This window comes from Podarcis tiliguerta (assembly GCF_965153285.1).
Source record: "Podarcis tiliguerta genome assembly, chromosome: 5".
Taxonomy (NCBI): domain Eukaryota; kingdom Metazoa; phylum Chordata; class Lepidosauria; order Squamata; family Lacertidae; genus Podarcis; species Podarcis tiliguerta.
In genome coordinates this window covers 52,093,902-52,154,849 of record NC_139538.1, presented here as the reverse complement: position 1 = coordinate 52,154,849, position 60,948 = coordinate 52,093,902, and the positions used below count along the sequence as shown (strand labels likewise).

The 60,948-nt window shown below is 42.5% G+C and overlaps 2 protein-coding genes across 7 annotated transcripts in view; one reads left to right on the top strand and one right to left on the bottom strand.

Moving 5' to 3' along the window:
- Positions 1 to 24,338: 24,338 nt before the first annotated feature.
- Positions 24,339 to 46,467, bottom strand: BAG3 (BAG cochaperone 3). 3 transcript variants are annotated; one of them, XM_083441185.1, is made up of 4 exons: positions 45,480 to 46,467; positions 29,170 to 29,517; positions 27,156 to 27,524; positions 24,339 to 25,584 (listed from the first exon to the last, which is right to left on the bottom strand). In XM_083441185.1, the coding sequence occupies exons 1-4, from the start codon at positions 45,663 to 45,665 to the stop codon at positions 24,808 to 24,810; spliced, it is 1,680 nt and encodes a 559-aa protein (XP_083297311.1). In that variant the 5' UTR covers positions 45,666 to 46,467; the 3' UTR covers positions 24,339 to 24,807. The 3 variants fall into 3 exon arrangements, with proteins under 3 accessions (XP_083297311.1, XP_083297310.1, XP_083297312.1); XM_083441184.1 differs by having other exon boundaries at positions 24,339 to 25,568; positions 27,152 to 27,524; positions 45,480 to 46,435; XM_083441186.1 differs by having other exon boundaries at positions 27,156 to 27,521; positions 45,480 to 46,421.
- Positions 46,468 to 54,255: 7,788 nt separating this feature from the next.
- TIAL1 (TIA1 cytotoxic granule associated RNA binding protein like 1) overlaps positions 54,256 to 60,948 on the top strand; it is a 19,690-nt gene continuing 12,997 nt past the window's right edge. The window contains exons 1-2 of one of the 4 annotated variants that reach the window (XM_083441173.1): positions 54,304 to 54,604; positions 60,134 to 60,201. Coding sequence is in view for 2 of the 4 variants with exons in the window: in XM_083441171.1 (XP_083297297.1) it covers positions 54,576 to 54,604 (29 nt within the window). In the remaining 2 variants the exon portion in view is untranslated. Of the gene's footprint in view, positions 54,605 to 60,133; positions 60,202 to 60,948 lie in introns of all 4 variants that reach the window. The other 3 variants (XM_083441174.1, XM_083441171.1, XM_083441172.1) reach the window with 3 other exon arrangements.

The following is a 60,948-nucleotide window of genomic DNA, read 5'->3' as shown; positions in this document are numbered from 1 at the left end:
CGCCAGTTTGGTGAACACTGCTGTATGAAGAAGCAAACTGCTAACTACTTAGCTCCCATGGCAACCTTGGTTTCCCTAACAAAAGACATTTGCTAGGTTAACCTGTCCAGCAGGTCTGCCCATTATCCCTTTCCTGTCCCTCCCCCCCCCCCTCCATCTTACAACTGTGCACACCCACAAAATAGGCTGCCTGCTGTGTCCTGCCGCATGAGTCACTCCTTTCGGCTAGTCTCACTCCAATAAAGAGGCACACCCGGAACAGTGACTCAACGTCCACACTCAAGGGGTTGTTGTTGCTGGGCTTACAACATGACAATCTAGAAGTGAATGAAATGCACGTCTAATTTTAATTCAAGGTGGGGAGAGAATATGCCTGCAGCTATCAGAGGGACTTTGGTTGGTTGGGTTCCTTCTGAGTTCAGTCCAGGTGATGGGAATGAATTGGCCTTGGTTGCCCTGCCCTTTATCAGGAGAAAGCAGAGGAGTGCAACCCTCCTATTCTTAACTGATCTCCCCATTATACCATTGACCATGGTATCCATCTGCCACATCTTAGCAGGATGGGAAACGGAGGCACTGTTTTACTGTGGTTCTGATCCTATCTCCATAGTCAGTTTCAGAAAATAGCATTGGGTGGTGGTCATTTGGCTCCCTGGCCGTTGTGCTGTGAGGTGCCACAGGATACCATCCCGTCTGCAGTGCTGTGTAACATCTACATGACATGGTTGGGAGCAGCTAACAGGAAATTTGGGGCGAGGTGTCATCAGTATGCTGATGATACCCAGCTCTATTTCTCTGTGAAATCTGACACAAGGGAGGCCATGCAAGGCTTGGACCAGTGCCTGGACTTGGTGGTAGACTGGAGAAAGGCCAACAAACTGACTCTGAATCCTGGCAAGACGGAGGCACTGCAAGAGGGTTGTTTCCAAATCTAGATACTTGGCAAATTGCCTCCTTTGGGTAAGGTGAAAGAAAGGTATCTAGTCTGGGGGTTGCTCCTGGATATAGCTTTGTCACCTGAAGCCCTGGTGGCCCCAGTAGCTAGGAGTGCTTGTTACCATCCTTTTATTAACTACGGCATTCCATGATTAAACCTGATCCTGCTGCTGTTTTATTTTCACAGTGGCTGTGGGCTTGTTTTGGGGTTTTTAGTATTTGTTCTTAAGCTATAAAAAAGGTAAACTCCTTTGACTGTTAAGTTCAGTCAAAGGCGACTATGGGGTTGTGGTGCTCACCTCGCTTTCAGGCTGAGGGAGCCAGCGTTTGTCCACAGACAGCTTTCCGGGTCAGGTGGCCAGCAGGACTAAACCGCTTCTGGCGCAACAGAACACCATGACGGAAACCAGACCACACGGAAATGCCGTTTACCTTCCCGCCACCGCGGTACCAATTTACTTGCACTGGTGTGCTTTCAAATTGCAACGGGAGCTCACCCCATCGCAGGGATTCCAATCGCTGACCTTCTGATTGGCAAGCACAAGAGGCTCAGTGGTTTAGACCACAGCACCACCCGCTTGAACTATACCACCAATGTGTTTAACCTTTGGTGTGATCCAGTTTGAGAAAGTTGGTTGAAAGGTGAGGGTAAAAATGGTTTAAATAACAGCATGCCAGGAAATGTTTCACTTGCTACATTTCCATCTGTCTACCTGTTTTTAAAGGCCCAGGAAGCAGAGCTAGTAAAGGAAATTTGGTAATTATACCTGAGGATTCTATGAAACCTGGAAGCTTGCCCTTTCAGATAGGTATATCCCCCACTGTAAAGTATAGCTTTGCCGACTTTATTGTAGGACTCACCCACACTTCTGTTGTTCCTTCGATTTCTAGGCACAGGTTCAGGAGGTTTTTTTATTCTGTCCCACCGCTTTCCTGGGAAAATGAACCTGTGCTATTTTGAACCTGTGGCTAGAAACAGCAGGATAAGCCACAGGACAAAGGGAAGACCTTAGTTGAGCCCTTAGTAGCATGCTTCCTGGTGTCACAAAACCAGGTCCTTTATGATAATAGAAAAACCTACAGAATCAATTCCATTGTATGAATTTAATAAATTTATCAAACATGTCGCAGGTGAACTGTCAAGTGGTGGACAGATGGTTAAAGTCATTGTATATTTTTTTACAGAGAAATGTAATAAAATACCCACTCCTGACCTGCTTTATTGCCTCTGGCAATACCTCAGTGGTTTATTTACCTCAGTGGAGGTTCCAAAGGGACCTTGTGCGTTATGTGTGAAAGTACATGGTATTCACAGTCCAGTAACGGGTCTGATTATGCATTTCCCTGCCTCCCTTACTATTTTACAGCTTGGGGGAGCTGGCCCAAAGCAATTATAATGCTTCTAGGTGTCCATTGTCCTCCCAAGGCCTTTGCTACAAAGTACATTCAGAGTGATCTCAATAGTCAGCAGTATTTTTCACAAGAAACATAAAACCACCTTGTAAGCTGAGAGGCTAGGTCACTTTGCCCAGCGATGCCCTTCACCAGGAGCCTATTCGATAGCCTGGCTCATTATTCTATCTTGAACACCTGCATGAAGGGGACTGTGTGTGCACACTCATGTGCTGAGAGAGAAAGGAGGAAGAACATGGTGGAAAAAGTTAACCCCCCCAGTCACCTGAAATCAAGATCACTTTACCCATTCAAAGACTGTAAACATGGCTGCTTGAAAGCTCTTTTGTAAACAGTGCTGCGTTGCTCTTTAACTCTCCAGTTTTTATCATTTTTTAAAATGTAATTTTTATTTATGCTCCATAGAGACTTTGGTAATTAAGCAGTATATAGATGCCTTTAAAAATGACATTCTCACCAGCAAGTGCCATTTTATTCACAATGGAACGATGCCGTGTTTGAGGTATCGTGGGTAAATAAAATGGCAGCCGCTGGGATAAATTACCCTGCTTGAGTTTTCTTTGCCAGGCTGAGGGTAGTTTACCTCAATTTCAATTTTAGTCAATGTGCAAGTGAGCAAGCAGCATGTTTTCTCTTCTGGGAGAAGTGTAGCATCCTTATAAAAGTGTGCTGCTGCATATGTTTGATGTTGTCCTTTGGAGTCTTATACTAGTTTAGAATTGCTGCTATCTGGCCTGGAAAAAACCCAGCCTGGGTTTCTCCTTTCCTTTAACAGCAGCTTGGAATGCAGTAATCAGCAGGTAAAACCTTTTTACAGCATGGAGATAAGCATTATCACCTGCTCATGTGTGCCCAGCAAGTTGTTGCTGAGCCAAGGAGAGTGTAACAAAAGTTGGCAATTCTATTCCAGTTTATAATGAAGGGTGGGACAAAGTTTTTTCCAGTATCTTCCAGCGCCAGGACTTTGTGATAAGCATAAATTGATTAGTGAAACGATATTGCCAGGTGTCTCAGATTGCCCTGGAGCAATACTGTTTGGACAAGTCTGCAAGACAATCTTAATCTTGTCCATGCTTAAAATAGCCTAATAGCCACTTCTGTACAGTGGTCCCTCGGGTTACATATGCTTCAGGTTACATACGCTTCAGGTTACAGACTCTAACCCAGAAATAGTGCTTCAGGTTAAGAACTTTGCTTCAGGATGAGAACAGAAATCTTGCTCCGGCAGCACAGCGGCAGCAGGAGGCCCCATTAGCTAAAGTGGTGCTTCAGGTTAAGAACAGTTTCAGGTTAAGTACGGACTTCCGGAACGAATTAAGTACTTAACCTGAGGTACCACTGTACTCTTGTATGTTGCCCTCTGGTCATAGGCGTAGCTAGGCGGGGCAGGGGCCACTGGGCCCCACACCGCGGGGGGCGGCACTTACTGAGCCCAAGCCACGCGTCTCCTGGGAGTGACACGGTGGCTCGAGTGCCTGTAGGCTCCATGCTGCCCCAAAAAGCAACACGGACCTGCAGAGTGCCAGAGCGGAATGGGGCTCAGGCACTGGGATTCTAGCACGCCCTGCCTTGCCCCTGCGGGCATCTCGCTCCACCCCACCCCCCATGCACCCAAGTGGCTAGCCTCACCGCTGCCTCTGGTTTATCTTTTGCAACACAGATGCTGCTGTTTAATGACATCGGTGGAACAGGTCTTTCTTCTTATCACACTTCATGCAGATCTTGGGAGTAGAGGAGCAACTGAGGTTCCACCAGTTCAGAGACCAGATAGAGGAAGAGATTCAATATGGCAGCAGTACGGGGGGCTGGCGCTAGTGCACACAGCCACACTACATGGCTGTAGGGCATCACTTCACACAATCAAAATTAGTCTGAAGCAATCTTTCAACTAGTGGTCTTCAGCTAGCTGAAATGCAACCTTCAGCTTTTTAATTAGCAAACAATTTTGCAAAGAAATGTTGCCATTTAATCTGCCAGCATGAAGTAGGAAACTAATTGAAGAAAATGAAAAAAGCTTACAGTCTCTGCTTATTTTCCTCATTCTTTAACTTCTGGGCTAATTTGTCACAAACAAACTTGAAAGGCTCATTATCACTTCATTTGCTCAAGGAGAGTCTACCAGCTACCCTGGCACTCAAACATAATAACATTATCTTTTATTGGCAGGAGTGGGGCAGTGTTAGTTGTTATCCTGTTTTATTTGTTATTAAGTGACTATTTCTAAAGTATGGTGTTCCAGTTGCCCAAGAAGTTATTTTCCCACAGGGCTTACTGAAAATGTTGTAACAGATACTACAGCTGAGCAGCTAGTAAACAACATTCAATAAAGTGAGCAAGACAGTTTATAGGTTTGGGCATTAGGATCTGAAGAGCATTGCAAAATAACCAGTCACTACACCTGGCATCAACGTGGGACACCAAACAAACTGTTTTCTTATAGCAATACCACTCAGCCAGGAGCAGAGCAGAGAGATAGATGAGTCCCCTCTGGCTATTTCTACAGCATTGACTGACTCCACTCTTCTTGACAGAAATAGGATGACTTTATAATAATATAAGTCACCGCTTTTCTGCTGCTGCAAGTAAAGCAGATCCACAAGATCAGTTTGTAAATATCTTTATAAAATCGGGATTGCAAAAGCAGCAAATCGATCTACATAATCCCAAACCCCATTTTAAAAATTGAGCAGCTAAGCAAGTCAACCTGAAGGCGAATAAAATGGAATAGTATGCAATTGACAAATCATTACAAATTAGCACTTTCCTCACAATAAAGGTAAAGGTAAAGGTACCCCTGCCCGTATGGGCCAGTCTTGCCAGACTCTAGGGTTGTGCGTTCATCTCACTCTATAGGCCGGGAGCCAGCGCTGTCCGCAGACACTTCCGGGTCACGTGGCCAGTGTGACAAGCTGCATCTGGCGAGCCAGCGCAGCACACGGAACGCCGTTTACCTTCCCGCTGGTAAGCGGTCCCTGTTTATCTACTTGCACCTGGGGGTGCTTTCGAACTGCTAGGTTGGCAGGCGCTGGGACCGAACGACGGGAGCGCACCCCGCCGCGGGGATTCGAACCGCTGACCATGCGATCGGCAAGTCCTAGGCGCTGAGGTTTTACCCACAGCGCCACCCACGTCCCAGCCTTTCCTCACAATACCAGTAGCCAAAAAGTGGAGATGATTTATGATGATGATGATGATTCTGCCCATCTGACAGGGCTGCCCCACCCACTCCAGGCAGCTTCCAGCAAAATATAAAAACACAATAAAACATCAAGCATAAAAAACTTCCCTATACTGTGCTGCCTTCAGATGACATCTGATGGGAGGGTATTCCACAGGGTGGGCACCACTACTGAGAAGACCTTCTGCCTGGTTCCCTGTAACCTCACAGTGAGGGAACTGCCAGGAGGCCCCTGGAGCTGGACCTCAGTGTCCAGGCTGAAGGATGGGGGTGGAGGCGCTCCTTCAGGAAGCCAGGTGGTGGTAGAATAAGACACCTTGAAAAACCTTTTAGATTATCAGTTGTATTCAAACAAATGTATGACTATGTTTGTCTGAGATGGTGCTGTCCTCTCACTTCTAGACATTTTCTTGGAATGATATTTGTTACAGTACCTGAAGCTATAAATCACTCTTCATACAGAAGAGCTTACAGGGTCAGACAACAGTTCATAAACAGAAAATTGTGTGTATGTTTTTTTTCTTGGCACTATAATCTTGCTTAAGTGCTGTAAGATCAGCTGAAAATTGGCACCGCAGCTTCTACAAAGGAGACAAACAGTTGCCAAAAACTGGGACATCATTACACTTCCTTTATTAGGTGTTTACATTGCTGTTGGCTGCTGGGTGACAGTAAGATAGATGGCTTCATCCATGCAAACCACCAGAATAATATGATTTAAAGTCACAAAAATGTCAAATCATTCTAATCTCTGGCAATCCTCGCTGTTCTCCCGCTCAGCTCCCAAGCAACCTTGTCATTTCAACTAAGCTATGTATGAAAAAGCAATGTCAATTCTAAGTTGTAATAGTTCCAGGAATGAATATGCAAAATATTTACATCTCCCCACCATCTTAGCTAACCATTGTTTGTATTCTGAAGCAAAGGCATAGTGTGTAGATGTATGTGAGCATTTTGATGTTTAGTTAATATTTAAATCTATGTCTTCTTTGAGATTGGGGAAATTCCCATTTTAAAGCAACATACCTAAAATCAAACCAAGGGAGCAGTCATAACTGGGGATGGGACAGAGCAGCAGATTCCCTTCCACATTGGCAACCCTACTGCTGGCAAGGGCAGAAGAAGGGTAGTAGTACTGTTCAGTTATTCTAATAATTCAGTCTGGAGCAGAAAAATCCCTCAAAGTGTAAGTGGATGATTTAAGGAGGCATTAATGGCTTTAGAGGAGGCTTAAACGAATCGGCATATATCTTGATAGCTGCTGCAAAAGCATGAGAGGGGTGCCCTATATACCTTTAATGTATATCTCTTTTGAAAATAAAATAAAAAAATTCCTTCCAGTAGCACCTTAGAGACCAATTAAGTTTCTTATTGGTATGAGCTTTCGTGTGCATGCACACTTCTTCAGATACCTTTTGAAAAGGTTAGGGAGATCCAGGGGCCTACAGCATCCACGGATCATTACCAGCATCTTTCAGGGACCTTAACCCGGCTTTATGTCATGCACCTCACTTGGGGAGACCTGTTCTAAGTATCATGAAGTACGACTCCAATAACTGATTTAAACTAAAGACTATCATTACATATGGGTCTCTCTTCCTGGCTGGAGGGCACTCCTGAAGCCTTTATATCAGTAGCTACTTTTAGAATATTTTCTGCATAGTGAAGTACCATACTCTTAATGAAATGTTCATAATTCTCAGAGGAGGTAGTCAGAAAGATTAAAAAGCACAGCAGCACCCTCTGAGACTGCTATATTATAGTCACGAAATTGGAATCGCTGATCACTATCGTGCGGAGGCTAAAAATGTTTACTGCTGCCTTTGCACATACGATTATGTGCAGGACGTTCCCATAACCTTGGCAGGGAGATAGCTTAATATTCATCAGAAATGACTTTGGAAGAAGAAGAAGAAGAAGAAGAAGAAGAAGAAGAAGAAGAAGAAGAAGAAGAAGAAGAAACAACAACCCGAGTTTTCCCACTGGTTGTATGACCTTGGTGGGTTCTGAGCCAGCTGCCCCAGAAGTGTAATGTATCTATGTATTCTCTTCAAACCATTTTATGCATCCTCCCTGCTCTGGTGTAGAGAAACTGACCTAGAGGAAACTGACCGTGTGGCATAGTCGTGATTAAATTATATATGTGGGCACTCTCAGATTCAAATTGCCCCTCGAGCCACAAAGCTCAGTGGAAGCCAAAAGGATTCAGCACAGGCCTCACTCAGTACTTTGTAAGGTGTGGAGGAAGGGTGGGGGAGACACATATACATTGTCTTCAACTCTATGGACAAAGGGTGATATAAAACTGTAATAAATAAAGGCTAATCCTGGTAAGATGGGATAGAAGGACCAAAGAGCTTTGAACTTGAGAACACAGGCTGCATGCAGGCACACCCACCTGCACCGAATCCTGAGATCTGTAATTTACCCCTCACAGAGCTATAATTCCTAGCACCCTTTAAAAACTACAGTTCCCAGGATTCTTGGGGGTGTTTTAAATTTATGGGGGGGGGTGGCCTCCTATACAGAGTTACTTCTGGCTGAGTAAACATTTATAAGACAGCGCTGTTAAGAATTTGCCACTTCCTTCCTTTTGCAAGCCTGTTACTCAACCATTCTGAGTCCCTGAGTTCAGTCTGAAAAAGAACAAATGAGCAAAGAAAATGTTGCTGAGAGAGAAAGAAAGAATCCTGTGTTTGTTGGTAATCAGTGATTCCCAACATATTGAGAATGGGGAGGACTACCTAAAAACAAATATATTCAAGCTTTAATTCTTCACTTCAGCATAATACTCAGAAATGGGCATTCTGAGCACTGTTACTTGGGTATTAAGTCCTTCAAGTATTCCACTTGAGGAGTTAACTTTCTCGCAGCCCCTGTTGATATTTACATCAGCTGATATTTGGCTGGCCTCAGGGGTTGGTGACATCCAGTGTGATTTCTTATTCTTACATGCCATCAAGGAAAACAATGAAAATAGCCCACCCCAATGTCATAGCAGTGCTTCTCAAACAGTGGACTGGAGGAACCACCAGTGGGGCTTGTTCTTGAGGCCCTTTCAGGTGGGCCTCAGTGCCACAGCCTGAACTCCTTGCATGCTGAGTCAAGGGGGCTTGAGAAGAGGAAGAGAAAGAATGGCTGCCTCCTCCAAGGGGAAAGGACCAGAGCAGGTGTTAAAAGTGAGATAAAAGTTAATATTTATTATTAATAATACAAGCATTGTCCCCAAGGAAGGATTTGTTCTGAAACACATTGGGCCAGGGATAAATTTCATCTCAAGCTTCTGGATTTTTCCTTTTTAAAAAAACCCTTCCATTGGTACTTCCCCAGTTTTGTGGTACATACTGTTGCACGCTACCCCAATCTCGAAGCGGTGCATGATTTCATGTTTCCTTTTGGGAATGAGGCACAGCAGAGACTGTGGCGTCTTTATGGTATTTGGTTTATTTACACGTGTATACAACCTGAGCCTGCAATGGAGGGATTCACAGCATTAACACTTCAAAAGGGTCTTGTTTCTCTCATAGCCATAGCCTTGAATTCAAGCAGAAATCAGCTGGGGCTTTTCTCTTTGCTTTTCCGGCCTGCAGCTATTTCTTCTAGGTCCTCTGTGCTCACTTTTTGTCTTTCTATCTAACAGACAGTTGTGGGAAGGAGGCCCACCCGCTTACCCTCTGGTACACAGCCATTCCTTTGTTTCCCTTAATGGCCCATCTCCCAGGCAATCACCTCATGAGGAAGCTAGCCTGTCTTATATTTTAACACTTGCTAGGGTTATAGGGATTACAAATCTGGCACCCACAAACTTTTTGGTGTGCTTCTGTCTTCACTCCAAGCCCTACTGCAATCCATATTTTCAGTTTAAAGTACTTCTGATGTACATATTTGAGAGAGAAGAACTGACCATATAAACCACTTTCTTCGTTTTGAATATTCCAAGGTGGGTGGATTTTCTTCTTCCTAATATGCTATTTTAATAATGAAATAATGATAATATATTGATTTATAGGCTAAAAACAAGCAATCATTTATGGCTGGGAAGAGAGGAAGAAAGAGCAGCTGTTTGAAGAGAGCCTTATTCCCTATATACATGGTTGTGAACTGCCCTCTGCTGGTAAAGATGACAAAATATCTATTTCTCAAAAGAATATTTCTTCCCCTTGGTCCCTCAGACTAATGGATTGAGGAAGCTTTGCCTAAATGAAACAAGACTCCAATAAAATAGGATGCAGCTTCACATGCTTATGGCCAGAGATTCAATTCATGTTGTGGAAGACCACTGCTGGGCAGAATACACTCTGTATTTGACTCCCTCCCTGTTTGTTTTTTTAATGGGGAAAAATATTGTGTATGAAGCATCTGTATGTGAGAATGTAACCCACATGCTGCCTGTGTCACATACTACCTTCAGAAACACCACATACACACATATCCATTCTTCTACCTTCAAGAGCTCTGGCCAATGTGCAAACTCAGTCTAACAAATCCTTTAGGACACACCTCATGCTTTTAGCAAAGAAGACCAATCAACAGATTGCTATAGATATGTTCTTGACATCCTTTCCTAAACAACTAGTGTCACATGCTGTTCCTCCTGACAGGGCCAGAAACCTCCCCACCCTCAGGACTCTCTTAATCATTACTTGTAGTACTTATATTCATGCATGCATGCATTTTCATAATTATAAATGGTACTGAGCAGAGTAAGGAAGGAATGCACATTTGGTCTACAGTGATAGAGATTCATGGCAGAGCAGGGATTTGAACCCAGATCTCCCCTATCCAAGTATAAACTAGGGAGGTTGACCTCACTCCCTGATGTGGTGAATCACCAGGTGAGAGGGACTGTAGAACCATCTTATGGTATTAACTTTCCTAACTCCAGTGTATGCCTTGTTTGGTTTGGTATCTAGTCTTGGGCCAGAGTGAGCTATATTAGCAGTTGCCGCCTTATAAAGTATGAAGTCTTGTCTTTCCCGCACCATCTGTGATGGATGCTTTTCTGTTTCTGAACCTTGTCTTCTTGAGGCTCTTGGTGGGACATGGCAAGGAAGGAAGAGTTCTGAGTGTCTTAGGCCACGGTCACACCATACATTGAAAGAACTGTAATGCCACTTTTAACATCTTCCCCCAAAGCATCCTGGGAGCTGTAGTTTCTTAATGGTGCTGACAGTTGTTGGGCAACCCCTATTCCCTACCCAGAGCTACACTTCTCAGAGTGGTTTAACAATAAATCTGTCTGCACAGGGAATTCTGAGAATTGTAGCTCTGTGGGGGGAAATGGGGTCTTCCAACAACGCTCAGCACCTTTAACAAGCTCCCAGAATTGCTTTGGGAAAGTCATGACTGGTTAAAGTGGTATCACAGTGCTTTAAATTTAAGGCAGATGTAGCCTTACAGTGCAAGCCAAACAGGCCCTGTTGAATTCAATAGGACTGACTCCCAGATATATCCAGAATTGTCGTCCCAAGACCTCTGAAAACAAGGGCTAGTTGCTGGGCTGACCCACCCATGTGGCAAGGTGAGGTGACTGCCTCAGGCAGCAGGATCCACAGAGGCAGCAGATCTATCCTCCAAGGAATACATTGCCCGCTGCCACTGCCATGGTAGCAGTGATGGTTGTGGCACACTGCTTGGAGGTCAGATCTGCTGCCTCCTCAGCAACTCCCCGCCCTGCGATGCCACCTCCACAGCAGCCTGGCTGCAGGTAGGAAGTGCTACTGGTCTACTCCCAACTCTACGAAGAAAAAAACAGGGGCTGCCCTCTGGGGGTCTCCTGGGCTCTACATCCAGTGTGATTCAGAATGGGGGCCCTTTTCCCTCACGATGGCTTTTGATTCAACCACTGGGTAAGGTTAATTTGATTCTCCCCCTGTGCCCAATGTAGATCTTTATTCCCTCCCCTTGTTCCTGATGTAGATCCTCACTCACCCTTCCTTTCCTGGTTTGGGGGGGACGGGACACATTTTGTGGTTTGCCTCAGGGGGCAAAATGCATTGGGCCAGCTCTATGACAGGATAGATAACCCAGGGACATCCCTGCTGTAGACAAGGAAGACCAAAAACACAAAACATTCTCACCAGCAGAGCTGAGGCTTGCATTATTCAGGCTGGCTCTTTCTCAGAGTTGAAGCCTGCCAGATTTCTCACAGGTAATTGTGTATTCATATAAGGCCAGAGCACAAACTGATCTGCACAAATGCACCAGCTCATATTCCCCTAACAGAACAATATGGCTTGTAAGTTCATTCTGTAATCTGCGGTAGAAACTTTACACATTCTAGCTTGGTTCTGCTAGGAACCCTGCCAAGGAAAGCTGTGAGAAAAGGCACTGATGCAACTGCTTTCACATCCGCCTTGTCCAGCCCATCCCAAGATAGCCACACCCTTATTTGAGATTTTGTTTGCTCACATTCATCTGATCTTCCTGCAGAGCAAGCTTACCGTTTGCTAGCACCACTCTGTCTGTTTCCACCACCCACCATCTGACAAGTGGCATGTTTCTAAAGATTTATTGTGATCCTACAGAACCTATTGTCAAAAGATAGAAGTCTATCCAAGGAGGATGCAGAATCACAAAACAGTTATTTCTTACAAATTACTGAAATTTTTGGTTAGCATGCATGTAAGAACATAAACTTCTTGCTGGGTCAAGCCATTGGCCCATCTAGACCAGCAAATCTGCTGATACTGACAGTATATTTTTGATCCTTTTTTGTATATTTTATATACATTTTTTGTATATTTTATATTTTTCTATAAATGATACAGATACCAGTGGTTCCTGAGTCCAGAAATTATACAGGCAGCAGGTTCTAGATGGAGTAATCAAGAGAGTACCTTCTCCAGTATTGCTTTACCCATCTATTAAGATCTGGGGATGCCCTGCTTGCCACCTCAACTTTATCAACATTTGGTTGTCTTCCATGTTGTCCTCGTTTAGATGCAAGGTGACAACCTTCTCCTTCACCCAGGCCTCTGAAATGTAACCAGCCTTCTTTCTGTGACTGCTGCATTGTATATATTGTCATTGTGTTGCTAAATAATATTTGGTGTTAAATTCTATTACTCATACAAGTATTTTGCTTTCAGTTTGAACTTGACAATGTTGTTGTTTTTATTTTACAAGTTATCTGCAGGGTTCAATGTCTTAATAGTCAGACTTAGCAAGAGTGCAAATTGGATCAGCTGACACCTTTCTGGGATGGGGAAACTGCTGCCCTCCAGATAGTCACTCCTAACTCCCATGATTCCCAGCCAGCACAGGATGATGGGTGTTGTAGTCCAACAACATCTAGAGGAGCGCAGGTTCTCCATCCCCTTGGACAGTTGGTTAACATCTATTTGTGATGCTATGAAAACATGCAAGTTTTCTACAGCTCTTGGTCAAGCAGGTGGTGAAAACAAAGATACTGTTAAAAGCTTGTGTTCATTCAGATTTGTCAGCCTGTATCAGCCCAGGAATAAAAGATATTGTGCATAAATTGCTGCTCCAGAGAGTAGCATCCAAACCAATGGATTGAAATTCAAGAAAGGAGATTTCAACTAAATATTAGGATGAACTTTCTGATGGTTACAGCTGCTTGACAGTGGAGTGGTGATGGGCTCTCCTTCACTGAAGGTTTTTAAACAGAATTTGGATAGCCATCTATCAGGGATTCTTCCGTTGTGATTCCTGCGTTGTTGGGGCTTGGATTAGATTACATTTGGGCCCCGCCCAACTCTACAGTTCAGTTTTATTATTCTAGTAATCTCTCTCTTACATTCTCACACACTCACCTGTTTCACCTTTCATGTTTCGTTAAATTATTAAAGGTGCGTACTGTACTGACTGGACAGGATTCAGGATTTTCCATAGTAGAAATTTGATAGCAAGATATAACATTGTAATTGTACCCCAAAGAAATCACACTGATTATGCCAAACAGTTCAAAGAAGCATTGCCTTGGAACCAGTAGTTTTTTACCTCAGGTGCAGGCGTTAGCTTAGAGGGAGTTAATAATGTCTGATCTGCCGCAGCATCTTTCATTCATACATCTTAAAACATTTTTCCAAGCCTCAATTAAGCTTTACATCATCTCCATAATGTAAGCAGTGTCATTTACATGACTGACGAGAAGTTGAAAGGAGAACGAAGGGGTGAGGTTACAGTTTTCTGAGGAGGCTGCCTGCATTCAAAGTTAGTTATTAATCTTTCCTTAAGCACTGGATGCAGAAGTATCCTGGTTGTTAAAACAGTGCTTCCCAATTGTTTCTCATTGTGAAGGATGTGAACAATTTTCTGTCTTGTTTTCCAAAGCTATCCACCTCTCCCATGGGCTGTGTAAAAACTTGGCTCCTCAACAAGTATTTCGGGCCCTTTAATTATGGTTGGACTGATTGCTTCCTTTTGAGCGTGACTGTCCTGTCCAGTACTTGAAGAGATAAGAGCATCAGGAGCTGTTAACATTCAGTACTTTGGGGGGCAGGGGGAGACAGGACATGCCTTTTATGAACATCATGGGGGCAAAATGGATTGACCTTTATGGAGTCCCACAGGAACTGCGCTCAGAAGATCTTCCCAGACAAGCAGGTTTCAGTGCAATAGTTGACTACAGTGGTACCTCGGGTTAAGAACTTATGGTAATTCATTCTGAAGGTCTGTTCTTAACCTGAAACTGTTCTTAACCTGAGGTATCATTTTAGCTAATGGGGCCTTCCGCTGCCGCCGCACGATTTCTGTTCTCATCCTGAAGCAAAGTTCTTAACCCGAGGTATGATTTCTGGGTTAGCGGAGTCTGTAACCTGAAGCATCTATAACCCGAGATACCACTGTGTTTGTTGCATTTGGTCCAAGTGCTTCCACTGAATATTATATTTGCCTAGCATAGCATGCCCTGCATGTTGTTCCTTTAGAAATGAGGGAGTGCACCCACTGCTCCAACAATGCTTCATCTGCCCCAGCTGCAACAAAACATGTCTTTCTCATATCGGTCTCTACAGCCACAGCAGGCGCTGTAACCTTCCAACAGTGACTTCACTCCCAAAACTGCACTCCTCCATTATCTCCCAAGACAGACAGATGCCAACCAAGCATTTAATACTTTTATTATTATTATGTAAAACAGAGAAGTTTTGAGGGAGGTGTCTAACATCATGGATGTTTTTATAGTTAAATTGCTTTGAGATGTTTCATGGGCAGCAATTAATAAATAAAACAAATGAAAGAAGCAGATCTTAAAGGAAGTCTAGCGCTTCTGGGTGTTGATGTGGTAAACAATATAATTATTGCTGTCATTCCTATGTTCTCACTAAATGCCATATCCTCCCTTCAAATAACCAGGTCTCTGCGCTTGCACCGGAATATTTCCTACACACCTATAGCTGTAGTATCCAGACAATAATATTTGTTTTTATTGCTGTTATTAAGTCTTTACATGCTAGAAAGATATGTATTGCGTTCTGTCAACAAATGTGTCTCTAGGACTATTATCAACATCCCATTTACATATATTTGAACCAAAGGCTAAAGAAGCATATGCATTTAAAAACATGAACTAACCGTTTGGTGTTCATTATACAGTGGTACCTTGGGTTAAGAACTTAATTCGTTCTGGAGGTCTGTTCTTAACCTGAAACTGTTCTTAACCTGAAGCACCACTTTAGCTAATGGGGCCTCCTGCTGCCGCTGTGCCGCCGCCGCTGCACGATTTCTGTACTCATCCTGAAGCAAAGTTCTTAACCTGAGGTACTATTTCTGGGTTAGCGGAGTCTGTAACCTGAAGCGTATGTAACCCGAGGTACCACTGTAGTTACATTCATCATTTACATTTGGCTGCTGCCGAATCCTACTTTGATGTTTTCATAAAGATCTTCCAACTTACTCCATTTCTAAAAGTTTTCAATTCCTTCCTGTTGTTTGAATATGCCAGAGTTTGTTGCACATTTCAACAGTAGTATGATTGTATATCTAGGTGTTATCTTCTTTTTTTATACCATATTATTGCTGTTGTTGTGGCTTTTAGCCATGCAGATATTTTTGAGGGGATTGCTTGGAGTGTAATTTACTTTTTTTTAAAAAGAATATGCATCGGTATTTATTATGCTTTAATCATACAATCATATACACCCTTACTTGGAAGTAAGTTTACATTTGAGCCTCTATTTTGGTGCATTTAAATCTCAGTGTACACAATAATAAGGTAGGTGGACCAAGGGTCAGCCCCAAATTCCGTTCGTAGCATCTGTTTAACGTCAACATGTGCTAGGAATGCAGAGGAGGAACTGTAGCTCTTGCAACAAAGGAGGGGAGAAATCTGGGACTGACAGAGCCAGAGTGGGAGTGGGATGAGGACTGGTTAAGTTGCAAGGAAAAACAAGGAAGATTACCACAACTTGACACCCTAGCCCCCCAGCTATACACGATCTCCCCAACTACCCAAACAATGAGATAGAGGAAGATCAGAAGGACACAACACCTGAACTTCCTGTTTCTCTCCCATGAGGCAAAGTGAGAAATACCCATGAGAATTGAAGAAAGCCAGGCTGGTTAAGATTTCCAGCTAAGCACACACACACACACCACAACACTAACGTTGCAGCAGAGATCAATATCCTTACATGTCCCCAGATCTGCTCCCAGCCAAAATCCAGAGTTCAGCTGCATTCTGACACCATGTGCTCCATTGACTTTCATGCAAACGCTATGCATGAAAACAAAACAAAAGCATTAAATTACATGAAACATGGATTAGAAACAGCACAAACTGTTCTGTTTGATTTTACATTTTGGGATAGAAGTTGGCCAGGGGGCATCTGCTCCCCTTCTGCCCAGGGGTTTGAAAACTTCTAGAAACAACCTGTGCCAGCAACAAGATGGGTCATTATATTTTACTATCTCTGTGCCCAATCATGTAGAGAAGAAAGACCCATCCTAGATAATATTCAAAGGAACGGGGAACTTGCCTAGAATCTAGCAATCTTCTCTCTGCTGTATAAAAGAGCAGCCTGTAAATTATAGCTTTCTGGTATTACTGGACTTATAAACACAGCTGAAACCACTTGGATCAAGCACAGGGAAGTTGAACCACGCAAGGCAGATCAACCCAGGAGGCGGTGGGTGTATTACTGCTGTCAGTGCTATGTGGAACTTGCAGAGAGGTAATACTTCCAAACTGCAGCAATAGAAGCCTGGACTTCCGGAACTGTGGTGCAGCAGACACTCCTGCAAACAGCGTGCAAGGGACCAACCTAGTTTGATCATGTGTCATAAACAGTGTGCAATGTGTCCTCATATTGTCTAACATCAGGTTCAAAGGAGGTACACCCACTACTTATCTGGAGCTGTTTGCTGAAGTCTGATTCATTCCTCAGTAGAAGAAATGTGCAAAAACAACATACACTGTTAAAGCTCAACCGGATGATCAGACTGGTTCTTCAGCCTGTCCCAGCTTGCAGGAGCCACTCGGGGTATTAGGTCCAAGTGAGCAGATCAGAAAATAGGCATTATTTGGGATTTAAGGAAGAAGCTCTCACCTTAACCTTCTGGAATCACAGAATTATTCACCAACACAATTCTTCAATCCTGCCCTTCTCATCCTTCATGAAATTTTACACAGGCATGTAAGCCACACAGAAAGCCAAATTTTCCCTCAGGACAGCCAGTTGTTGGTCAGGAGACTGAATTGTGGGCTCTGGCAAGACAACCCAGTTTTCCAGGCTTTTAACATCTAATGGGTTTTTTATTATTTGTTTGACTGCTGCTTTACCATTCTGCTTTTTGATTGCTGTTGCTTTATTACCCTTTTATGTTTTATTGTTGGATGTGAAAGGCCCTGAAAATTGCCACTGACAGGTAGTATGCGTTTAAGAAAACAACCTGAAACCTAACTTGAACCAAGGTGTAATCATATTCTTGTTCCCAGTTTCAGTTGTAATGAAAATGGTTCTCTTCTGCAATGTGTGTGAGAGTGAAAAGAATTCTACACTTTTTATTTGGGGGCTTTGTATCTAATGGCCCAAACAAAAGCTGGTGAAGCAAGTAATGAGGCATCCTATGTACTTTAAGGTAGTTTTATTACTGTTGATTGGGGAGTGTTCTGCTTTCCTGCTCATCTCCAATGCTCCTTTGGCTGACCTACTGCAAAGGACATTTCTCCCTCTGATACAAATACTTAAGTTGATGACCTACCTGTTGGCTTGCAGGGCATCTTTGGAAGAAGAAAAGGCGCTAAGCAGTAAACCCTACACAAATCCAGAGTGGAGTCCCTAAGATGGTTGGATGGTGTATTGTATGCAGCCAAGCTGGTGCCAAATGTATTGCTCTCCTTTCTTTTGGACCACATTACTGAAGTCAAGAGGTGGGTCTTGTCATCTAGGCAGCGCAGGACCTCCATACATACTTTCCAGGCCATTCCCCAAAGAGGCACAGCAGACACAGTGCTGTCTTCCATTATATATGGTTTATAACCTAGATTCAGGTAGGTAGCGTGTTGGTCTGACGCAGTTGAAATAAATTTTTTAAATGTCCAATAGCACTTTAGAGACCAGCTAAGTTTGTTCTGGACAGAAGCTTTTCTGAAGAAGTGTGCATGCACATGAAAGTTTATACCCAGAACAAACTTAAGTTAATAATAATAATAATAATAATAAATTTTATTTATATCCCGCCCTCCCCAGCCGAAGATGGGCTCAGGGCGGCTAACAACAACAAAACAGCACAACAGTACAACACAACACTCTAAAATCATTCATTATAAAATTAATTCAAATCAAACCAATGGCAACCATTGGGCCAGAGCTCCGCAAAGATTGCCGAAGGAGGGAGTCATGCTGTGCCCTGGCCAAAGGCCTGGTGGAACAGCATTGCCTTGCAGGCCCTGCGGAAAGATGTCAAGTCCCGCAGGGCCCTAGTCTCTTGTGACAGTGTTCCAAGTTGGTCTCTAAGGTGCTACTGGACAGTTTTTATTATTTTTTTATTTATTTCACATACATACAACCTGAGCCTACGATGCAGGGGTTCACAGCACTGGCACCCCAAGAGGGCCTTCTTTCTCCCATAGCCACAGCCTTGGATTCAAATGGAAATCAACCATCACGCTCTGCCCCTCTCTCCAGCTTGCTGCCCTTTTCAACCCGAAACCTCCTTTTCTATAGCTCAATCTCAGCTTTAAATTCTGGCTTTTATTTTTCTTACTCAGAGCTGGAGGAGGGGCACCACCTACTTGGCTTTTGGCACAGAGCCTTTCTTAATGGCCCATTACATTTCCTTTGTTCTCTAAATGGCTCATCTCCCAGGCGATTAGCTCATGAAGAAACTAGCCTGGCTTATTTAGCTTTTAACATTTGGGTCCAGAGATTTAGTGTCTGGCACCAACAAACACATTACACAGGGGAGTCTGCCATCCACAAACTCATAAGAATATATTGTCCATGATCGGAGTGAGCGGGTTATAAGATATCCCAACACATCATCATGGAAGTCACCATAGTTGTCATTTTCACTGGATTTTTTTCAATGCAGGAATCAGCAATTATGTAAATAGAAAAGCTTCTTAGTTACAGCTCACACCATAGGATTGATACACTTTGTGCAGACAGCTTATTAAATGAGTTCAACACCCACTTGCATTATAAAATTTATCATTCTCTCTGTTTCTGATTCAAGTCTTCTCTGTTACGTTTTTCACATTCAGTCTCAACAGAATATGATGTGGGTGTTTTATTTTTAACTACGCAGTGGCTGAGTCTGAGATGCTTTGTCTCTGTTGTTCGATACAAACTCCCTTCCCAGGTTCTCAGTGTTGTAGTTCATGAACTGAATTGCATGACTTACAGAAATACTCATAACTCCTCTTAGCTTCGTAATCATATGGGGCAACTTTTTCAGGCCAGGCCACTGTAGAATACGATTTGTTCTTGGGTGGAATGGGTGTTCTGATTTGTCCTCCTTTTGGTGTTGTTTACCATCAAATCACACAGATCTTCCCTTTTTCACAGGTTAGCTGCAAGTCATTTCCAAGTCCTATCACCGCCTTTTCCCACCTGGTGCCCTCCAGATGTTTTGGACTACAACTCCCATCAGCCCCAGCCAGTGTGCTTGTTGGATCAATGGGAGTTATAGTCTAAACACCTGAAGATCCCCAGGCTGGCAAAGGCTGGTCTACTAGAAAACAGTATAGGGAGTAAAGATTCTTTCACTTGTTGTTTCCAATATGATGCCACCATAAGAACAGCAGGCATGGCAGCCCAGCTAGTACAACTGTCACAGTAGCCAGCCAGATGTGTATGGAAAGCCTGCAAGCAGGACTTGAGCACAAGAGCACTCTCCCCTCCTGTGGTTTTGAACAACTGGCATTCACAAACATAATCATAGAGTTGGGAGCCTGAGGATCATCTAGGCCAACTCCCAGCACTGAAGGGATATGCATCTGTCCCTCCCTTACAGGGATCGAACCTGCAACCTTGGCATTGTCAGCAGCACACTCTAAACAACTGAGCTGCTATTTGCATGGTGCATTTCCATGCACTCTGGCACTTGTCACGGTGTCCCGTTGTGCCAGAAGAGGTTTAGTCCTGCTGGCCACATGACCCGGAAAGCTGTCTGTGGACAACAGCCGGCTCCCTTGGCCTGAAAACAAGATGAGCGCTGCAACACCATAAACGCCTTTGACTGGACTTAACCGTCTAGGGGTCCTTTACCCCCCCCTTTTTTTCACCCGGTGAGTTCACTGCATTTTGTTAGAACTTGTGTAATGTATTTCCATATGGTTTGGTACAATTTTCTGATCAGGCCTTCTAATTCACTTAGTTGCCCATGGTCAAAGTATTTTCTAGTCACCTCGGAAGCATTGCTAAGGTCTATAAGCCACTTTCATATGATATAGTGCATGTATGTATTTATTTAGTATAGTCCTATCTCACCTTTTCCCCATCATGGAACTCAAAAGCAGTGTACATACACTTCCCATGTAGTCTCCCATCCAGACACTGACTGAACCCAGCTATTTATTTGCTTCATCATGTGCCCTCAGAGCATGCTCTGTAAGACTTTTGTGGTTTAAGATGTTTGTAGGTGTTGTAAATGCATTTCAATGTTTTAATTTTTTTAATATGTTTTAATTTTTAATTATATTGCTTTAGCAAGTTGATGTCTGCTGCAATACAAATTAAAGAAACAAATAATGGTTCTGATGAAACCTAAGATGCTGTCAAAGAAGCATGCACAACATGAAACTAAGCTTTAATCTCCTCCTGCAACTCACACTGCAACGTTTTATTACAAGGTGGCTGCTGTGAGCAATTTTTTCCTAGTACACACTCGACTAGGTTGAACTCATTTTTCTTCTTCTTAGAAGATGCTGATATCATAATGGTCCTCAGTCCAAAGCTGTTGTTAGTTAGTTTGTTTTTCTTTTATAATGGCCACCCAGCATTTATGGCTTGTAAGTAGACTGAAATAAGATAAACCCCATAGGTAGCTGTGAAAGACTTAGCCAGAAAAACACCCCTTTTTTATTTGTGCATAACATTTTCCTGCTTTGCTAAGTGTTCTGGAACAGAACGCAACTGGTATCCATTCTAAACCATGCAGTTGTAGTAGCATAGCTGCCAATCATTGTATGCTGCCTTGCTGCCATCATAAAACTGTAATATGGGAGTAATGGAGATGAAGTCTTTTAACTTTGTAAAGGCTGCATGTCCCGAAACCCAGGGTGTGAATTTCACACTGGATTTAATGGTTGTGCATCTGTTGAGACCTTTTGCAATTAATGCCATTCTTGATCACTTCCGTCTCTGTGCTTCTCTTCAAGGACAAACCCCTCTAAAGGCTGTCTGAAAAGACAGGGTTCTTTGCTAAAGAGATCTTCAAAAATGGCTGAATGCTCCTTCTGAGTGGTCTTTGTGCTGCATTTGCAGATAATTGAAGAGTAAGTTCAAGTATTTTTATCCTACTCTTCAGTTGTCGTTTTTCTAAAAAAACACCCTCCTTGAATGCCTTACAAAGATCAGTCCCTGCTCTCAGGTTTTCAGATCTAGGATTTGCTACAAAAGGAAGAGAGAGTGGAAGGGGGGAGAGCAACCAAAACTGCGGCAGCTGCTTTTACCGTTTTGTGGAGTACAGGTTACCTGCTTCCAGTCACTCCCAGTTTGGTTTGCTCCCTCACCTGAGTCTTGATCAACTTGGATTGCCTTGCTGCCTCTATGAAGAGTTCACTCTTCCATTGATTGTATTCTCTCAGAAAGCTCCTTGTCTAGAATTCCAAGTACTAATCTTTGAAGTGTTCCTCTTTTTTTTATCAGTGAACTCAACAGTATTCAGCCTGTTAATTCAAGGCCTTAAGAAATGACTGAACCATTTCCCCAGGCTTCTAAGCTCATAAAAAACAGTCCTTCTCATAAACTGCATTCCTCATGGGGATAATTCAGCCAGAACACCATCAGTCATACTCGTGGCCACTTTGGCAAAGGTAAAGGATTTATAAACATTGGGGGCATACATAGCACAATGGATTGAACTCCCCTGCACTATTCCTACCTCTTTGCGGAACTTTGCAGCTTGGAAAAAGCAACCTCTCCCCCCCCCCCCATTCAGGCCACGCTGCAGGTTTATTAATTTCAAAGGCTTATGGCGGAGGGAACTGTGCCATTGCCTTTGTAACTTGAGGATTCCATTGGTGGCCTGCACCATTATGGAAAGGTTAGGGGACTCAATAGTCTCTAACCAGAACCGATATAGAACCGGTCTCCACCCAGATACAAGCCCAAGTCATGACAAACATATGACACTATCCACACAGTGGCCAAGAGTTAATACTACGCTGGCATGGCATGACTTTTAAAAAAGACTACAAAACTGATAAATGGGAATGGCATGGCGTATCCAACATATATTCTTTAAACCAATTCAAACCAAATTTGCATCAAATTCTTGTGTCAAGAACTCTGCCTCTCCGTGTCAAGAAATAGTGACCAAGTTCCTGGATTTGTATCTGAAATAATGGCAGTGACTCCGTTACTGAAATCAATTATGCTACTGTTTAAAAAAATAGATTGCTATGATGCTATTATTTATTATAGGCTATATGCTCCTTCCATGTTGTTTTGTTCTCATTGGTTCATGTAACTGCCATGGGAATATGCTTGAAGGACAGTATAGAAACACCTACAAGCAATCAATTGCATCACAGCAGACTAAATTTTTAACAATAACCTTATTGATTTCAAGAATGGAGTCGTTCTTTCAGATAAAAGTCTTTTTTAAAAAAAGAAAAAGAATGATTGCTTGAAGACACACACAAGTTGTACTGACTGTAGCAAAGGGTCTCAGATTGCCATCTTGGCTAACTCAGGATAAATTCTTCCAGCGTGACATTATAAAAGTGTGTCTGTATGCATGCGTAAGGGAGAAAGCAAGAGAGTTCCTGTTTATATCTTGCATATGGGAAGTCACAGTGGCTGACTCCCCTAATTTAATAAGTATTCTTGTTGCCTGATGTCAGCTGTGTGTCTGCAGCCAAAATTGAATCTGCAGGAGTATGCGGCTGGTGAGCTCATACAAAAACTATGTAGGGACATTTATATTGGAGTGGTGGCCATATTGCCAATAAAAGGGTAGTGTTCCGACTATAACCTTGTTGATTCTCAAAGTGAAACTAAAATGACAGGTCTATGGATGGACAATAGCACCAGCCATAAACGGTGACTATATCTGTAACAGGTTGCTGTTGCGCTGCAATTCAAGGAACCCTGCAAAGCTCATCCAGTGGCCCATGCCATCTTTTTCACCCACCACCAAGCCGACAGGTTAGAAATTACATCATAAACCTGTCTCCATCACAGGTTATGAAAGGTGGTGGCAGCCCCTCTACAGGTGCCCGAGATATAGAATATCACATCATCTAATTTTGCTTCAGGTTTTCATACATATTCTCCAAATACAGAGCTACATACCTTTGACTACTCATCATTTCCTTGACAAATGCCAATGTATGCTGAAGTAGCTTTTAAGTGTGATGGGAGTACCCTTACAAGAGAAAATTGTACAGATGGTCAACTGTTGCTGCAGTGCTGATATTTCCATGCAAATGACCTCCATTGTTATTTTCCACCAGCACGAGCTTATTTTGAAACTGAGCTGGGGAAAAAAAGTGGTAAAAAAACACGTCATGGGGGATGTGATCAGGAAAGTATTAGCTAGTAGATAAGAGAGACTTAATGTACACATGTGCACACCAGTCCCCACCGGTTACTATGATTATTCAAAAGACCTCTCCCTTCCCTCTTCATTTGTTTTAATGTCAGCTCTGGTCCAATAAAGAAATTAGAGCGTGGAAAGAATGGATGCTTGCGGAACCAGTCAGTACCTTTTATCTCATGGTTTGCCCATTTTGCAACCAAAATTTTAAATAACATTGCAGTTGGATTGTGACAGTTTCAAGTCATTTTGCACTTAAAGCACTTTTCTCCTCACTTGCACCAGCTTTGTAGTTTCTAAGTTAGATATGGTGCAGCTGAGATGATTGTTGACAACTCTACCCTGAAGTGAACAGCAGCACTGGTTGCTTATGTTGTGTTCTCTCTGCATTTTTTGTGTGAGTCGTCATCTGACTGTGCAACTCTGAATACTTACGGGGGGGCCCTTCAGGCAATTCAGCTAGGTCTGGATGGAATGCATGTAAACTTGACAACTCACAGACTAATTCAAAAGCATGTGTAAGTTGGCATTTCCAAAGCCGGGATAAGGTATTGGATGAAATCTATTTTTAGAAATACGTAACAAAATGGTTTGTAAATACTGTCAGCATTTCCCATTTATAAAGCACACAGGTTCATCAGGTTTACACATTATTATTTATTTCTTTTTTTCCATTTAAAATATAGCACTGAAGTTCTTAACACATATAAATATCCCTACAATTTATTACCATGCTATCCAGGCATCATTACTTAAAGTGCCTAATATTGAAAACATTTCCTCCTCCCGCCGCCGCCGAGTGCCTTTTAAAAAGTTTCACTTGCTGATATTGACCCTACTTCCCCTACCACAGAGTGGTGTGAAAACAATTCTTTTACAAGATATTCTTCAGACGCATCCTCTGAGCAATATACAGAAAATAGATTAAATGTTTTTTCTTCTTCCTTATGCCCCCACATCGCCCCCACCTGAGTGTTTACAGTGTCCCAAGCTGCTATGTTTATTAAAAACCAATTGGTGCAAAGCTCCTGAAATGCATGCAAGTTAAATTTCACTTAACACACACTTTAACTTAAACAGTCCGAGGACTTTAATTTTTCCCGTGGCTATGGTTCAGTCACGTTTTCAGGTCTATTTGTTTCTTTGGCAAGACTGGCGGCTACTTCTTCCTTAGATCCAGGTTGATTCACTTCTACTTTGATTTGCTCCTTGGCATTCTCATCACTTGCCTCCTTGGGAAGGTTTGCCATCGTAGGATCAACATCTATTTTCCCCTGTGACAGTTGATTATTCTCAGGCAAAGGTGGCTGATGTCCGTCCCCTTCAACGGGCTCCGGGACATCATCTGCTTTCTGTTCTAGTCTTTCCAATATATTCTGAACTTTTCTTACACCGTCTCTCCTGACCTGCCGGACGTCCGCACGGCCTTCAGGGTCCACAGAGTCCAAAGCTAGCAGCAATTTGGTCAAATCTTCTTCTATCATTAGGTATTTTTTGTCATTCTGCTTGCCTTGAAAGGAATCGACAGCCTGCTCCAGGGCCTGCGCTCTGTGCAGAATGGCTTCAACTTTCAAGACTCCGGGATGCTTCTGAAGCTCTTCTGCAGTCTTCTGTGGTTCAGGCTCTTGTGGGATTGGTTTTTCTTCGACAGGTGCAGCTTTAGGGGGGCAAGGAACTTTTTTATCCACATTTTCTGCTGCGGGAGGAGGTTTTTGTGAAGTTGGCTTAGCATCTGTATCTGTATGACTAACTTGAATGGGGATGAATGCAGCAGGGATTTCCGTTCCAGAGGAGCCAGTCTTCTTTTCAAATTTGTTATCAGGTGGTAGAGTTGGTGGCGATGCTTGTGTTGGCACTTGTGTTGCCACTTGGGGCTGCGAGGCCTGAAGAATGAGAACATTTGGTGGTAAACAGGAACCAAGAAAACAAGTAATGGGTTTTCAGCCTTAAATACAATGACAGAACTGAATTCAGCATTTCCGGATGTATGACATTTAAATGTTCAGTCATAGGTTGTATGTGTCTCTATACATATGAGTCTACATTCAACGTGTCCCATTTTTTTAAATACTGACAAATCCCCCCAAAATAGACCACAGCCTGTATCTATGGATACAAAAGTTTTGAAGAAAAAGAACAGAACATGAATACAGTGGTACCTCAGGTTACATACGCTTCAGGTTACACACAGCGCTAACCCAGAAATGGTGCTTCAGGTTAAGAACTTTGCTTCAGGATAAGAACAGAAATAAGGCTCCGGCGGCGCGGCAGCAGCAGGAGGCCCCATTAGCTAAAGTGGTGCTTCAGGTTAAGAACAGTTTCAGGTTAAGTACGGACCTCCGGAACGAATTAAGTACTTAACCTGAGGTACCACTGTAGACAGGAACGGGGGAGAAAATTGTGGATTTTTGTTTCGTTTTTTAAGGTGTGAAGGACAAATGTATGTATGTATGTATGTATATGAGAATCTAATAGTGAGGAACAAAATATGCCTTATTCAAAGCAATATTTTGAAACCCCCCACTTGAATTCAAGTTGTGGCTGTAACCGCAAGTTAAGAAGTGACAGTGCATTCTACACGTGCTCCCAGTTCTTCCTTTCCAGCCTTAATCTGACCCTTCACTTTATAATTAGGTGTTTTTTGAATTTGGAGGCTGCTTCTTTTGCCACACAAGGACACAAAAAGGTATCAGATTCAAAAAGTGCCAAGTTCTACCAATGGTTGGAAAAAGAAGGATCAGGAGCATGCTTAAGGGTTTGGAACTACAGCGTAACCTGTCCAGTGCCTGATGTCAAATAGTGTCTGGTGGTGGGGGTGGTTTGTGCCAAACAGGCCCATGACCTGGAGGCTCCTCAGCACTGCTCTACAGCAGGCATACACAAACTTAGCCCTTCAGATGTTTTGGGACTACAATTCTCATCATCCCTGACCACTGGTCCTGTTAGCTAGGGATGATGGGAATTGTAGTCCCAAAACATCTGGAGGGCCAAGTTTGCCTATGCATGCCCTACAGGGTAAAAAGTTCAAAGGCTAGTTAACTGAATTGTAGATAAAACCAATGAACACTCAGTAAAATGTCGTTAACAGTAAGACTCTAGGAGGTTCCTTCAACTGAGGGGAAATGGTTGCACAATACGGTGTGTACTATAATTTATGGACCCCTCCTCTCACAACTAACAGGATCTGGATAAGGAAACTATGTTAAACAGACAAAAGTTAAGATTATGGTTATAGCAAAGCCCAGATAGTTTCATTAAAAAAATTTTTAAAAATGGGAGCTATAATTTTTCATCTGCTACGAATACATTAGCTGATTAGTTGTGTCAATGAATGGATATTGGCTTTTAGATTACCTTGCAAATTTCTAGCATGAGTAATGCAATCCAAATATAATCAGCAGAATAAATAGTAATGGAAATCAAAGAGGGAAGAGTATAAGCTCACCACACCTACCTGAGGTCTACCTGACTGTATTCTTATGGAAGTCGGAGACTGGATTCTGCCTGGTGAACTTTCACGACTGGCTGAACCTCTCTGTGACACCCTGATTGGTGACTGAGCCCGTTGTGGCCTCTGATCCAGATCATCAACCTGAATTTTGCCATAAACCGGTTGGTGAGGTTGGTAATCACTTTGCTGAGCTGGATAATGTGTCTTCTGTGTTTGATGGTGGACTTGTAATGGTTGCCTTGGAAAATTCCCCTCATGAATAACAGGGATAGGAATATATCCACGAGGGAGCTGGTGGCTTCCTGAACTGGGCCTGCCTGGTGACTGAGGGGAAAGGGTTGGTGACTCAGAAGGTGCAGGTGATGGTGACTGCTGGAGAAAAAACAAACCAAAATTGTTATTCATATTATACTATCATATTAGCCATAAGTTTGTTTTCCAAAAAAAGAGGTTACTGGATCTATGATATTGCAGTGGTAGTAGTTATATGGCATAGAGACTAGGCAGTTTTAAACACTAGACTAGGCACTCCACAATGCCTGGAACAATAGGTTGAAGCATGCTTGGCAGCATATTTTAATTTGAAGAAAGCTCCCTCTAGACGTTTTCCCTTGCCCCAGTCTGGATGCTGGAGAAATGTGAAAACTAAATTAATTCCTTCCTTTAAATTGTTCTGTTAATTATAAATGGAAATTAATTTAAGAAAATTGAAATCTTGGAGCTGTAAAACTCATGAGTCACAGTTAGCAAAACAAATGTGAGATTGATTTAACAAGCAGCAATCGGACTCAGCAGACTCCACTGCTTTAAGGAAATGCAGAGTGAAATTCTGTTGCTTTGAAGCATGCGCCAAACAGAGTGGCTGAGGGGGCCTATCAAGAGTGGTCACATATACAAAGCTATACGGCTCTGGATATACTGCACAAGCCTAAACCAGCACCTCTAATTTATGGTTATGTTATTGTGGTCAACTAAACGCAAAACAAAACAAAATATTATGTATGGGTATCATATTAGATACAATAAAATATCAGAAGGATTTAAACCTGAAGTATTTTGAGTGGCTTTGTACACTCTTGTGCAAAAAACTGAGGGCAGCATAAAATTATAAAAGGGGTCCTTTTCCTGTGCTGTCTTTTGCTGGCTGGGTGAAGGCGCCATCAATGTATCGCTGGCTTGTGCTGCAGCCAGAGTCAGATGCAGTGTTGGCATAGCATTGTCTATACCTTTCAAACAGTATGTTGCATTATGACTCCCTCCTGCATTTTACCAGTAGAACAACAACAACAAAACACCACTTTCTGGTTTTAAATTTAGTCAAATGTAACGAAAAGGAGATTAAAGCTTTGTAGTGATGGGCAACTGTGCAGACAAACCCCAATTTGTTATTTCTTTATAGTTTTAAATAGAAATCATGTGTAAACATGCACAACTGAAAATCCCTTATAGTCTTATTTCAGGTTTATGTTTTACTTTCCTGCAGGAGAAGCTTTAAACTTAACGCAACAGATACAGTCTCACCTTTACTCTCACAGATTTGCACTGCTTGGTCCAACTTCGTGAATGCAAGCATGCCTATAGCTTCACTTTATGGAGCTCAAAGTGGTTCAGAGCTTACATACCAAGCAATTTAATCATATGTGAAATTCAGCTTGCAAATGATCTTCCTTTTCAATAGTATCTAGTTCTCTCTGGAAACAAGTAATCAAATGAATAGGTATTGCAATAAAATGCATCTCCTTCTAAACTGATCAGTATGCAAGAAAATAATGCCTTGAATGTTTATATGTATGACATTTCTTTTATATACATGATGCGGGGGGGGGGGGGAGGGACAAGATCTGTTGACTACCACAGCATATATGTAAAGTACACATACAAAATTAGTAATATTTGGGAGTAAAGGAAGAAAAGCCAATTAAGTGTCAGCTATAACTCAACTCCACACTATAACTGAAATCCTAAACCATGCAAATATTCTAATGCAAAACATACCACAGCAATTCTGTCAACTTACCTCGGATCTATGTGAGAGGGGTACTTGGACTGGTGCAGCTGTTGTTGTCTGTCCACAAGGTTTATCTGTTTGGGCAGCTTCTGCAAATCCCCTAGCTGGGGACTGTGAACGGACGAAGTTTCTTCTTAGAGGTGACGGGGCCCGTGCTGTGGGAGGAATGGTTTCTGCCTTGGCTCGCATGCTAGGCTGATAGCCAGGATAGTGCTGCTGTCTGTTCTCCGCACCTTCATGTATGACTGGAATGGGGATGTAACCAGCACGAAGCTTTGGGTATCCCATGTTTCCGTCTCTGACTTGGGACTGGTTTGGACTATTTTGAGATGGGCCATTTGCTGATGATTGGTTTTCCTAGGCAAACAAACAGATCACACGGTACAGATTTAGGAGTTGGGATTTATACAGTTCAGAACAAGCTGTTAATAAGCAGTGTTGATCTACACACCAGAACGTTTCTTGTATGCCCACGGGAACTCCTTTGCCTAGTTGCATTCTAACATGAAAAGGCATCTATAACTGCTAATACAATTATAAGAACTCCAGGGAATCAAGTTGGTACTAAGACAAAATATATTTCGGTCTCTCGAAAAGCTATCCTGATAGTTCAGGTATTTTCAAACATGCATTGCAATTAACACAGGTACTATCAACAGCATGTTGTAAAGTTTTTTTGTTTGTTTGTTAACTATGTTTTTATTCTATTGCCTTGTTTATTAAGTTGCCTTTAATTTATTAAGACATTACATTAACCACTGAAATATCTTAATGCAGGTTTTTGGGGGGTGGGGAGGGTGGGAGAGATATTTTAAAAGATATCAAATTTATAGCCTAATCCTGTACCTTCCAGTGGCTGATACAGAGCATGGAAAGAGTTGTGCTGGGAAACTACCACAACATGCTGCATGAGACATGCAGCGGAGAACTTGACACATTCACCCCATGTACCTTTTTGCTAGCTGGTGAAAGGCAGCAGTAGTATTAGAACCTGTGGGTCCATAGTACAGGCTGCAGCTCAGTGACAAGGCATGTGCTTTCCATGCAACAGGTTCCAGATTCAATCCCTAGCATCTCTGGGAAGAGCTGGGAAAGACTCTTACAAGAAACAAGGGAAAGCTGCTACCAGTCAGGTCACAGACAGTACTGAGTTAGATGGACCAATAATTTGATTTAGCATAAACGTTCCTGGAATAAATGCCAGGGTTCTCCCTGATCTCTCTGCCACATTCCCATCTCTTTTGAACACAGCATGTGCACAACATTAGCAACTCTTCCCTGTTCTGAAACAGCAGTTCTTGCACCTACTGCTGATTAAACACAAGAGACCAGAGCATGCTGGCATAATATGAAGGGGTCAACAATGCCACTCTGCAGGTTGAGGGTTTAGATTCTCTTGGGCAAGTGAGACAAGGAAAGCCAAACATTCCTTTCCAGTTTCAAGCTAGGGAGGCTCAGAAGCACAGCGCAACTACTAGGAAGACCTGTCACACCCAGCACCAAAACATGTCTCAGCCTTTCCCTCTGGCTCTGGAAAGGAAGCCTAGAGACTGCTGCAGCAGCAAAATGGTACACCGCTCAGCTCCAAGTTCAGAGCTGATGAAGGCTGCGGGAATCATCTCTGCAGTTACTCTGTGCTTTGGAAGGGGGTAATCTCTGCCTCCTCCTTTCCAGCTCTGAACTTGGAGAGAGAGGGGCAGGAGATTGCCCCAGATTTCATGCAGAGGCACAGTGCAAGGTCAGGGATAAGGAGAGGGCCAAGGTCTTGGCAACCATCATTTTAGGCTTGGCAACTAAGGCCAGCCAAAACTGTAGATCCCTTGGAACAGGTTTCCTGCTCTGTCAGGGCTGGAGTCTCTAAGTCCAATCCCATGATCCACACAGCATGGGTAGCAGCATGTAGAAGGGATTGTACAGAACAGAAGAGGTAGGGTTACCATTTATTAGGCCAACTTCTATAGTGATTTTCATGAATGCAAGATTCAGTTACATAAACACTCTTCAGGCATTTCACAAAGGGTTTTGTAGAAGGGAACATAAGCTTTGGTTTCAAAGCAATTGGCCCTAGACAAGAAGGCAATTGTCCACATTGGATGATGTGCTGTGATTTCATGGACTGTTCACAAATGTTCTGTTGGCAAAAACTCAGCCAGCGGAGCACAGCAGGGCAGCATAACTCACAGTGGCTTCTTAATGCACATGTCACTGAGGGGGAGGGGGAGGTGTCAGGGACTTCAGCGCAGTGTGGGCACAGCAGCAATTCTGATGCTACTGCAACTGTGCCCACACCATGCTAACCTGCCCACCACCTCTCAGTTATTGCCAGCGACCTCCACACTGGGAAGCCAGGTGAGCAATTCCACCCCTCTAGCCACTACTGCTTAAGAGTGAATCAGGCCACACCTAGCGTACTGTGTCCAGTTCTGGGCACCCCAATTTAAGGAGGATACTGGCAAGCTGTGCAAGATGATAAAAAGGTCTGGAAACCAAACCTTGTGAGGATACTGTAGTTGAGATTCTTGCATTGCAGGGGGTTGAACTAGAGAACCCTCAGGGTCACTTCCAACATCTTTCTAGGATTCCCAGAAACTGTGCGCCGAGATAGAAGCCAGAAACAAGGGATCTAGAATACTAAACGCTGTGAAGCTAAGTCAGAAGGAGTCTGGAAAGCAGGCCCTGATCAGATGACCCCTGTGGATGCTATTACAGCTGCTTTCCAGGTTTTCTTAAAGTGAAAATACTTAGGATTTGCAAATGCTTGGAGTGTGTGCACACACATGTGTGTGTATGTATTAATTTGCAAATACTTGTTTCAATAAATTGAAGCCAGAGTTGTAACAATCATTTGTACTAAAGGGTCAGTTTTTAATTCTTGTAAACCAAGGGGCAAGTTTGCATCAAATGCTTAATCTTCTGGACATCTGAAAAACGCAGTTTCATTTAAACCCTGTAAAGGTTTCTGTGTCATCCCTGGTAAGTGTCCTCATCGTGTATTTACAAATAATGGCTGACAACACCATTCCTTCTCCACCACAAAATTGGTAGCAGCACAGAAATATTCAAAACGCGTAAGTTAACAGGGAACAATGCAGAGACGTTGCCGGTATTGTTCTTTTTATTGCTATTTAAAGAATGTTATTGATGGTGGATACAGATGGATATACTGAATATCAAGCAAGGGTTTATCAGCTGCAATAATGTGAGAGTGAAAGTGTGGGGGAAAGGCGAAAGGAAGTACAAGTAGGAAGATCAAACGAAAAACCATTCAGAGAGAATGGAAGATAAAAGCTTGGAGTATGCTTGTAATGCGATACTAAGACACTACACAGGATGGAAATGGAACTTTGTACAAGAAATCCCCCCGGACCTCTAATGAAGCTCTTCCTGCAGTGGTCTTTCTATTTTGGGCTCACATTCTAGATGAATCTCCAAGTGTGAGATCAGATAACAAGTACTGCTGTTGCACACGGGGTAGATATCATTAAATAAGGGACAAACTACACGTGTCTTGCAGGGTCTCCCCACCACCCACCCCAGGTTCTTATATCAGAAATATACTGGAAGGAAAGCAACCAGATGGCAAGTAGCTGTGAAGATAACGTGGAGGAAGGTTCACAGCCCTTCAGTTATATATTTGTGCTTTAAATTGCATTTTTACTTCATTTTACGCATAACTGGAGCAGGCCTGAATGTATAGAGAGAAGTCTACCCCAAGCACACAGAGTCTGAGCCTATCTGAAGGCTTCTAGAAAACGAGATTGATAAACTGCATATATTAATTCCAGAAAATGAGAATAAATTAGGAAAAGAGACATATGAGTGGATAGTTACTACCCACAAAAATTATCCCTCTTCCTGCTCACACAGACCTATATTTATCAGTGCATTGAAAGTTTGACAAGTGGAAGTGTCAGCTCTCTTTCAGCCAATAAGACTTCCTGTGTTTATCATATCTGGAAGCAATTCTTATTTGCCATCAGTTATCAGGCAAGAGCTATTCACCTATTTGACCTTCAAGGGCTAATTGTTTTGCAATAAAAAAAGAAAAATTGTGTTACCAAAGTATTTATCATACTGAAATATTTTACGATACAGTGGTACCTTGGGTTACAGATGCTTCAGGTTACAGACTCCGCTAACCCAGAAATAGTACCTCGGGTTAAGAACTTTGCTTCAGGATGAGAACAGAAATCATGCGGCGGCAGTGCAGCAGCAGCAGCAGGAGGAGGAGGAGGCCCCATTAGCTAAAGTGGTGCTTCAGGTTAAGAACAGTTTCAGGTTAAGAACGGACCTCCAGAAGGAATTAAGTTCTTAACCCGAGGTACCACTGTATTTAATCTTACAATGTAGGTGTTCCACACTCTTCCCTATACATGCGGAGAATGAGGTTGAGAAACAATGACTTTCCCCAATCTCCTTCAGCAAACCTGATTAACTCAGGTTGCAATCCTATATTGCAGGGTTTCTCAAACTTATGAGGTCCATGACCCCTTAATGAGCTTATAAAGGTGTCATCAACCCCAACCTGAATTCATAGGAATGTATCTGAAACAATGTAAATAAATATCAATATATAATCCACATTAATTAACCGTCATTCACCACTACTAGGAATCATAAGATGTAAAAATAAGCATGTTATTAAATACAGAGGTTCCTCAGTGCCAAGAGAAATGCACTCTGTACCTACCCATACTATGTATTACCAAAAATGGTTATTTATATACCATTTCTTTCTCAACATGTCTCAAAATATCAGTAATTTTTATGGAATGTTTTGATTTGGGTCCTTATCCTGTTCCCTTTCTGAAATGGAATCAAATAGGTTAAGCTTTGTCATGTATAATATCCAATATTCTTTAGAACCAGTCATTTCATTTTCTTTGCTGTTTTAACTCTTACTACATAATTTAATTATAACTGCATTTTTTGTGGTTTGCATTTACTATACAGTCCACATGTTCATTTCTGAAACAAGAGGTAGTACAGAGAAATAAAAGCAATATGCAGTTATTTCTCCATAGCTTTTGCTATGATCGTCTAATAGGCTTGGAAAAGTTTTCTTAAGATCTCAGAGAGGTGTACAAACTAGGAAAACCAGAATGTTCTATATTCTTATTTGCTTATTGGTCTTGTATTGTATTATTATTGTTTCTGCATTGCATTGAATTTTGTTTTTGTTTCTTACCCATGCTGCTAGTCTAAGTGAGCAAAAAAGCAGAAAACTAATGTTCATTTCATAAAATCTATATACTGCTTGATTGCAGAAAACCCTCAAAGCAGTTTAATATTAACAACAAAGTTGACATGAACTTGAAATATGCCTAGTTCCAGAGAAGCACAGTTAGTAAAGGGGAGGGAATGAAACTTGTTCTGCAAAGGAGAGACCCTCGTTCCTTGCAAGTGGAAGGGGTCTGAGAGTCACAATCTGCAATTCAGAGAGAAGAGTTCTTTCACATGGAGAGAAGCTTCCTAATTCTGAGCTGCTTGTAGCAGCCTTTCTGTCCAAACCTGGCCTTAGATGCACCTTCATTCTGCTGTCCATGTTGCGGGAGGAGGAATTAAAATATATTTTGGGATTTTCTGGTGAAAGTCTCAGTCTACTGAAATTGTGGGGAAGAGAAGGAAGAAGGGACATTTTAAGTTATCATACCGTGGGCTTATCACAAAAAACTGGATTTTTGTGTTCTTTCAGTACCAGGCAAAGATCTTTTTATTTTCCCTGGACTTTCAGGCACAACTGTAGCCTCCAGTGATTGTTTTCATCTGGGTTTTCAGTTCTTGATACCATTTATGTACTGTATATTTATAATTACTGCATCTGCTTTACTTGTATTCTAATTATTATGCAAATCTCCCTGGGATTTTTTACCTAAGAGTAAGGGTCTAAAACTAGATCTGCTAAAGCCAAGTGATCTAGAATGAATATGAATAGCCCAAGCATCTTATCTCTGCTTTGATTCACCAGTGCACTGAAGGGAGCGAGATTCTTAAATTACTAGGCACATGAGTGAGGAATGCAGACACACCTTAAACATTAGGAAGAACTTCCTGACAGTAAGAGCTGTTCGACAGTGGAATTTGCTGCCAAGGAGTGTGGTGGAGTCTCCTTCTTTGGAGGTCTTTAAGCAGAGGCTTGACAACCATATGTCAGGAGTGCTCTGATGGTGTTTCCTGCTTGGCAGGGGGTTGGACTCGATGACCCTTGTGGTCTCTTCCAACTCTATGATTCTATGATTCTATGAATTCCCTAAGTACTGAGGTTAAGTACCAGCTACACTTACAATACACTAAGAAGCATTATATGATATCCAATCAACGGCTTTACACAAATCACTCTGTAGGGCATTACATGACCGGGCATGCTTTGACCAGAAAGACAACTGCTACAGCAACATAAAAGAAGATATAAACCCAGTTCAAGGCTTTGCCTCCAACCCATGGAGGAACAAGGCTGTGCATGCTTGCCCTGCCTCCATTGCACCTGCCCGCTTCATCCCTAACCTTCACATTTTTGAGCAGAACTCATTTTCATTCACTTAGAATACTCAATGTGAATGGAAGCCTTGGCCACATAAGGTTTCCATTCCCATGCATAATTCTAAGCATGTTTGGCTGAACCAGTGAAGGCTTCCCCTTCCAACCTTCCTGCTTCAAGAATCAAGAAGAAGAATGAAGGCCAGGGATGGAGCCAACAGGTCAAGGACACTGAAGGTGGGGTCAATGCATACAGCCTGCTTCTCCCTCCATAAGTGTTCTGAAAGTGTGCATAGGCTACACAGTAAGGTTTGGGAAATGGTAGGCCTGCAGGCTCAAGCCAGCCCCTCCTCCTTGTTCGGAGGTGCAGGATAGAGGGGTGTGCGAAGATAATTATGTTCCTTGTATATTTTTCTTCCTCTCTCGACTTTCAAAACCACCGTGGGCTTTATTAGCCTTGCACTCTTCTGTCTCCCTCCCATTTGTTTTTCCTGAACTGAAACAGGCGGGAAAAGAAAAAAGGTAGAAAAACAGAACTGAGCACATGGAAGATATATCTCTCTCTTTTTCTCATGCCCTTTTGATAACTACCCGCAAACACACAAATACCACTTTTGCTTTTCCAAGCTGGCAGGGAGATTGGCCATATACAAAGGCAAGAAGGAGACAGAAGAGTGCATTTCATGGAGGTCTCTACGCCACCTTCTCTTGTGTGTGTGACTCTTACCCACTGCCCTTCCTCGCTATAACACATAGGGAGAAGGAGGGGTCAGAGGTCATTGTTACCAGCAGGCCACTTGTGGAAGGAGCTTGCTCCCACTCAGCAGAGAGGCCTGCTGGAAATATTAATTATAAACCAGGGAAGAGACAGCCAAATCGTGCTAGAAGATTTACTTGAGGGGAATTACAAGAACTGTTTTGTCTAAAGGATATGGCTACTATTGAGAGGTTACCAAAAGGATAAATGAAGGAGAAGCAGTCAGCACAAAATTTTGCAACTGGGAAAGAAAAATGCTCTGCTGCTACATCCTTCATATGACTTCCCAGGAAGAAGGCACAGTCAGAAAGCATCTCAGCCATACTGACTTCCACACCATACATTGAAAGCACATGGAACATTGGGAAACAATAGTTCATTAAGGTTGCTGGGACTACAGTTCCCAAGATCCTTAAGAGGAAGCAGTGTGCTTTAAAAATATAGTGTGGATGTGACCTAAGCCAGACCCTTCAACAACAACAACAACAACAACAACAACAACATAATAGGTAAAGACAACAATATTTACACACCTGCAGTTTGTTCAGGTTAGAGAATGCTTTTATTTCCTCAAGAGGATTTGGCAAGCATTTCTCCACAGCAGAGTGGAAGTTAGTTCTACTGGTGAAACAAATCTTGCTCAGTTTTCATGCATTCCTTATGTAGGCTAATGCTCTTATGATCTAGCTGTATCTTGAAATTTACAAGGAAGAAGAAGAGGAGGAGGAGGAGGAGGAGGAGGAGGAGGAGGAGGAGGAGTTTGGATTTGATATCCCGCTTTATCACTACCCGAAGGAGTCTCAAAGCGGCTAACGTTCTCCTTCCCCTTCCTCCCTCACAACAAACACTCTGTGAGGTGAGTGGGGCTGAGAGACTTCAGAGAAGTGTGACTGGCCCAAGGTCACCCAGCAGCTGCATGTGGAGGAGCGGAGACACGAACCTGGTTCACCAGATTACAATTCTACTACTCTTAACCACTACACCACTCTGGCTCTAGTGTAGAAAAGCTGCAATAGATGCAATGGTATGAGACTGTCATGATTTTTCATTTGAGAGCAAGTGCAAGAGGAAGAAGAGCTATGTTTACTCAAAAATATGTAACACAATCTTAATTTGAGGGTGTACCTACAGTAGCCTCTTTTGCAGGTCTTCATGATCTGTTTTGTCCAAGTTTGCTGGTGCTCTTAGTGCATTTTCCGTTTACACTAGAACTATGAGCTGCATTTAACACAGCACAACCCTGTGCACATTTAAAAAGATGCAAGTTCCCCTTTGTCTAATGGAGCTTATTCCTAGGTGACTGTGCAAGGGATTGTGGCTCAAGTCAGTTAACAGTGTATGACAGGTGGTGGGGCAATTGCCAGCATGAGTAGAATTATGGTAAAACTTTATAATGCAGCACTGTCAAGAACAGAATGAGTGCATGCTATTCAGTACAAGCTATTCAGATAGAAATTTGACCTGAAAACATACAGCTAGCACAAACATACCTCTAAAGTTGTAATATTTCTGATCCCTCTCTTCCCAGCCTCTGGACCCATTTTGATTCCACCCCATTGCCTCATGTGCTAAACATGTGCATTTTTCTGGCTAGTATTTTGTCTATATAAACAAATGGGTCAGAGCAAAAGAGGATAATCGCATTGAACTATCAGGTGATCCAGAAGCAGGAATAAAGATGGAATCACCACCTGCTTCCTTCTACCATCCTCTCACAAAGACAGTAGCTAATCGCCTCAATTAAACTTGGGTTTGGTGGTGGTGAGGTTTGCTTTTGGTCTCTTTCGTCCTTGCCAGGTTACTATGCTCTCATTTATCATAGTTATATAGAAGCACTTTACACCGATAGAACTTTAAACACCTAACAGACTATTATTTCCATTTCATTTACCTAATATGATCAAGACACTTCTGGTCTCCTGAGTCCTAATACAATATAACCACCTATTTTGCAAGCAGATGTGTGCTTGATTTCTATTGTCTCAATCCTCACGTTTTAGTGCTGGCATATACAAGATCCAGGGTTCATTAGTGTTTGCCAAGAATACTTCCAAAAAGCCAAGCTGACTCATTTTTCAATTAGTTCATATTTATTATCTCTGTTGATTCATCATGTAGTGTATTTATGCACCTGCCTACTTTTGATATCTTAATCAATTTTATATCATGATTTATACTTAATGCTAATTAAGTGGGCTTTGTAGTTGTTTCCTGAAGCAGTGTCTGGTAAACATGCCGGCAAGAAAAGAAAGTACCTGAGGCAATTCAGAACCTGCATGAATCTAGTGATAGTTTTCTTTCTTGGTTTTTAATAATAGAAAATAAAGTATTTGCCTGTGTATCAAGATGGGCCTTCATTGGCAACAATGCCCTAGCTTCCTTAGAGCATACAAAACCATTCACCCTACATGCCTATAAATGGATGCTAGGCTCAGGCTCCATCAGAAGGTGATGAAATAAATGCTGCATAAATTGAACTTGCATCATCGCTTCATCTCACCAGACTAAAAGCAAGCAGTACAAAGAGCTTTTCCTTGGAGAAGAGGAAGACAGAGTTTCCAGCAAGTTATTTGCTACAGCACGAATGTGCCTCAGAGGCAGAGCAGTGAACCTGTACATGATTTTAATGCTCAGTGGGCCAAAATAAGGACACTGCAATGCCACAATGCAAAATAAACACACAGAAATGTAGGCAAACCTATGTAGATTTCCAAGTGTAAATCATAGGTCCACAAGAGTTGCTAAATGGAAGGGGGATCAGGGTCCTTCACTGCTGGCTTAAGCTGGAGACAGAATTATTACGGAAGAGGGGTAGAAGAAGAATAGGTAGCTTAGAAGCTGGGCAGGAGCACTATTTCATAAGTGAAAGGAAATGTGGTAGAAAAGCATTTGTTAAAAATCAGGAGGCTCATCTTATAATATTTATATAATTAGACAGTATTATATACCAAGAAAACATTCTGTTTATCAGTTGGTTGTACCAACCCTCTTCAGCCTACAGACAGACGGTTTAAGCTCTCCTTAATGATGACCTAAAAGTAACATGGACAGGTACAGTATAGCTAACACTCATATTTGTCCCAAGCATGAAGCTGGTATATAAACAGAAATGGGGACAAGTGTGGCATGCTTTAAAGCTCAAAAGGCAGGACCTCAAGGGAGTAAAAAGTCAAATAATGATTTGGAAGATGTGCCATTTGCTCCCTAGGAGTGTTCACCGAGATGGCAAGCTGGGAGCCACTTCCTTGCTCATTCAAATATGCATACATGTGTATGTGCGTGCATACACGCAAACACACACACTTGCCATTTAAAAATGCTTCCCATAGGCATCTGGTTGGCCACTATGTGAACTGGAAGCTGGGCGAGATGGCCCATTGGTCAGATCCATCAGTAAAAATGTATTATTTTACTTGGTCGGCTCTACTGGGTCAGTAAATTTGACCCAAAAGAAAAACGGCTCAACAAAATCTCTTTCCTATCTTGTTTCAGACTTAAACACTCAAGATGGCAAGTGAGGAGGTTATATATTTCAAAATTAGTCATGAAGCAATCTAGAATGAAGTAGCATCTTATTATGTACATACAGTCTGTCTGTCTAACTAACTTTGGCCCTAACAGCAGCCATGTTTGGAAGATCTGAGGCCACTTTACTGGCATGTGAAATTACTCCTAGCTCTGCTATTTTAAAGCATGAAATCACAATGCCAATCAAGGTTACCAGTTGCAAACAACATAATTTGAATGTGTGCAACATACTGGCAAATTCCAAAAACTATATTAGGCCATAGTCATATCTTTGGCTTATACTAATGCCTACTCTGTTGACAAATTAACAGCACATTTAAATAATAATAATCAAGCCTAGGGAGAAAACCCTTATTTTTATTTTAGCTGGCATATTTACCAACTTTCCTCTCCTATGAAACATTATTTGCCAGTCAGTGCTTCAAATCCTGCAATCATTTTTGCTACTTCTAAAAAATGTATAAATATTTATTCTAACCTGGTAAGAAGAAAAATACTTTTAACTACCACTTGTTTATCTACCATGAAACCAATCATAAGCTACATAAGCAAATTCCATTAAAATCAGTGGGATATAATAAGATTTCAAGTGTTCTTATGATTGTATACTACTACTGCATTAGTACAGTAGTAGTATTCCTAACACTGCAAATGCTACTTTTATTTATAGCTCACGTACAGCAACATTTCCCATTATTGCAAGAGAGTAAAAAGCATCTTATAACTACTGAAGCATTTTTAAAATAAAAATTTCACTCGACGTTTCCTAACATTTTGGTCTATAACTGAAACACTGTTTTTAGAGAAATAGCAAAACCACTTTAAAAACCACCAACTATTTCTGTTCACAAGGCTTTATTTTTTCAGTGCAAAAATATCCAAGTTGGCCTAGTACACTGCTAGTCTAATTAAAGTGCTAGTCTAATTAAACTGATATGGCTATGCACTTTGGATATCATCCACGATCTAGCATCTTGGCTTCTTAAATCATAGTATGGGAATCAAGTTTCTCCTTCCTGTTTTCCAATTGTGTACCCCTGCAAAAGCAAAGGGACCTTTCCATCTGTAATATTAAATGCATATAGCACACTCAAAGAGGGCTGAGAATCTCAACACACGAAAGATTTATTCACACATTTCATAAAGCTATGGAAAGGCTGCTCAAATGGCCATCCTACTACGGCAATGGATGGCTGCACGAAGCTTTTGGAACATGTAGAAGGAGCTTATGAGGTGGATCACCCTATTATTATGAAGAGTCTCCATGCCAGCACTAACTGCTGACAGGAATGTGCAGTGCTGCCATGGAGATTCTTCACATGCTAGGGTCAACCCAGGTGGTTAGCTGTTCCTACACATTTCAGACGCCACCTGGGGCGGCGGCTGTGCAGCAACATTTTCAACCAGCTTTTACATGGCAGCAGTTCATTGGCCCCCAGTAAATGATACTTCAGTAGGCGAGAAATGCTGTACACCATGTCTCCACTTGTTACACAGTTTAATTTGACATAAGTATGTTTAATCCCCATCATGGAAAGAAGAATATTTTGTTTCCTTTCCAAGCAATATATTTTGAGTTCTCAGCTGCAACCCATTAACAGTGAATGATTATGATATTAATCAATCTGAAATTCACAAAATAAAAAAGAGGTATTAGACATTCATGGCCATCCAGGGTTTTACAGTTTTTGGGTGGAACCTGACTATGCTGATTCCGTGTACCCAATTCCTGCATGACATACTGCAGGATGAGAGAAATCTTATTGGCTGCACAAAGACCTAAACCACTTTCTTTTGGAAGGTACCGATTACCCAAAAGGTGCAAAGCACCAAATCTTTTGGGTACAAAATTCCTAGGTGGAAATGGCTCTTTTTGTTTCCAGCTTCAAACTAACCTGTATTTAGTGTCATGCGATATATCTGAATGAGAAAATCCATAGATTATTTTTCATCTACGTGCTAAAATCTTGGCTTGTATTTAAGAACTTCAAAATTCCATCATTACGTATACTGTATTAAGTTCAAACTTATGCAGTCTGTCTCCATGTTAAATCAGTTTGTTTCAACAGGCTGTGCCTCACTGACTGATTCATGCACGGTGAATCAAAATTGTAGGGTATTTTCTAATGAGGCAGAGCCCTGAAATTGGATCCAAATGTAGTCCAAGACATTCTGCTGCTTTGGCTGGGGGTGGGGGGAGAGAACAGTTGTACATCACTCTTCTCAATTTGTATGCCCTTATGTATAAGATACTTCCAGTCAATTATAATATTTTGGGGGGGGGGGATGAAGAATATAATTTTTTTACGTCCATAATAAATCAGGATTGATTTATCTTGTGCAGATTATGTGTACTTCTCATTTTTATTTATCCTTCTATTTACAATGCATTTGTAGAAATGGAGAAATTTTTGAAGAAAAATACAGTAGCGGAAATATATCTGCTTCTCATCACTGCTTTCAGACCACTAGAAGGCTGAAATCTGATGCATACATAGTACTCGTCTCCTCCTAGAAAAAAGGAAAACTGTACCCCAGCATGAGCAAGATCATTTCAGGCCATTTAGAAAGCTGAAATTTGTTGTGCACGATATAGCCCATTACTAGGAACAATTGTATAGGCAATATTTTTATATCTATCCATCAAAATAGGATATAATCAACAATTAGGCCAGGATACAAGCACAGAACAAGCTGCTGGCCTATGATTTGGGAGAGGAGGTCCTTTCAACAAGAACTGGAATTGTGCATCTATGAATGCAAAATATAAACTTCAAATACTAGTATGAGATAATCTTAAAAAGTGACAAGGCAGATTTTTGCAGTTAGCACTAGTTTCCTTTAAAAAAATAACCATGTAGGGTTGATGAAATTGTACCACATATATATTCAGTATTCATTTATAAGGAGTGTGTCTACTAAAACCATTCCTCTGTGCCATGAGGAATTCTAACTCCCCTCCCTAACTTTAAACATATTTGTAAACCACGCAAAGAAATTAGTTATATGGATGGTATACAAATGTAATAAATGAATACAATGAAACTTTACCTGAAGCTGAATATAAGTTAACTAAGGAAGGTTTTCCTTCACTCTAGTGTCAGTTGGTTATGTATATATACCTCCCCTCGCCCAGGGCATTTACAAAGTGGGGTTATCAGCTATAGCTCTATCTGGAGAGGTTCAACCTGACCACAAGAATCCATGCCCTGGTCCAGGATTGAGTACTTTTAACTCGCTCTACATGGAGCTGCTTTTAAAGATTGCTGCTGCTAAAATCCTGAGGGGTGCTTGACAGTGAGCTTTCAGGCCCGATTTAAGGTGCTGGTTTTAATCATTAATATCCTAAACAGTTTGGTTCCAAGCTATTTGAGGGATGAGATGCACACATATTGTCCCTCCTTCCTTGCCTGCCACCTAAATTGGTGAGGTTGTCATGTACAATAGGGCTTTTTGTGGTGGTCCCATGTGCAGAGCTCGTCTGAGGCCCGGGGCAGGAGTCCCCAGTTGGCTAGGAGGCCCAGGGCATTTCTGACACAACAGCATAAGTCTGGCAGGTTCCTAGCAGGAGCCCTGCGCTGGCTTAGCCCTCCAAGGCCCAGGGCAAGTACCCCCTCCTCGCATGCACCTGGTTCCATGTCTCTGGAACTTCATACATGTTGACATTTGGAAGTCCAGCACACTCCACTCTTTTTGAAAAGCTGAGAAGACCTCTGTTTCTTGTGACTTTTAGTTAGGCAATGTTATTCAGCTATGGGGACCTTTTTCAAATTTTTAAATGAACTAATTATATAATTTGTTATTTGAATTGTTCTTCAAAGAGAGCTGTTTTACTCTGGTTTAGCCTTCAAGGATATAATATTTTTAATCAAAAAGGCTGTTATAAATGTTTGCTTTAAAAATCCCAATTAATTTAAAAGAAACTACAGTAATTGTAAAATGGTTTGAGTGTTAGTTTTCACTTTAATGTGGCTGTTAGTTTTAAGCCCTCACATCACTGGCACTGCACAACTTTTTAATAGTAAAGCTGGAAGCTGCTTCCAGAACATCAAGAACTCTCTCTGACAGCTGAAGCAATGAAGTTTTCAGGACAAAAGCCAAGTACATTGTTCAGTAGAGATCACTCAAATCTATTTGACTGGCACTTTGGAGCTTTGCTCCGGCATGCTCAACAAGATCCCCAAAACTAAGCAAGTTGTACTTCTGACTATTGTGAATATGACTTCTTCAAGAGGTATGACACATACCAATGTATGCCAATCACTGTTTTACTCTCTAAAACAAGCATATGAAAAAAGAACCCTGCATGTGAATAGGAGGAAAACCCAGCAATTGTTTCCACTATGGTATTAACTTTCTAGTTCAGACAAGTCATTTGGTCATTGCATAACCAACAGATTAATGGCAATGGAACAAAAACATTGCTTTTTTACATAATCTTACACATCTCAGGATGAATACGACAGAACCTCAGAGAGGAAAGTTTTGGTTTTTCTAAAGTGCATCCTTCTGCGACTGTCAGGACATGTCTCTGTCTACTGATACCACCAGATTTGGGAATCTTTCCATGATCAAGCCTTTTTTAAAATAAATAATTATAAAGGAAAAGAAAAGTGGGAGAGGGGAAAAAAAGGAAATCCCCTATACAAGGGATTTTAAAAGAACTGCTGTTCAGTAATTGAGGCGCACACCCCAGCGAAGTAAATCCAAAGTTTTTACAGGCCGAGTTAGCCAACTTTAAATAAACACTGCGAGGACCGAGGTATCAAATGATTTAACGCACAAAAAAAGGACTGCAGTGCGTCAGAGACAAAAGCCAACTCCTGGCCTCACTGCATTGCCATCTACTGGGGGGGGGGGGAGAGAGAGAGGACAGGCTTTTCCTGGCACTGCCCCCACCCGCATTGCATTGCTCACGGAGCCTCGGGGAAGCGCGCCGCCGCTGTCCTTCAAGCGGTGCCATCCGGAGTTGCAGCTGAGCAAGGCTCCCCGGCGTCCTTCAGTTGCCTGCGGCTCCCCGGCCGGTCTCACCCCCCTCCCGCCCCACCAACTCCCAATTCCACCGCCAAGAGCGAGCTGAGGGCCCCGAACAACATTCTTCCTGAGTCACCACAGCAGAACGAGACACACAGTCACGCACACAACGCAGGCCGCCCTGCGCCACGTTCCGTGGAAAGGAAGGACTCCCCCCCCCCCCAATAAACGCCCCAGTCTGAGACCAAGAAGCGCCCCCTCTCCCGGTGTCTGAGAGAGGCGTCCCACTCCCACCCCCACCACACAGAAGCCACCTATACGCCAACCAGGACGGTTCTGCCAAGTCCTAAGGAGTGTCCCCCACCCTCTCCAAGAAAAAAACTCGAGGCGCCAAAGGTCTCGCGCGCAACCCCCTTCTCCACGCGCGCGCCCTTCGCCCCTCAGGTTTAACTCCGATAAAGTCGAGAGGGAGCCCCCTACCCTGAATGGGGGGGTGCGCCTCTCCCTCTCCGCCCGCCCCCCCCTCGCCAAACTCTTCCCAAGTTCCCGTGCGCAAAAAGAAGAAAAGAGAACCGGGCGGCACCTTGGGCAGCGGGTCCCCCCTGAGTCTCGGGTCGTTCCAAGTGGTGGTGCGGCTGTTGTGATCCACGAAGAAAGGCCAGCCGGTCTGCGGGTCCACCTTCACCTCCCAGCCCGGAGGCAGGGGCTCCCGCTCGCCCGCGCCGGCCTCCAGGTGGACCATGGCGGGGGGCTGAGCGGCCGCGCTCATGCTGCTGCTGCTGCGCGCCGGACGGAGAGCGAGCGCGAAAGAGACGGGAAGCGCCGGAGAGCGAGCGAGGAGCAGCGCAGGCGCCCGCTGGGCCACGCGCTGGAGAGTCAAGCGAGGCGGCCCCGGCCGGCTGGGCACCTTTATCGCTCGATGGCGAGGAGGGAGGGGACACCGAAGGGGGTGGAAGTGTCTGGAAATAGCCGCTCCGAGCCAAACAGGAGGAGGAGGAGGAGGAGAGACGCAGGGCAGCTGCCCCGCTGGAAACTTCTGGGCGCCTCTCGCGCCTTCGGGTAGCCGGGCCGAGAGCTCCTCCTGGAGTCGCTCTCCCTCGCTGCTGCTGCTGCTGTCATTGCGCTATTCCTCGCCAAGGCGAGCGGCCGGCTTCGCTCCGCCTGCTGGGCGGCGGTTTCGGGCGACGCTCGCTTGAGCATGCTGATTCATTTAATTGGGCTCCTTCCGAGGTTGGAAGCAGGTCGTCCAACGCATTGCGCGCGCGCGCCCCTCGTAGGGTTGAACTCCCCAGTTGCTTCAGTGATCGGGAGTAACTAACCACGCGTTTGTTCCTGAACAGGCACGGAAAGGCTGCCCCCTTGCTGTGCTTTATGAACACATCCTGAAAGGTATGGCAGGGTGGCCAAAAGATCCTAACGCGCAACAAGTGCGCTCCTACTTTTATGCTGCAATGCCAATCACATTTTCTTAAGGTATCCGCTTCAAGCGCCAGACCTTTCAGTTCTTATTCTGTGGCGCTTTCAGGGCGCACGTTTATTTACAGTTGTTGCCTCTCGATCATCCTCGGGGCAGCCTGGGAGGTAAGTCGCTGAGCACGGGTCTTACCCAGCAAGGCAATGTTTATGTTCCTGCATTGCGAAAAGTTCATAAATCCATGTCACGCAGCACACTCCATACTGCCTGGCCCAGATTTTGGGCGAGGAGCCATGATGGCTCTGACTCAGGAAAACAGCTGCAGCTCTTTAGTGAAGACCATGCCTTTCCTGTCTGCTTTAGTGAGAAAGCACGCTTGATTCCATCTCTAGAACAAACAAGCTACTTTCCCTCCCACACCCCAAGACTAGCTAGCAATATGAGAATGCTGACATCATAAATCCAATTAACTAATGGTAGTGGTTTCCCATTAGAACCACAGGATGTTCGTTTCCAGGCAACCTTGGCCCTACATTCTAGACCAGGGATAAATAGAACAATTAGTTTCCATAACATTTTACATAATCGCACATAGTGACAATGAACTTCAGAAAGTACAATAAATACCTCGGATTGTTTACCTGGCCAGATACATTGAAGAGATGTAGAAACCCTGCAGTCTGGCTGTACAACAAAGGAATTTGGGAGGCGGAGAAAGATCACATCTGAAAGTGAAAAATAATGATGAGCTTCACAACTTGGCATGGTCAGCTGCAAACTCAAGAGAACAAATAAATGTTGACTAGCTGTATAGCAGAGGCTGGGAATGTTTTTCAGCCCAAGAACTCAAGGGCCTCATTCAACCTAGTTAAGATCAGCACCGGACTCAGAAACGAACTGGCAAGCAGTGCAGCTGGAGGAATAGAGGTTATATGTTTGCCATGCTTTACAGTGCTTTACAGCAACCCCATGAGAAACATGCTACAGTAATCTAATATGGGTGCAATTAAGGCATGATCACTAATCATTCAAGCTACTTCTTCTAAAAGAAGCATAATGTTTTAATACATAGTGAAGCCAAGAAGTTGTAAAATGGGTTAGGGAAAATGAAGCAGGGAGCTGGGCAAGATGCTGGCCGAAGCTAGGAGAAAAAGGGATTGCTGGTCTGTAAGGAAAGGAGGAAAATAGGGCCACTTGCTTTAGAAAGTAAAGTGGAGGTTGTCAGAGGAAGAAGGCTGAGGTAGTGATTTTGTGGAGCTTTGGAAACTGTTTAGGGCAAGAATTAACAACTGGAAGACTGCGGCGTGGCCAGAGAATGACTCGAGAGTACTTTTTCTGCAAAGGAGCAGTAGTTGGTGGCACTGGGTTACGAGGAAGGGGGAATCTAAGATTTTGAGATGTCACAGCCAAGAAGAAAAGAAGAGAAAAACGGGACCTGGCCAGGCTTGAAACCAGAAGAAAGGTGAAGAGAAGAGAAAAGAAAGTAAGGCTTCTGCCAATAGAGGAGGGCTTAATAGCTACCTGTCCTTATCATGTGATGCTGGGAATGAGAAATTGGGCTTAAAAATTAAATACAAAGACTACTACTCCAGTCTGATTGGGGTGTTATAAGCAGTGCTTTTTCTGGGGGTACTCGTGTACGCAGTACCAGCAGCCCCCCCCCCAATGTTAAAAGTATGGCATTGTAACAACTTCATGGTGAGTACTGTACTGACACACTTTTTCTTAAAAAGAAGCAGCGACACTGATTATAAGTGTTCCAGTACTGCTGGTCAGGAGGATTTTTTCCTGAATGTCTGATAAGAGGCTTTTCAAAATGTATCTTCATTCTGCCAGCCAGGGTTGGTTTGTTTGGGTAGTGGGAGGTTTTTATTTACCAGTATTTGTTGCTTTTTCTGGCAGGTGCCTCAGGGCACTGAAACTTCTTGATTAGGTATTGTGGGGAAGCGAAGGAGTGACATTTTAGGTGATCATACCCTGGCTTAACACCTCCAGAATGAGTTTTATGCGGTTTTGTTTACATTTATATTTGCAAATGAGAGGGTGGCAAAGAGATACAGTGAAAAGAGGCAGACGTTTATGCAATGGATTTCTTGCACCTCAGCTTGCTGCACTATTGCCATAGTTATACATTATAGTATTGAAATTTTAGTGGCTGATACCCATTCCTAAGTAGATAACTCCTTACAAGAGGTTATGTGGCTATCACTAATCAAAAGTATATTGTTTCTACCAGAGCTTTCCAAACTTTTTATGTTGGTGACACACTTTTTAAACATGCATCATTTTGCGACATAGTAATTCAGTTTTACTAGCAAACCAGAGGTTAAGCCAGGCATAGGCAAACTCCGGCCCTCCAGATGGGACTACAATTCCCATCATCCCTGACCACTGGTCCTGTTAGCTAGGGATGATGGGAATTGTAGTCCCAAACATCTGGAGGGCTGGAGTTTGCCTATGCCTGGGTTAAGCTAACCCCTTTCCAGTCCCAGGAGGAGCATGGGGAGCATTCACATGACACACCTGCACACTAACGTGTCGCGACACAGTTTAGAAAGCTCTGGTTTATACAGTCTTCTGCTGGCAGGTTTGAAAGTCTCCTAATGATTGTATGGGATTTCTAGTTTATTTCTTATGGTATAATGATTTTGTAAGGGATAACCCTGGTCTTAAGAATTGGTGGAACTTGAGCCAGACTCCTACTGAACCTTCCAAGAAGAATAAGAATAATTTGGTGTTATGTAGGAGACCTTGTGGCTGAAACAAAAAATAATAACATTTATAGTCTTTTCATGAAATGTTTTTGTTACAGTCCATCTTTTTAAACTATTGTAGCATGCAACCACATGCCAATCTTTTGTTTAGAAGCCTACAAGTCATTCTTCTATAAGTTTTGTTTTACAGAGAGGTAGGTAAGGGATGCAATCCTTTACTCGAGTTCCTCCAGCTGAGATGCTTTAGGATTTGGCAGTTTTGCTATGCCAGTGGGGTGAAGATATACTACTGCAACGAAGCATTATTCATTACATGTGCTATATCCAAACTTGAGCTAAACTGGAGACTACAGTATAATAAATAACTCCATGGTCATCATATGTGCTGCATTGTATGTAAATTGTGTCTGTGTTTGTATTGGGCAATTTGTAAATAACAGAGATACTATGTGTATTTTTAAAAAATATCTCTGCAGCATTTGGTGAAATTCTAAGGGTTCTCCCTCCTTTGCAGTTCTACTGAGAATTTTAATTTAAAAAATGCTTGTATAAACTCAGCCATGGAAGTGGTGTTATTAAGCACATAATGGACCAGAGAAAATTGAGCATTCAGCTGTGAATTCCATCTCCATTGATTTTTTTAGTGCTTAATGTGCTGTTACTACAGCTGTCTTTTGATGTAAACAAGGCAATATAGTGTGGCAGTGTCTCTCTCTCTCTCCCCTCCATCATACTGTCAGTGCTTATTTCTCTCTCTCTCTCTCTCTCTCTCTCTCTCTCTCTCTACCTTAATCATCAAAAGAACTGACTATATTTCCAGCTTTTTTTCTTTTTAGATGCAAGGCGTACAGACAAGGAAAATGAAGAGAAGGAACAAGAAAATGCAAAAATACATCTGGTATAGTCACTTTGCACAGCAAGTAGAGCAGGCTTACGTTAGCCAGTTACTTGGTCACTTGCCATGAGTAAAAATTACCTTTGTGAGATCAGGCAGCAGAACCTTACAAAAGCTGGCTCATTTTAGCTACACATTACTGATGTAGGCACCGTATTTTTCGCTCTATAAGACGCACCAGACCATAAGACGCACCTAGTTTTTGGAGGAGGAAAACAAGAAAAAAAATTTTGGCTATCCCAAAAGCCAGAACAGCAAGAGGGATCGCTGCACAGCGAAAGCAGCAATCCCTCTTGCTGTTCTGGCTTCTGGGATAGCTGTGCAGCCTGCATTCACTCCATAAGACACACACACATTCCCCCTTACTTTTTAGGAGGAGAAAAGTGCGTCTTATAGAGCAAAAAATATGGTGCGTGTGGAGAGGCTGGCTAGTAACAATTCAAACACAATGAAGAGGCAGAGGCAATGAGGTTATTTGATTAAATATTGTCACAAACCTTTATTAAATATATACATAATTAAAGCTGTGGGTTATAAAAGGGGGATGGTGCCATTCCTTACTGTTTTCTTATCTGAGGAATGTGACCTGGCTGTCTATGCTGTGTGTAAGTGCGTGTTTTTGTGTCTGTCTGTGTTTCCTTCAAGTGCTGTGCCTATTAGCTGACCTTGTGAAGGATGATTATTTTTTATAGGAACAAAATACAGTTTGAGAGGTAGGAAAGCAAAACACGCCTACAAGCAACAGGAGAAGTGTGTTAATTTTCAGTAAAGCTGCACAAGAAATGCACATTTGTTTTGGCAAAAAGTGTTATGGTAAAGGTCCTTAGAATCCTAATCACTATACAATTTTGAATTTGGCCCAAACTCAGTTTGCTGAAAAAAGTCATAGAATTTCAGCAGTGGCGCTAAAAACTGGACAGGTGTCTGCTTAGGTCATTCTGCAGGGGAATCATGTTCCACTAGTTTAACTAAACAAGACAGAGGATTATAATTCTTCTGTTATCATGTTTAACTGTTTGTAGAGAAACATGAGACCTTTTTAGCAAACAAAACAAGTGTTTGCAAGATCCAGGAGTTTCCTCCCCCCCCTCCTTCTTTGTTAGCATGAAGGCAGCAAATTTTCTTGTCTATTAATAAACTTTACTGACTGTTTTTTGGCAGATCACATGTTGGTTAACTCCGTGGGACTGTGTCCAAAGAGTGTCTTGATTTATACCGTGATTAAGTAGGGACACCAGCATAGATCCAAGGTTTATGTTTGCATTTTAGGTGGTTTGGAACTGAAGTATTGTCAGGATGACATTTCTTTAAGCTGGCAAGAACACTGTGTTTATTTATGTTCCAGTAACTATCTTACGTGCAAAGGTCCTAGATAGTTCCTGATTAAGTTGTGCTGCTAATCAAAGAGCTAGTTTAACGATGGGGGTAGGGAGGGAAAGGTGCTGAAATAACAGACTTTTCTAATACTTTTTGGGAGTGGGGAGGATGAAGAAATTAAATAAGAAAACATCCATCATTTTATCTTTGAATGTTCATAATTCTTTTGTTATGGATTAAAATAAGCCAAATGATATCAAAGAGTTTGCCTGAGATTTTCATCAGCAAGGAATAAAAAATTGTTTTTAAGTTGCCAGAAAAGTAAACATTCCACATTTGTCACATCTCAACGTACATATTTGCAGGTTATGCAATGCTTGTATGCATGCACTCCACACATGTAAAATATTCAGGTGCCAATCCTTTTATTTTGGAGTTGGACCATTGGTGTGAGAGTCGGTCTCCATGGCAAAACACACATTTGCTGCCAGTACCACTGTCTGGGGAATAAAGCTGATCCACTGAGGCCATGGTTGAGCATCTGAAGATGAGCAACCCACTATGGATAAGGTAAAGTAGGGCATGACAGTTCTACCATATGGCTGGGTGTCCGCTCAGTCTACTCATGAGGTTCTTCCTGCAGTGGTGGACTGGGCAAAGATGATCTGTTGAGGCTAGGCAAAATGCTCTGTTGAGGTGAGGAACCTTTTCATCCCGAGGGCCACATTCCCTCGTGGGCAACTTTCCAGGGGCTTCACACCATGGTGACCATGATCAAAGGCAAAAGTCGGAAGCGTAACAGATGTGACTTGTGCCTCTGTACAGTAGGCTACATTCAAACCATTCAAAATGCAGAGGTTTTCACACAGATAATTCTCTCTCCAGGCAAGAAATATGCATTATCACAGTTCAGGGACACATCTAAGCCATGCAAAAGTACTCAAGGAGGGAGTGCAGGTATACCATATCCCTCACTGGCTTTGATTAGAAGAGGCCTGGGAGGCTACTCTTGGTCCCTCCAGGTCTGAGGTTCCCCTGCCTCCACATGCTAGATACTAGATGAAAACCATCTGCGTTGTAAAAAGCATAAAAAATGTACAGATATCTGCAGATAATTTTGCATTACATTAATTCTGTATTGCATTTGCATTCCATTACACTCATGATTATATTACACAGGCATCCAGGTTTTCTCTCTCTTCATAATATAGTCTCATAATCACGAGTCTCAAAGCAAGAATGAAGTATCCCTGAGAGAAATTATCTGAGCCACGATAATATTGCCCACTAGCATAACGCAGTTCAGAATCTGAATAGTTTCTGGTAATTTATTCAGGTAAATGTGCCTTCAACCAGACATCTGCATAAAAAGCAAAGCCTCCTTGTTATCCAAAACTACAGCTGCACAGTGATGCAACACAAACAGGAGTGTGGTGGAGGCAGTTGACCACACATTTTTTTACCCTAAAAACCAATGTTGCAGAATGCAATTTGTTTTAAGCCACTTAGTAGAACATCTATACTGTATTCACCTTAAATCACATCCATGTTGAAAACTCAGAGCAAAAGAGATCCCACATAAATCGTGGTTCAGGTTACAGAAAAGCTCACTCTAGTGCTGCTGCAATATGAGATCCAGCAGGTGGTTGCAAAAGGGGAGGCTTTATCAGCTATGGCCTATTGATTATGGAATGGCCTCCCTGGAAAGGTTTGCCTTGAACCCACTTTAATTGTTAAATTATTTGGATTATGACCTGAGAGACCCAGGTTCAGATGGGGTGAATTTGGGCCAATCACTATCTCTTAGGTTGCATACACATTACTGGCTTAAAATGTACCAAGGTAATTTCCATGCACAGCAGACGCATTTCTAACTTACACTTCAGTTTTGTTGGGTGTGTTCTGTCACTGCTGTCTGTCTATGCCAGTGGGTGGGTGTAAATGGCTTCCTATGGTTTTTGTTCAAATCAGATTGAAGCTGGCTTCGGAGGAAATGCATCAAAACGCAGTATTTCTCAAAAAACTACAGGATCAAAGTGGATTGTGGCTAGCTGTGTGTACACTGCTCCACAAACCAGCACTAGTAGTGTATGCAGCCTCAGTGTATTCTACCTGTGTGAGGATGAACTGAGGGGCAGAATCATGTTTAACACCTTGAGTTCCTTAGCGGAGGCGGGATATAACTTAACAACAAAATAATTCTAATGCTACGCAAATACCCTTTTATTTTACAGCTCTGTATTTGCAGTCTTTTAAGATTATGCTATGATTTGTACCTGGCTGTTAATTTTTAAAGCTTTGTATTATTTGGTAGCAATATGTGTTGAGATGTTGCTCCGTGTTATTACGTTAGATAGAGTTATATAGTTGAAATATACTCGGAGTCAAGAGTGGAATTCATACTCTTTATTCAGCTCATAGCAGTGAGAAGGAATGCAAGGTCCCCCGCAATATCTGCTTTATATACATTATTTACACAATGGGCTGCACGTGATTGGCTAATTCTGGGATTCACCTGTAGGCCAATCAGGTTGTGGATTCACTTCCACCTGGAGCTGGATTGGGTGGCTCCTACAGACCAAACATACTACTGCATTGTTCTAGGATCAACCAGACTGCTGCATTTTGGATCCTATTGTTCTAGGACCAATCAGACTGCTGCATTTTGGATCCTATTCAACTCAGTACATAACAATAGTATTATACAGTTATAGCATCTGTCCTTTTATATATTGTTTTACACAATCGCCCGGAGAACCGAAGTTATTGGGCGACTGATAAATAAAATTCTTTTTTCTTTCTTTTAGCCTACAATTGGCTTTTCTTTTTTTAAAAAAAGGCCTCTAAACGCCTGTACTGTACATATTCAATTCAGTGCAAAGCCCTCCCCTGCTCCATTCACTAGCACGCAAAAAACGTCCTAATCGTATATCCCTCGCCCCTCCCGAAGCCCCGCCTTCCTTCCGCCCAACCGGAACTCGGCGCGCGCGCCGCTCTAGCCGGTCTTTCTCCATGGTCGTGAGGGGGAAAAGCTAAGCCGGAGAGGTGTTTTTGCTGCGCCTGCGTGTTACGCCGCTTCCTGAGTGGTTGGCGGCTGCGGCCATTTTGTGGATTTCTGGTTCCTCCTCTTCCCCCACCCCCCCGCCTTCTCTCGGTCTTAGTCTTTTGCTTCTGCCGGGGGCCTGGACGTGAAACGAGGGGCCGCGGAGCTCTCGCGTTTCTTTACAACACCCCCCAACACCCCACCCCTCCTTCCCGGTTGTCGGAGCCTACCGGTAGTCCCCTCCCCCCTCCGCGCGGTGTCCTGGGTCCGTCTGCGAGCGGCCCTCCTTCGCCGCGATGGAAGACGACGGGCAGCCCAAGACACTGTGAGTGGGGTTGGGGTGGGTGGGTTGAGCACCTGGGCGCAGGTGGGCAGACCGGGGGCGAGCTGGGGGTGGAGGTGGAGGGCTCTGACAGGCGGGAACGTGCGCGGGGTGGCGCCTCTTGAGGGACCGAAAAGGGTCGAGGAAGAGGGGAGTCGTGGCAACGAGCGGGTCGGGGGGGGGGAGGGAATGGTAGGCAATTACGAGGTGATCGAGTAGATCCCTTTAATGGGGAAGGGCTTGGTATGCCTCAGCCAAAGGGGGATTTGGGGGTGGGGGGAAAAGCCAAGCATGTTGTTGAGGGGAAAGACAGTTCATTGGAGCCAGAGCTACAACCCAAAATGGTTTTCTTTGCGACATGCCAGGAATTGTGGGGCTGGGGATCCTTTTCCCCACCTCGGGAAGGTTTTGGGATCCAGAAAACCCACTCTACATTTGGGAAACGTTTTCCGTTCTGTAGCTCCATAACTCATAGGCCCTTGGTCCCTTGTCAGGGAAACGTCAGTCCTACGTGGATGTGGGTCCTGGGCCCTCCTGCCAAGGGGTCAAGCATTCTCTTCTCGCCAAAAGGGAATTAGGAGAGGATGTAATTCGGAACAGAGCAAAACCTCTCACTCTCCACGAGGCGCGAGGCTCTTCTGTGGGATCCTGAACACTAGGGCTGTTGTAATCGTGTCAACAGGCTGGGTTTAACATATGTTGAGTTTGGAGTTCTCTGAGGCATGTGGGGGGTGGGAGGCTTGGGTCAGGGAGGCTTCCGTGTCGGAAATCGTGGCCAGTAAAACAAGAAGGGGAGAAAGGTCAGTAGGTAGAGAGGTGTGGATGAAGATATGGGTAATCAGATCCTCCGGAGACCTGATGCATATATTGGAGAAAACATTGCGGGGGCAGCATTCTGAATTCAAGAGACTAAAGCTAAATAGTCAAGTGAAAGGGATGTCTTTATGATTCAAAAACCTGAGTGAGGGATAAAAAATTATGTTCCATGAAATATAAGGTTCTTTTTGTATTCGTGAAACAGAGAATGCGTCTTATGAACCATATGCTCACTGTACTAGAAGGCATATTGCAAGCCAAACCCCTCTTTTCCTCCTTTTTGCAGAATAATTGTTCTAAACAAAATGCTTGCTGTATTTTGATTGTGATCAAGTAAATGATTTTTGTTTTAGCTCTCATATCCCACCTCTGAAGTGTGAGAGGAGAGAAAAATGTGATAACCAGGCAACATTGGTAGTGGGGCTTCTTGAGCAATCAGTGTATAAATGAGGTCACCACTTCTTTGTCTAATGCATGTAAACATACTTAAAACATTTTAAGAAACTACTGATGAAGCAGAAGCCGTTTGTTCAGTGCTACTTAAATTTTGAGGTAGTAAGCTCGGGAGCTAGCAAGTTTAGTGCTGTTAGCCATGTTGGAAGCATCATGTTGTAGGGGAAGGAAGCAAGTAAATACAAATAAGCAGACTTACAGTATACATAACTTGTATCTGACTGTTGAACATACTTGTGGAAATAGAGAACATTGTTGTTATCCTCTAATGTAAAAAATTTAGTTGCTCTTGAAAAAATGTTGGATGCTTTATGCAGTAAAAATTGAAGATAATGGACAACCTTTTATTTATTTATTTTTAAAAATATCACAAGATCTCAGGGCAGTTCACAAGATAAAATAAAAACCTAATTTGCAATCTTACTCTAATCATTTAGCATTTTCCCCTCTAATATTTTAAAACAACTTTCTACCATGGTCACTGGGAAAGTATATATTTTTTAAAGTTTGGAGTTCCTCAGGATTGTGATCATATCTTACATTGTACAAGTGTGTTTACATGTTCATCACTTCTATCCTGGACCATATCCTTGAAAGTGGAAGACAGCTTTTGTAGTATATACCTAGCTCTCTTGTACTATACTGATTTTGAAGCTAGCTTCAAAATGTTCTTTGTAATTAAACAGATTGTAGTTGGGAGTATAATCTTTCTGTATGGAAATCATGACTCAGCTCCTGTGGTTCATTCAGAACAGTTTTTGCATGTCTGCCTTCCCATCCTTTTCCCAGTCCACAAAAGTTAAGAAGTCAATCAAACATTATTTACTTGGCCACTTTGTCTCCACTCTGATTGCATGCTTGAAACCAACTCTGGTTACTCTGAATCTTTAGGAAACTGTCTTAACTGACTTGAGAGCCTGAGTTCAGAATGTCACTTTTGTGCATAGTGGAAGAGAGAAAATGACAGGATGTGCCAGGGTGGTGGGATACTAAATATAACTAGCATGCAGCTGACAAATGTCCACTGCGTTATCTTTTTTTAAAAAAGTTGAATAAACATTTGAAGTGTCAGTATTAAAAGGTTTTGTATGCTAGAGGATTGTGTGCACACATGCTTGTGAGACTAGAGCATAACCAGATGCTTGGTATTTTTCTCTTCTTGGCTACAAGTTAATCAAGTTTTTATCAATGAGAACAAGCAAGAAGTTTGGCAAAACTAAATTTATGTCAGATTTTACCAAATTTGCTTTGCAGGACTCCCAGTGATATAATTGATCCACCCACCCACCCGTGCAGGAGTATTTCTAATAGATTGAAAAGCTGGAAATCAGAGGTGGAAAAGTACCCAGAACCCAACTGCAGTTGGTGTTATCTTCATCCTTTGAACTTACTTGAATTTAAGTTTCACTGAATTCAGTGGAATTTACTTCTGAGTAAAGCATTTTTAAACTGCACATTGTTAGAAAGCATACAGAGGTACTTATTCACTCTCCCCTCTTGTAGCTGCCATACTTCTTGGAAACCTGGATCAGCACTATAAAGTCTTACCAGTTTGCTCTGTTTTCTGTGCCAAAAGAATATGTGCACAGCTGCCAAAGTTTTGCACTGTTTCCTTTCTTAAGAAACTGGAGTACAACGCTATGTTAGCTGCCTGCCTTTGGCTCACATTCTGTCTTCTGGCCTTAAGTAGAGAGAAAATGTGCAGCCATCCTTGTACTGTTTCACGGAACACTATAATGGCTACCAGTCCTAATTCAACAGCCTTGCAGAATTGTGATAGATAGATAGATAGATAGATAGATGGATGGATAGATGGTGTATGCACTGTGTTCAAATTCCATTCTGCTAGAAAGTTAGGATTTCCGTATGTGATATAAGAGGGGGGGGGGAATGCAATATGAATGAGTTCTTTTGTATTTAAAAATTGGCACAGTTTTTGTCAACTGCTCTGAAAGAATTCATGAACTATAATAGTTATGCTCTGAGCTATACTTTTGCAAGCCATTAATTTACTTTGCAATGCTTGTAGATGAATCATTGATCTTTTTTTGCCCTGTAAGGGAGAATTTCCGATGGATCAAAATTTCTGAGAAACAGGGCTGGAAAAATATCAAGCATCTGGTTCTGTGGGTGCCTAAAAGATTTATGCCTGTGAAAGATGTATTGAAATGTCTTGTCATCTTTTACAAAAAGTTATTTAAAATAGAAAACTGCCATTTAATATTTGGTTGTCTTAGAGACAACCTTGTGCTTAGGACACTTCTGTGTAAAACCTACAAAGCTTGAATGTCCTAGGGTCAGGTAATCCAGAGTTCTTCAACCTCCGGTCTCCAGATGTTGTTGGATTGCAAGTCCTGTTCTCCCCACCCAGCTTTGCTGATGGTCAGGAATGTTAGGAGCTGTAGTTGAGCAACATCTGGGGACACAAGTTTAAAGAAAGGTGCAATTCCTAACATTCCTTCATGACTACATACAAGTCATGGAGTCAGTTCCTAACAATACTGGACCAAAAAGTTAATAAACACTTTAAATGTAGTGGCTCATATAATCTAGGCAGGGATTTCTTGCCACAACAAGGGGCACACAAGGGTCCAAGATGCATAATGTCAAAGGTGCCAGTAGAGAACAAGAAGTCATTCAGTAAATCAAATAAAAGTAAGATCTTTAAGAGCTGTCCATTACATGACAGCAGGAGGCATGAAAGAGGTTCTAGGGCCAGGGTAGATAACTTGTGGGCCCCCAGATGTTGTTGGCCCGATCCGCTCCAGTCATCATGGCAAATTCAACAACATCTGGGGAACCATGGGCTAATCACCCCCCTTCTTGGAGCTGGGATAATATCAGCATGACATTGAGATGAGAGCAGGTGAATTCTTTTTTGTGTTTCCTAATTTAGTTTTAAAATTTATTTTCAATTTGTGTAATTTCCCATTGGTAAGATAGTACTGACCAGGGTAGGCAGGAGGTGGAGCTACATCTGCTGGTAGATCTCTGGCTGATTTGCAGTGGATTGGCAAGGATTTCTAGCTTTCCCGGGGTTTTTAACAATAGCAACAACAAAAGGACCCCTCTTCTCTGTTGAAATGAAAAAGGCCTTGGATAACCAGAAGTGGATTTTTATTTTGAAGGATTGTGAATTATGTCCCATTCTAGTACTCAAAAGAAATTACTGTACTCTGAATTCTTTAATTTTAAGTTAATGAATTTGATCCAGACTAAATTGGTTGACTTTAAGCTCCCATAGCAATAATGTGATTCCACTTATTCGTGTTTTACTTGTCCCATTGATTTCCATGGAACCTACTTTCAACTAATTTACAAAGCAACTCAAACGTTTCGTTTGCTGGCCTGGAGTGAGTTTGAATTAGGCAGAGATGTCTCTCATCTGATTGAGCTGGTCCTCCATTGAATGAGTGGCTGGCTGGGAGGCCCACTGTCAGTACCTTTCACTGGCATGATGTTCTGTGGATGGAGGTGGAGCCGAACTGACCCAGCACCCTGAGCCAGTCTCATTGTCATTTCATAACCTCATTGGACCACATAACTACAGTAGACTGGAGCAGGTGGAGCGATCAATTTTGGATCATTCTGCCCTCCTCCTTCCGCTGCAGCTGTCATGAGTGACAGGGCTTTCAGGTGCAGCAGTAGCCCCACTGCTCTGTGAAGCCCTGTCAGCAGGAGGTGGGAGTTTGGATTGTGCCCCTAGTCTGGATCCTGGCATATGTTTTTTGAACCAGGTTCTGGTTGGTGTACCTTGGGGTTCTAGTAAAAAACAAAAGCGTGGAATCTGTCCAGAGTGCAGACTTTCACTTTTAAGATTTATTAGCTGTTGTTATACATGGTAAACTTGTTCTTCAAATGAAACATTTCCTAAACGTCTTAGTAATTTTCACATTGTTTACCAACAAATTCTTGTTTGTTTTCTGATGTAGAGGACACTGTATTACACGAATAATCTAGGTTTCATTTTGCTGGTTATAAATTGTATACTTGTATAACAAGTAACATGTACCACTAGTACACAAGATTTATTATGCCAGTTACATAGAGGTATGTAGGTACAGCGTTTGAGCCTAACACTGTTCACTTCCAAGTGAGGTAACTGTGCATAGAATTGTAGCCTTAGTTAGTTATGTAGTTTGAATTATTTTTCCCTTCTACTAGATGGAGGATGTATAAATGTTTTGTTTTACATGCAGCAACAGTACCTAGTATTGGAACCTATATATGTCAGAATATAAACTACTCCTGTTATCTATCTAGGTTTCTATACTATGCCTGTCAATGCAGCATAAGTGATGTCTCATGAATTAGGGAGACAGCCTATAGAGGTATAGTATATGCCTTTATTTCATTATTTATGGTTTTGCCAAGTTAATTGTGTATTCTTATAGGAAATGGCTTGAAAAATATTTAGTGTGCTTCAAATATTCTATTACAGTGTTCCTTAAGATTACAATATTCATTCAGAATAGACATTTCACCAGTTGTTAAATGTATTCTTTAAAAAAAAATTTTAAAATCAAAACTGATATTGAGCTTCTATAGGCTGGCTTCATGTTACCAACTGTTTTTCTCAGTTGAAGGCATTCATTCAAAAGCCAATATGTGATTCATGGGTAAGGTTTGCAAATTAGTCTGCATTGAATAGCCTCCTTACTTTTTCTGTTCATTTTCCATACGCCTTCCACTTTCTTGTGTGCGTGATTTTTTTTTAAAGTTTTCAAAAGTATCAGAGAAGATATGTAAATACTTCATATATATTGCTTTCCCTCCTAAATGATCAAAATGTTTCTGCTATTTCTCAGGGTACTTCATAAGAACGATGGGAGCTGGTATTACTGACCCTGTGTTACAAATAGTGGCCAATCTTGAGGGGGGACGGGCCCGCAGCTGATTGTAATTTGCTCAAGGCTGGTCACTGAAATCATATTGTAATTATATTTAAGTCAGTGGCATTTATCTTACAGAACAGTAACAGGGAAACATTTGGCCCTCCAGATACAACTCCCTTAACCCCTGGCCACCGGCTATGCTTCCTGGGACTGATGGGAGTTGTAGTGCAATAACATCTGAAG

Excerpts from the sequence above, each read along its gene's own strand:
- BAG3 (XM_083441185.1), bottom strand. The coding sequence starts at position 45,665 with ATGAGCGCGGCCGCTCAGCCCCCCGCCATGGTCCACCTGGAGGCCGGC. Across the intron at positions 27,525-29,169 it reads CCCTCTCACATAGATCCGAG|CAGTCACCATCACCTGCACC; the intron begins GTAAGTTGACAG and ends TTTTTTCTCCAG. Across the intron at positions 25,585-27,155 it reads TACAGTCAGGTAGACCTCAG|GCCTCGCAGCCCCAAGTGGC; the intron begins GTAGGTGTGGTG and ends CTCATTCTTCAG.